This window comes from Diceros bicornis, chromosome 8, assembly GCF_020826845.1.
Source record: "Diceros bicornis minor isolate mBicDic1 chromosome 8, mDicBic1.mat.cur, whole genome shotgun sequence".
Lineage (NCBI taxonomy): Eukaryota > Metazoa > Chordata > Mammalia > Perissodactyla > Rhinocerotidae > Diceros > Diceros bicornis.
The window spans coordinates 20,185,784-20,257,725 of record NC_080747.1 but is presented as its reverse complement, the minus strand read 5'-3'; the positions used below and the strand labels follow the sequence as shown (position 1 = coordinate 20,257,725).

Sequence of the window (71,942 nt, the reverse complement as noted above, 5' to 3'; positions counted from 1 at the left end):
TGGTATGTAGGGTAACCCACATATGTGGGGTAACCACTCCCAGCCATTGGCTCAAGGAGGCTCTTCTTTTTGACCAGAATCAAGGTCATGGAACAGTCCTTTCTTGTTTGGGGCTGCGTCAATGAACACTCCCCACATTTGTGTGAAAGATCTGACTTCACATGGGAACATCGGCTCCACATGCTCCTCGTACCCCCACTTCCCCAGAGTCCTGTGTTCTGAGGCAGAGTGAGGAACTTTAGGGGACACAGGAGAACTGTAAGTCCACATCTCTGCCCTTCCAAGGGACCAGAACTTGAGTGAGGGGAGGCACCCCCAAGGGGGCCTCCGAGAATGCATCTAAGGCCTCCAGCATGGCACGTGCAGGCACACGCCACAAGTAGCCCAAAAGCACTCTTCTACATGCTTTCCGTAAAATAGCTCACTTAAATCTCAGAATAACCATAGGAGGTAGGTACGGTCATATTCCCATTTTGCAGTTAGTAAAACTAAGGCACAGAGAGGTTAAACTGCTTGCCTAAGGTCCCACAGCTAGTAAAGTAGCAATACAAATGTCTAGAGTATGTTACTACTACCCTTTACAACCTCTATGGTCTCATCTCTCTTTCTTCTCCGCACCCAGGAAATTTACATTTTAACAAGACTCTTAAGGCTTAGCAACTGAATAATAATGATAGAGAAGAAGGGGATAATGATAGCCATAATAATAATTATAACAATGCATGAGGCCAAAGAGGGGTGCTTTTGGAAAAAAAGAGGAAACCTCCTTCGTGGAAGGAAATTGAGAAGGGGAGACTGAACTGGGCTTCGGGGTGGGTGAGGCTGTGTAGTGGGAAGGGAGGTAAGCCCTGTGCAGAAACTTTAGAGGCGGAGGCCATGAGGTCAGGCATGTTTGGGGCCAGCTGAGAATTCTGCTTGATTGGAGTGGAGGATTTGTGGCCCATGTTGGAAGTTGAGGCCAGTCCTACCCATTCATTCAACAAACATTTACTGAGCACCTTCTGTGAACCAGGCCGGGTGGTGTCCTTGGTGCTGGGGAATTAGCAATGAAAGGACTGACAGTGAGGTCCTCGTCCTCCTGGAGCTGCCACTGCATTAGAAGAGATAGAGAAGAACAAACTAATGAGAAAATATCAGGAAGTTAGGTGCAGAGATGAAAATGAAACAAGGCAATGGGTGTCAGAAGAGGCAGTCCACTGTGGGCCCTGGGTGTCCCTGCTCATCACGGCTGGGTATGCCAAGAATGCAAGAGCCTGATTGCTCTTTACCAGGCCACTTCTCAGGGTTGCGTTTGTAGTGAGGAATCTTGTTTCCATCATACAAAGAGCAGGTTTGCTTACTGCTCACCATAAAAGCAATAAATTCCTAAGTACAATGCTCTTTGGTTGTGATGCAAATCCACTGTATGTGTAGCATCTGCCTAGGCCCCTCCGTGTCATCCCTGTAGGACTTGGGAGACATGGGAACCAACACCAACATCATGCTCTGCTACTTGCTATGCTGTGAGTAATAAATGCCTTTGTCTCTGACCCAGGAGTCTCGTGTCTTCTGCCAGCATCCATGAAAGTGTGGCAGCCTGATTTATTAGCTTGAAAGTAAGGTAAAATCCCAGACCATGACAGAATGGAGGTGATAAATTGTGAAGTGGGGGTCACAGTGGCTTGAGGTGATCTTATCTTCATCTCAAGGGGCAGGGAAATACCACCTGATCTTGAAGCTACATGTTAAAGATTTGGTGGCAAAAAAGAGCTGTTAACATTATTAACTAGGTGATTTAGGAAACTTCATCTGGAGACTTTAAGGCAGGCGGGGAGAATTGTTAGGTATTTCAACATAACAAAGGAGTGAAGGTAAAGACAATGTATTATGTTGTCTATAAGTTAATCTAAAATATTTTAAGAGAGATAGTATAATATGTAAGTGTATGTGGGTTAGTTTTAATCTATACTCTAGAGACAGTTAACATTTTAAACATTCTAATCAGAATACTCCTGAGGTGGTTGGTTAGCACTTCAAATCAGAAGTCCAACCTCTTGAGGTGGCTACCACAGATTTTCAACAATCTTTATCTCCGATCAATATCAGAGGCTTTGTTGATTAACATAATGGATGCTAGAAATGATTTTTCTTTGGTGAAATCAGTAGTATTCAAGATGTGTGGATGGGCTTGAAATATTTTACAGGGACTCCTGCTTTTGCAGGAACTGAGTTTGAGAATCCAGGGAGTTCAAAAATGCCTGAGTTCTCAAACATAGCTGTATATTGTGATCACCCGGCAGGAAGCCTTTAAAAATACCAATACCTGGGGGGCCAGCCCAGTGGTGTGCTGTGCTTCAGTGGCCCAAGGTTCGCAGGTTCGGATCCCAGGCACGGACCTACACACCATTTGTCAAGCCATGCTGTGGCAGGCATCCCACATATAAAGTAGAGGAAGATGGGCACAGATGTTAGCTCAGGGATAATCTTCCTCACACACACACACACACACACACACACACACACAAAATACCAATACCTGGAGTCTATCTGCAGAGATTGATTGAATCAGCGTGCTCCACATTCAGCTCTGTCACTTATAAGTTGTGTGACCTTGAGCAAGTTACTGACCTCTGTGAGCCTCAGTTTCCTCATCTGTAACATGGGTGTAATAAAATGCCTACCTAATCTGGTGGTTGTGAGGATTTAATGAGTTAATTCATGTTGAATTAGAACAGAGTAGGAAGTAGGAAGTTCGCCATTAAATGTTAGCCATTATTATATTAGTCTTATTCAAACTATTTTTATTTTGATCTCTGGAAAAGTTGCTAAGGCATGATTATAGTGTCCAGCTGCTAGTTGGCTACATCCTGCAACTAGAATATTTGCCTTGAGTACACCTTTCAGATGAGATGCTGTAGGAACTCCTGAAAAGAGAGAGGGAGCCAGAACTTGATCTCGCTTCTTGAATAACCTGTAGGAACTGCTTTAGTGCCAGTTTGCTAATAAATGTCTGTGTAGGTGGCAGGACTCAGTCTGAAACTTGCTTTCAATGAAAGCTGGCAGGAAATTTGTGGAGCAGAGGACTTTGGCCCATACCTACCTCTGGTTCAGGGGTTCTTATTCCTTTTTAGTGCCATGGACCCCTTGAGCAGTCTGGTGCAGACTTTGGATACCATTTCAGGATAATGGTTCTAAATGTGTAAAACAAAATACTAGTATTACAGAGGAAATGAATTACACTGAAGTACAGTTAGCAAAATATTAATAAACAAATTTATTATAATAACATATGCACTTCTTTATTAACACCTTAAATAGCCAGGTCTAGCAGTAGGTAGTGATAAGCTTGAAAGATATTTTAGGATATTTGCTAACAACTGTAATGTGATATGAAACAACTATCTGTGATTTCTACTAGTGACAAAGTAACAACTACTCTTATACTACTATAGTTTATTGCCTCATTCATAATTAAAGACAATGCTAAATTTCAGTTAATGGTTAATGAAAATAAAGATATATTTTTTTTTCTTATCCAAGTTCATGGACCTTCTTGAATTCCATGACCCTCAGGTTAAAAACCCTTACTGGGAGGCTGCTAGTAGCTGCCCAGCTGATAATTGGTTGTGACCAAATGGGCTTAGTTAGGTCAGACTGTGATGGTACACAACAGGGAAAAGTTACCAAAGGGGAACTTTTTTTCAGTTACTATTGCTATATAATAAGACTCCAAAACTTAGTGGCTTAGACTAATGATTTATTAATTTCCTCATGATTTTGTAGGTTAAATATTTGGCCAGGGCTCAGCTGAGCGATTTTCTGGTCTCACTTGGGGTTTTTCTTGCGTCTCCATTCACTTGGAAGCTTGGCCAGCCCTGGAACTTCCAAGTTGGCCTCTCATCCTGTGTATTAGTCAGCTCAGGCTCCCATAACAAAATACCACAGATGGAGTGGCTTCAACAACAGAAATTTATTCCCTCACAGTTCTAGAGGCTGGAAAGTCCAAGAAGTTTTGGACTTGATTTCTTGTGAGGGCTCTCTTCCTGGCTTGTGGACAGCTACCTTCTCGCCCTGTCTCACTTCGCCTTTCCATGGTGTGTGCATGTGGAGAGAGCGCTCTGCTCTCTTTCTCTTCTTATAAGGACACTAATCCTATCACATCAGGACCCTACCCTTATGACCTCATTTAACCTTAATTACTTCCACAAAGGCCCTCTCTCCAGATATAGTCACACTGGGGATTAGAGCTTCCACACGAGTTTTGGGGGCATGCTGTTCAGTCCATAGCATCCTCCCAGACTTCTCTCGGTGTGTAACCTCTGATCATGCAGTCGGCTGGCATGTGCTTCCTTACAGCGCGGCGTCTGGGCTCCAGAGAGAGAAAGTAGCACCTGCCATAGTCTTCAGGCCCAGAAGTTCAGAAAGTTGCTTCCATCACCTTCTACTGATCAAACCAAGTCACAGGCCAGTCCAGATCCCAGGGGAGGGAAGACAGACCCCCACCTCTTGATGTGAGGGGTGGCACGAAAGCACAGGGTAGGGAGGAATTATTGGGGGCCATATCTGGAGTCTTTTCACCATGGACACCTAGCAGGACTGGCGACTGCCTAGACCCAGGGATGAGGGAAGGGATCAAAGCTGCCACTGAGATTTTGTGGTCCAGGACTTGCTTTCTTTGCTCCCACATCAGACTTCTTCTCCCGGAGCTCCCAATAGACTCCAAATGAACCACCAAAAGCTATTCCTGAGACTTGTGAAGTGTTAATCTAACTGCAAAAATGCGCCAATTTTATTAATACTCATTAACAGACTTAATTATGCAGTGTGTTCTATACTGTCAATAATATAAGGGGCTGTTGCTTTGGAAATGAGAATTAAATGCACATTTTTCCCTTCATTTTCTTAGCATGTCTGACTACTGCTGATGTCTGAGAGGATAATGTTCCCCTTTGGGAGCCTTCGCTGAGTCCTACTCCCCCCAAGTCGGAATCAGGATGCCGTCCCTGGGCTCCTGTACCCCAACACTTGCCTGTTTGTTTTCAAGAGCTTTATTGAGATATAATTCACTCTAGCAACACTAGCTTGGAATAATCTTTTATCTGCTGTTCCTACCAGATCACTGGCTACACACTGGACTCTGCTGGGGGGCTTTAAAAATACTGCCACCCGGGTCCCACCCCAAGAGATTCTGATTTAATGGGTCTGCATGCATGGCTCCCCGGGTGACCCTAATGTGCAGCCAGGGTTGAGAACACTGTCCTAAGCTGTGATCCCCTCGAGGGCAGGGGGGCTGCCTTACTGGTATATAGTAGGCACTTAATACAAAATGAACAAATGCATAACTGGCCTGCCTTTCTTCTTGGGGAACTGGATCCTTCTCTCAGGCTACCAGCCGCTGGCAAATATTGTGAGGCATTAGTTTTCGTTTATCCTCGCAATTGTAGATGAGTCGGTAAAAACGAAAGGCTTTTCGTTGTGTTTTTTCTTTTTTTTTTTTCTGGTCTTTCCCTCCCTCAAGAGGAAAGCTGAGCTTGGAAACTCAGAATCTCGAAAGTAAGTATTTTGTTACCCTTGGGACAGAAGGAAGAGGTCTCTGTTTTTGAAAGCTTAGATTTGGAGCCAAAATGGTGGAAGAGGGATGGGGAGCTAAGGTGGCGTTGAGGGTCGGGGCACTCTAAGGGTTAACAACATCAACAAAAGCTAACACGTATGCGGCACTGACTTTGTGCCAGGCAGCGTTCCAAGGGCTTTATATTAACTCGTTTATTCTTCGCTGCAAACCAACTCCATGCGGAAGACACAGTGGCTATTATTTTCATTTTATCAGTGAGGAAATTAAGGTGCTGATGGTTAAGTGGGTGACCTCAACGTGGCAAGAGCTGGGAGGGAAGTTCCCAAAGACTGGAAGGGTGTGGGTTTGAGAGGGTGGCAAGAGGGGGCGGGCCCTCACCTCGGTTCCTTTAGTGTGGGTAGCACCTCTCAGGGGACGGGCCAAATGTAGTTTTCTGGGAGGCTCCCACCTGGAGATCCCCTCCCAGGAGTCTCAGAGAGTGGGCTTGTCAGCATTGTCCAGGGAGAACTGGGTACCAAAGGGCCCTCTGGAGATGTTCTGGATTAGTTATGGACTCCTGCCTCCCTCCACCCAACCCCCAAGAGAAAGGGCTCTACTGGTGGCGGCTTGACTTGTCTTTAGTTTTACATTAAAGTATAATAAATAAAGCAGGAATAAAACTGATACCTGCTACAATGCCTGGGAGCAGGCCAAGAGTCACGGGATCCTGGCAGTTTTGCTTCTGGGCCTCTCTTCCTGCTTTGACCAAGTCCAAGGTCACTCCATCCCTAGGCTAGCTCCCGGAGCACGCTCCCAGCCTCCACCCCTCTGTGCCCCAGCTGCCTCGACTTGCCCACCAGCTCCAGCGGCCTGGCCCCGCATGCCTCTAGCCTCAGTCTGCCTGAACTTGGTTTGTGTAGGGAGATTAAGAACCAAACCTGGCTTAACTCAGACCGGCACCAACTTGTTACCACTCCACACTCCTAGGCTTCAAACCAGCCCGAACAAATTCCTGTAAGCAGTGGTTAAAGCTCCCCACCCCACCCCCATAAAACATTCCTGACACACTTCTTGGCAGGTGCATGCTGGGAAGAAATCTGTATTTGATTATTTATATTCTATATATATATAGAGAGAGAGAATGTAACTCTCAAAATATATATATTTATATTCGTGTTTGGTTTTGCTTAATAGGGTTTAGAATGTTCTGAGGGAAAGGAGTGCCTAGAGAGAGCAGCAGGTGACTGGCAGAGTGAGGGAGCACGTTAAGGGACAAAAAGAGACGGCCCCTTCCTCGCCTTTGACAGAATCTAAGGGATCTCAATGGGGCAGGCAACAAACTGCAAGTTCCAGAATTCCTGTGGGAAGAGGGCACATCAGTCATCACACCAGGAAGTACCAGCAACAGAAAGTGTTCATGATAACACGCATCCTCCTGTACTAAGCGCTTAAACCGCCGGCCATGCCCTGCGCTCTTTCCCAGCTTTGTCTCAGCCACTCTCACTGCCCCCATTGAACAGATGGGAAGACTAAGGCTCAGAGAGGTTATGCAATGTGCCTGAGACCACACAGGAGGGGCCGAGATGGGACTTGAGCCTGAGTCTGATGAAGCACCCTGCTTCTAGGAGCTCTGCAGAAAGGCAGCTGGGAAGAGGCCAGAACAGACTATAGTCAGCGGTTCTCAGCCTGGCTGCACATTAAAATCAGCTGGGGAACTTTTAAGACAGCACTGGTGCTCAGGCCCCATCCCGGAGAGGCTGATTTAATTGAATTGAGCTGCGGCCTGGGCATCAGTATGTTTTTAAAGTTCCCCGGGTGAATGTGATGTGCAGCCAGGGCTGGGAGCTCCGGCTGGATGGTCTGGAGCTGCGACTACGCCCTGAGGCGACCCAGGCTGGGGGGGGGGGGGGGACACTCAGATGGAGCAGAGCCAGCGAGCTCGGTGGGGGAGCCTGGGAAAGGATGACTGCGATGACTGCTGCTTTACTCTTCCTTCTTTGTAGTGATGAGTGACTCTGTGTTCACGATAGACTTTAAACACCATGGGTCCCTAGATAAAGCACAAAAAGAGTGAATCGTCTAAAACGTCCTTCATTTCCTCAGAAGTTTAGACCCGGAATCAACCTGGCTGCCATCCGACACAATCACCACTAACCAGCCCTCACTCTGTCCTGGAGCCAGGTTAACTTAGACCTCGGAGTTAACCCAGACCTAATTTGTTAACAAAATTATTTATTTTTTAAATTGTGGTAAAATATACATGTCATAAAATTTACCATTTTAACCATTTTTCAGTGTACAGGTCAGTGGCATTAAGTACATTCACGTTATGGTGCAACCATCACCACCATCCATCTACAGAGCTTTTTTCATCTTGTAAAACTGAAACCCAGTGCCCATTAAACAACAACTACCCATTACCCCCTCCTCCCAATCCCTGGTAACCACCATCTACTTTCTTTCTCTATGAATTTGACTACAACCCAGACCTAATTTTATGAGGGATTAATTATACCTATATCGGCTCAAATTCAAATAACAACTACCTTTATATGAGCAATTAATTACACAGCTACTCGTCAGTAGGTTCTATTGCATTCCCCCCATTGTACAGAAGCTCAGACGGTGTTGCTGAGACCATTCTATGTGCTCATCCTGGAAGACCGCCTTTTCTAGCCTCTGTGGCAGTCAGGTGGGGCCATGCTGTTGGGTCTGGCCAGTGGAAAATGGGCAGAAGAGATGCATATCCTTTCCAGGCCTGGCTCTAAACCTCCTGCACATCTGCTGCACTCTCTTCCCCTCCACAGCACCCTCAGAGGCCACGTGTTTTAGGTGGCAGTGTCAAAAGATGGGAGGAGCTTGAATCCTTGAGTCCTCGCTTGGAGCAGAGCCATCAAGAATTGGTACCCAACCTGCATCCAGCTGACACGTGAGCAAGAAATCAGACTGAGCTGTTGACCATCTTTGTTCCTGCAGCAAAGCCTACCTATCCTGACTAATATAGAGGGGTTAAGTAACTTTCCAAGATCTCATAGCTAACAGTCCCTGGACTCAGGATTCAACCCTAGCTCTCTCTGATACCAAATTTTGTGGCCTTTGGCATCATACTCTACTACTATCACATTATTTTGTATTACTCCCAAACTACTTATTTGAGTTTAAACATGTGGTCTTTAAAAAAAGAAAGACAACACTGACTTCTGTAAAAGAAGCTAGGCATTTTAATGTTTCTCCACACCCAACCAGCCTTCTCTCCATCATACCACTTCCCAAAAGAAAAATAAAACTAATTTCTTCTGCTAGGCTCCATCCCTCCGGTTGATAGAAATCCTAGCAGCCTCTGGTACTCCAGTCAGGCAGACATTTAAACCTGCTCTTCTTTAAGAGATGCTTCTACAGCAATTTATTTTCTGTCACTGCCTGTGTTTCTGCCTATGAAGGATGATATTTTGTTCACCTTTGATGCCTTTACCCCATTGTATTCTGCAGTAAATGTCCCCAGACAATGTTTGCACTATCCATTAGGTAGGGCTGTCTCCACTGGCTGTCACCTGGCAAGGCTGCGTTCCCCAGTCTTTGGTCTAAATATAGTGTCATTTCTTCTTAGCATATCACCACCACTATCTCCTGTTGAGTGAGTGTGTGTGCATTTAAAAAAAATGTTTCCACAGTGTGTTTCCTCTCTAGTCTATGTCAATATGGCACACGTTAGCACACACAGAGCAAGCCTGGCACTTGGTAACACTTTAAAAACTTTGAAGAGGAAGGAATGAAAAAATGGCCGAGAGATAGCACATAAATCTGAGAACTGGCAAATAGGAAAACAAAGTTGGATCGAGAGCAGCAACAACACTAAGAAGAAAAATGTTAGACAACTTTCCACATCATGAACTTAACAGGGCAGTGAGGGAAGTACTTTTCACCCAACCGCTGAACTAGAGGAGGGTGGCCAGATTTAGCAAATAAAATACACGCATTAGCTGACGACCTCTTGGAGGTTGACCCCATGCTGTGTACACTCCACAACTTACTTACTGCGTTGCTTTGGGCAAGTTGTTAACCCCTCTGAGCCTCACTTTCCCCACCTGTGAAACAGAGCTAATAGCATCTACCTTTCAGGAGTATTGGGGGCATTAGGGAATTGTGTGTAAAGTACCTGGCACCTAGTAGGTGCTCTTCCTTCATTCAAATCACTATTCCTGTCAGTTAACTATTGTTCCTCAGCACAGTCTGTCGTCTTAAAAGCACGGAGCAGCCCAAGGCACCGGAAGCCTCGCTGAGGATGTGAAGGAGGAGGTCTGGAAGGGCCAGAGGAGAAAATGTCATCCTAGGGAGAAGCAGAGGACCCAGAAGGAACCTTCCCTTTCCTTGAACTTTGCCTTGTGTGGGAGGAGCTGGGTTTCTGTTTTAGGGAGAGGTCCCCACTGAGAGGGTACCTTCTATTTTCTCCCCACCACCCCTTCCTCTCTGATTTGCTGATTTCTGACATTTTTTCCTACAGGAACCAACTTCCAAATCAATTTGATTCTTCAAATAGGATTTAAATGAGATCAGAGTCTTAGGTTAATAGGAAAAGCTCTGATAAGCAGAATTTTACGAATTGGGAGAGGCACGTCTGGAAGCAGGAAGCATTTTCCAGGGACTCTTGAAATTATATTGTGTAATTCCTTTATTCAACCAGCATTTTTTGAGCATCTATTATGTCCTGGTCCCCGTACTAGGGATTGGAGAGGTAGATAAATAAGACCCGGTTCCAGTCTTGCAGTTGCTTGTGGTCCACTAAGCAAAGTGTTAAAACAGTACAGTGTGGCAAGTACTATGATCACTATAAGAACAAGGTGCCGTGGGATCACAGAGGAGGGTCAGCCGACTCAGACCTGTGGGGGTCAGGGAAGGCTTCCTGGAGGAGGTGACATTTGACTTGGGTCTTGAAGGAGGAGTGGGTTTTAAAGAGGGGGAAGAGACAAAGGAGAAAGATGTTTCAGGCAAAAAATACAGCACATGCAAAGGCATGGATCAGCTGTGTAAGACCCACACAATAATAATAAAACAAAACCCAAAACAGTAGCAGCCAACATTTGCTGAATGCTTACTATTCTCCACATAAGGAAACTGAGTCATAGAGAGGTTGGATAATTTGTCTAAATTTATACGGCCAGTTAGCATCTGAGCTTAGAACTGAACCTGGCTTTTCTATTTCCAAAGGGAAACTTAAAGCCTTTTCCATATTTCCTCTAAATCTTAATTTGGAGTGTTGAAGCCAAGAGTTCAGCATTCCTTTGTCATCTTTCCGTATACCTCCTGTTTTTTCTTCTTTTTAATGAGAAAATCTGGCCCAGTCTGAGACCCAGAGGCTTGGGTGTGTATCAGTGTCCCTTCCTGTCTGCCCTCTCGCTGCCCAGTATTCCAGCCATCTATCTTTGCAAAGCACTGAATCAGAGAAAAGTTCTGGGAAAAGCAAAATCGATGGCGGATGTCACATCTGGGTCTTTAATGAAATTGCAGCCATGCTTGACTTGTTGTGGCCTCCCCCCCTTTCCACCCCTGGTTCCCCAAGCACTTAGCCATCCCTATCGATTCCCAGGCTGCTGGAAACGGGAGCCCATTAGAAGGAGTCGCTGAAGTCGGTTAATTTGCCTTCCATCATGGGTTGATTTTTCACTTGTTAACTTTCCTGATCTCATTTCCCTAGTTGCTCCATTTAGAAATAAATAATATTGTCAAGCTAAAAAAGGAAAAAAGTGTGCTGGTCTGATGGCTCTAGAATTCCTTCCCTTTCTTGCTCTGCTCCGTATCAGAGGGAGCCAACGTTACAGGCTGTGCTCCCCAGGTTCCAATGCAATTGACATCCACTGCATTTGGCCAGTGGGAGGCAATGGTGGGTGGGTGGAAAGAAGGCAGACGCCAGGATATTTTTTACCCCTCTCTGCCCCCAGCACTCCTAGCAGGGGCTGCATCTTCTTCAGGGGTCTGCCATGGTCCTGTAGGGGACACTGGCCCTGGGCTTGGGTAATGGCACCTTCTCCCTTTGTGTCTCCAGCCTAGGGGTTGACTCACCATCCCCTGTTTGGCTTCTCAGCTCTTTCATCAACAGGGCAAACAATCCCCTGTATTAAATTCCTGCTGTATTAAATACTTAAGAGTGGTTTCTGTTCACCTGGCTGGAGCCTGACTGATACAGAAAGGGAAATCAATTTGCTAAGCAAAGATGTCTGAGACTCAGCTTAATCTATAAATTATTAGTAATCCCATCCAATATGATTTGGTTCAATTCAACTCAACTCATTTAACTCAATTCAAATCAACAGATGTTCATTGAGCACCTACTTTGAGAAATACACCATACTTACTAGGTAATAGGTATGCAAAATAAAGAAATAAAAAAATGCCTGTCCTCCAGGAGTTGACAGACTAGTGGTAAAAAGAGACAAGAGAACTCTACAGTTCCGCAGAGTGAACTGTAATAAAGGGTGTTATTAGGTGAGCCTTGGGGAGGGGCACTTCATTAGACGGGGGATCAAGAGGAGCTTTCCAAGGAAGTCACACTCAGATAGGAAGATGTGGAATAAAGACTGCAAGGCAAGGAGAACAGCCCCATAATATAGGTGAGGGATGGGCAATTATGAGGTTTGAAAAATCTAATTTTCAGAAAATATAACAGTAAAAACCTAGCCTCTAAAATCCATCCAGGCAGATGGATGAGTAGAACAGAAGAGTTAGCCCAGAAATAGACTCTAGGATAAGATTTTTATTTGATAAATGTAATAAAAGAAGAAAGAAAAAATGGCTAAATAAATGACATTGGGACAACTATTCAACTATCAAGGGGAAATATAGATTTACCTCATACTTTTTATCAAAATTACCATTTGAAGAGTTAACCTCTCCCCTCACCCCCAAAAACACACAAAATCTAGAAGACACTATAGGTTAAAGTTTGTTGGATTTGGGGTTGGAGATGGACTTTCTAAAACATGGAACATATAATGAAGGGAAAAAAATTGTTGTACAAATTAAACTCCATATGCAATATGAAGATGAAACTGAAACAAACTAGGATTAAAAGTTTGAAAGAAGAAATATGACAGACAGAGGATTTGTATTCTTAATGTACAAAGAGGTTTTACAAACAAATATGAGAACACAAACAGTCCAATGGAAAATAGGAGCTAATGACGTAAGTGTGCAACTCATGTGAAATATATGGGAAAATTTTAACCTACTAGTAATTAAAGATAGCAAATTAAAACAAAAAGAATTTTGGGGCCGGCCCCGTGGCTTAGCTGTTAAGTGCACGCGCTCCGCTACTGGCAGCCCGGGTTCGGATCCTGGGCGCATACCAACACACCACTTGTCCTGCCGTGCTGAGGTGGCGCCCCACATACAGCAACTAGAAGGATGTGCAACTATGACATACAACTATCTACTGGGGCTTTGGGGAGAAAAAGGGGAAAAAAAAAGAGTAGGATTGGCAATAGATGTTAGCTCAGGGTTGATCTTCCTCACATACACACACAAAAAAAATAAAAAGAGTTTTTTGCCAATCATGTTGGCAAAGTCTGTTTTTTTCCTAAATAAAACTCAATACTGCTGAGTGTGATATGAAAAAGGATTTCCCATCATTGCTGGTAGGAGTGTGAATTATTACAACATATCTGGAAAACAATTTTGTGACATGTATCAAGGGCCTTAAAAATGTTTGTGATTTTTGCTCCCATCTATAATACCACTTTTAGGAATCTCTCTAAAGTAAATAAGCAGAAATGCAACCATCTTAGTATTACTTATAGTGAAAAATAGAAAATAACCTGTCTTAGGCAGCTTTGCTGTGTAACAATCATAGCATCTCACATCACGCAAAAAGTACAATACGATGGGGTAAATGCTCTTCAAAACAAAATCAAGTGCAAAGAAAAGCAAGAAACCAGACCAGAAAGGAACCACTCTGCCTGGAGTTGTCAGGGAAGTTCCGAGGAGAAGGTGATATTTAAATTGGGTTCTGAAGGATGAATAGGAGTTTACCAGGCAGAGCAGAGAAGGGTCCAGGCAGAAAGAAGATGTGTAAATGTAGGGAGGCCTGAAAGAGTACGTTTAAGGAGCAGTAAGGAGTTGGATGTGGCATGAGCTTAGATTGTGCATTTTGGGGGAGGGCAGGAACGTGAAAGGGGAGAAGTCATCTGGGGTCAGACAGGTTTTGGTCCCATCCTGAGAATTAGACAATTCAGATTGCAAACAGAATTGTGGAAGGATTGTTCTGTTTCAGGAAGTTCATGAGGCATCCCGGGGCGAGAGGGACAAATAGGAGGCTCTGGAGAGAGGCCAGCTAAGACTAGCTGAGGTTTGGCCCCAGGCAATGGAGGGGAAGGATTGGAGAGGTATGAAGGAGCAGGACCGCCAAGGCGAGGATAAACAAAGACATAATTCCTGGATTTGCAATTTTTTGAGACAAATGGGATCAAATAATTAGATTACAGGTGACACTTGCACTCAGGAATGAGAGGGGTACCAAGGAGGAAGGCAGTAAAAATAGATATTCGGGAAGTTATTGCCTCAAATAATAGAAATTCTGGAAGAATACTTTCACACCTGGTGTCAGCCTTATAGAGTGAAAATGAGACCTCTTGTCCTCCGTGGAATGAGTCTGGGAAGGGCAGTCCACTCCCGAGACCCTGAGGTGGGCTCAGATATCCATGTCGGTTTCTAGTATCTACCTCATTCTAGCCTTTTCTCTCAGTTTTCCCCCAGAGAGAAAGTGAGAGAAACGAAAGTTTATGAAACACCACGTTTGAATTTGCTACGGATGAGAGTGCAGTTGGCGGCCAAACTCAAAATATGGGTTTTCTGTGAATATCTACAATAGCCCTTCCCAGAAATGGATGGATAATTTTGGATACTGGAATTTGGTTGGGCAGACACACGCACATACACACACACAGCACTCTATCCTACCCACCTGCATACACTTTTCCTTCCTTCAATGGGTGCCCGTTTGTACAGGTGATCTGAATGCCCATGAAGAGAGTTCCAGAGATTACGGTGGCTTTCCTTACATGACAAGAAGAAAGAGAGGGTTGGGAGTTGGCTGTAGGACTGCAAGCTGTGTCCGGTAATAAGGCCCTCGGTTTATAGGTTAGTTCTCCCATCAGCTGAAGAGGCTGCCTTTTCAGGCATGTCAGAGAGAGGAGGATTTATGACCCCAGGCACTGCTGTCATTGGGAGTACAGGTAAATAACTGCATCGCAAGTGTAGTGTGAAGGGGACACGCTTCTGTTCAGAGCAGGCAGCTGGAGAGGTGCCAAGGAGAGCTCAAGGCCTAAGAGATGGGAGAGAAGAGACCACCCAGCTCATGTGCTTGGACTTTTCCCACTTGGGGACACTCACGGTCACCTGGGGAGTCCAGATATTCAGCCCCAGTTAAGCCCAGGAAAGAGCTGGTGGCACATTTTGGAGCCTGTTTCCAAACAGCACTGTCATTATAACCGAGGGCTTTAAACAAGCGGTAGCCTGGTGACAAAGGAGTTTAAAATGCTTAGTAAAGGCTGGCAATTAACCTCCATGACCCCTATTATCTAGTGGTTTTCTCAGAATTAGGTGCCAAGCCCAGATGACGTTTTAACCCTACTAATTACAGGCTCATGGTCTGTGGTGACAATGAACGTTCTGGGCCCAAGTCCCTGTGCAAAGCTTGGGAATGTCTTTTCCTGACTTGTGCCCCACTGTCCCACCCAAACACCCATCTCTGTGGACCTCCCACTGCAGCATCACCGTGCAGGCGCTGCATAATTTTTTACGGTAAATACTAAACTATTGCAATGATACAGAAAATACAGAGCCTCAAACAAGATTTAAATTTGTTTGTCCCTCGCAGACCACTTTAGTTGTAGGCAGATGCTGCAGGTCGGGTGGGCAACTCTGGTCCGTTGAGACCTGGTCCTCGAGACCCAGGTTGCTTTTCATCTAAAGTCAACCCTCCTTCAGATCAGGCGTTAGCAAGTATTTTCTGTAAAGGGCCAGAGAAGAAATATTTCCAGCTTTGCGGTCCAAATGGCCTCTGTTGTGACTATTCACCTCTGCCATTACAGCACTAAAGCACCTAGAGATTGTACATAAACAAATGGATGGGGTTGGGTGCCAATAAAACTTTATTTACAAAAACAGGTGGTGGGCAGGATTTGGCCTGTGGGTGGTAGTTTTGCTCACCCCTGATCTAGAGCGATGCTGTGCAATGGAAAGATAATGCGAGCCATATGTATAACTTTTAATTTTCTAGTAGCCACATTTTAAAAAGTACAATGAAACAGAAGAAATTAATTTTAACATTACATGGTATTTAACTCATATCTAAAATGGTATCATTTCAATATGTAATCAATATAAATAAGTATTAATGAGATATTTTACTTTCTTTTTTTGGGACTGAGTCTTGGAAATCCAGTGCTTATTCCGTGCTTACAGCACATCTCGATTTGGACAAGCCACATTTCAAGTGCTTGGCAGCACATGTGGCCAGTGGCTACCATGTTAGTGCAGCTCTGGAGGGTTGCTCTTGCCTGCCTGGTCAAAGCTGGCCCATTGGCACCACTTTTGCCTTCCAGCTCATGGGAGGAGGGAGGGGAGCACATGCCCGATTGTTGTAGAGTTAAGACTCCAAAGTCGCATATATCATTTTCCTTGACTTAATACTGGTAAGAATCCCATCACGATTGGACACATCCAGCTGCAAAGGAGAGTGGGAAATGTAGTCTCTAGCTGGGTGGCCACGTGCCAGCTAGCACTTGGTGAGGGCAGTTCTACCACTATGAGGAAGAAGAGGAGGATAGGTATTGGTAGACAGCAAGTTTTGCCATACCATCTAAGTTTTATTTAATTGTTCAACAGAGTCTTCTCTCCGATTCTGAAATCACACTCTGGCCGAGGGTTGTCCTGAAAGTCAATCTGTTGGGATGGAAGGGAGAGGGGGTTCCTGTTGTAGACACTGTATTTCCCTCCTTGACACAACCCATCCCTCTGCCATTCTTCTGAGTCGCTCTCCATCCCCTGCACCAACACTCCATCTGTATTAGTTTATTAGAGTTGCCGTAACAAATTACTACCAACTTGGTGGCTTCAACAACAGAAATTTATTCTCTCACAGTTCTGGAGGCCAGAAGTCTGAGATCAAGGTGCTGGCAGGACTATGCTTCCTCCAAAGTTCTAGGGGAGAATCGTTCCTCGCCTCTTCTAGCTTCTGGCCTACCTCTCGGTCTTCCTTGGCTTGTAGACCCATCACTCCAATCTCTGCCTCCATCTTCACACCATCTTCTCCTCTGTGTCTCTCTGTGTCTTCTTCTCTTCTTATAAGGAAACCAGTCATTGGATTTTGGGCCCCACCCTAAATCCAGGATGATTTCGTCTCAAGATCCTTAACTAATTTCACCTGCAAAGGCCTTATTTCCAAATAGGGTCACAATTGGAGGTTCCAGGTGGACATGGATTTGGTGGACATTATGAATAATCCACGACATTACCTTACTAGGACTCTGAATCATGGCCAGAAGCTTACCAACACCTTCTCTCCACGACCCTGAATTTCTGCTGCTCCAAGCCCCTTGCATGTAGAAAACCAAGCACCAGAGAAGAGCTCAGGGAGCGTGTCAAGGACGGCCTCCCAAATGGCAGGAGGACTAGAAAAGACTGGCGAAGGAAGTGCAGAGGAGAAGGCCCCCTCACCACTGGAGGTGGCAGAAGGGAGTAGGGGACAGAGAGCGTGGAAGCAAAACTGACGCTTTGCCCAGCTCCACTATGAATAAATAAGTGTACCCATTACACCCCGGGGATGGGAAAAATATAAAACACTTTGCATCCTGAGATAAAATAACAACAGAAGAAAACAGCCAAACAGAAGAACTGGATCACCCTGTCTAGTTCTAGTGCTCAAAATAAATGAATCCTTGAGCATCTCCTGACGGTTGCTGATTACCTAGCAGAATGCCTTTATCCCTGTCTGGCGGTGCTGATTTCTGCAGAGGTGGAGGCGATAATCCCATCCGAAAACTGCTGTTATTCCACCACGAACAGATGAACGGACAGTTGGTAACTTTGGTAGTTTTGCACGTTTTTTTTTTTTTTCTTTTCAATACCTGTTGTGTTTTTTATTTTCTGGCTTCCTCACAATTCTTTGCAAATTGACTTCTTGCTTTTACCTTAAGTTCCTTTCCCAGCTTCCTTAGCTGTCAAGGGGTGAGAATGGTGACGCTGACCGGGCTGAGCCCTTCCTCTCTCTCGCCAAGTCCTGCTGATTTTGTTTCCTAACTATTCTTCATTCCGTCCACTTCTCTCCACTGCCACCCCACCATCCTTTTTCGTGTCTCACTGGTCTACTGCAACAATTCTAACTGGCCAGCCCGCGGCTTCCTGCCTCCCTACAATCCATCGTCTACACAGAGGCTAGAGTGATCTTTTTGAAATCCAAACCTGATGATGTCACCTTCTTGCTACTAAGTTGCACTGTCCCCCAATTGCTCTTAGAATGATAGCAAACATGCAAATGGTACTGAACGTGTGCCAAGCTCTGTTCTAAAGAGTTTTACAGACACTAGTATTAATTTAATCCTCCCGTTAACATCCTGTCTCACATGAGTAAACAGAGAGGTGAAGTAACACAGCTAAGAAGTGATAGAGCTGGGACTTGAACCCAAGGAGATGGGCTGCAGAGGCTGTGCTCTTACCTACTGCTCTGGACAACAGCCTAGGGGCATTTGCAACCCTCCACGATGCCCCTGGCACCTTGCCAGCCTCCTCAGTCCCTGCACTCCAGTGACGCTGGCCTGCTTCCACTTCCTTGTACCCCTTCTGCTCTCACTCACCACGGGGCCTTTGCACACACTCTGCCTCCGTCTCTTAGCAAAGGTAACTCCTCACTTCCCAGACCTTGGTTCAGGGATGCCATCCATGGTCTCCCCCAGTAGATCAAATCCCCCTAGAGAGGTTTCAGGACACTAAGAACTTCTGCACAACGCATACCTCAGATCTACCTCTCATTGGTTTGGGTATACTTGATAATGCCCCTGTCTCCCTTCTCCCTACCTCCTCCAACCCACTGCAAGCTCCGCTGTCCCTCCAGGGCCCGGCACAGGGTCTGGCTCGCAACATTTGCAGAACAAGAAAATGAATGAGAAATATGTTGATGAATCAATGACACCTGATTGATTGTGCTTCGTAGATGAGTCAAATTCATCTGTTAAACCTGATATCTGATATCAGGTTTAAAAGAGTCCTACTGATGCAGATTACAGAAAAGCTAATGAAAGAAGGAAAGGACTAGAATTGTGGTGGAGCTGTACAGTCGGGGCGCCGGTCCTGCTTCTCAGTGTGACCTGATGCCCAGAGCAGGGAGTAAGCTGGCTGTCGTGAGACAGCCTGGGTCTTGGGTCCAGAGAGACCTTGATACGAAACCCTTCCTCAGGGCTGATGTTCTGCCATATGTCTGTGAGTTTCAGATGTTCTTTTTTTTCCCCTCAAATTTTAATGTTCTTGAAAGTATAATTGATCTTACAACAGAGCCGTACACTTAATGAAGTGTATTTTTTGTTGGTCCCTGTGAAGCAGTTATGAAATCAATGGTGAGTCCCACAGTCAATGGCATTTTGGAATTGAGGTAATTCCATTTGTGGCCTTGGGTAAAGTCTTTGCTTTTCTGAGTCCTAATTTCCTTATCTATAAAAGGGCAGGGTTGTTGTAAATACTGGAGATACATATAATGGCCTCAGCACAGTGACTGGTAGCTTTAATTCATCAACAAAAAGTCTATTATGAGTTTCATAAAATATGTGTCAGATTAGCGTTGTGCTAGTATAATCCATATCCTTGCATGGTCAGTAGCATATTTGGCCTCTCACAATTTAAAAAAGGAAATGAGAGAGAAGATGTTAGGGGCTCTGTCTTCTTTACATTTTAATTAATGCTGTGCAAAACCTCTTTCTAGTATCTCTACTTTGCGAGGCCAGCCTTCACCAGTACGAGCCGCAGGAGAGGCGCTGGTTAGCTGGTCACTAGGGTGCGCTCTTAAAACTCACTTTCTTCCTCTCTCCACTTTCTCAAGACTCTACGAATGTTCTGCATAGGACCTCGCTTCTCCCTTACGTTAAAAATTATATGGAATTTGACTCATCTACGAAGCACATCGTTTTTTTAAACTCAGGGCAATTACTTGTTCTATTTCTACATCTAATGCTCTTTCCAGTTTATTCTTGGTGAGCATTAGTCAGCGCAGCTATATTTTGGTTAAGGATTCTATTTGCTCTGAGCCAGCCACTGGAGTATAATCTCAGTAAAGTCATCTAAAGTCTTCATTTACGTCACCATTTGTTGTTCATCGACTTGAGCCAGGACACGAGCAATGATATAAATTAAGTTTTTGGATGATTCTGCGAAAAGTTAGGCCTTTTTGAAGGACCTCCTTTTACCCTTAAAAATAATCACAGGACCAATAAATAGCTGTCTTAACCCTGTTTAACTTGGCAGACGAATGTGTACTAAGAATAAACGAGAAAACATATATTTGGATTAAGAACAGAAAAAGCAACTGCTGAGTGAGGGCAGAGGAGGAGTGTGAGGTGGACTGGGCATACTTTTCAAGTAAAGGAACCCAAATCCCTCTTCTGCTGATTGGGGGAGTCAGCCCTAGCGAAAGACAGAGTTCAAAGTGTACCTTTTCCATTGAGCAACTTTTGTGGATGTTGGCAAATCATTTTTCCTCTCTATTTGTGCAGCTGCAATAAGGTTTTCCATTATTTACTGTGGAACACATTCTTCACCTTTTAAGAGTTGATTTAATTTTTGGAAACAGCAAAATACATTGAGAGCTAAGTTGGGTGAATGAAGTTGATGATCAAGTGGAGTAATAAATTTGTGTGTGTAATAAGATTTCCTAATTGACTATAAAACACAACTGGTTGTAGTGGGTTGAATGGTGCCCCCTCCTCAAAAGATGTGTCTATGTCCGAATCTGTGGAACCTGTGAATGGGACCTTATGTAGAAAAAGGGTCGTTGCAGAGGTAAGTAAGGATGTCAAGATGAGATCAGCCTCGATGATCCAGGGGGGCCTTGAATCCAACGACAGGTGTGTCATAAGAGAGAGGCAGAGGGAGATTTGACACAGCAAAGAGGAGAAGGCCGTGGGAAGACAGAGGCAGAGACTGGAGTGATGCAGCCGCGGGCCAAGGAACGCCTGCAGCCAGCAGAGGCTGGAGCAGGCACAAAGGATTCTCTCCTGGAGCCTTCAGAGGGAGCATCACCCTACCGACACCTTGATTTCAGATTTCCAGCCCAGAGAACTAAGAGAATAAATTTCTTTTCTTTTAAGGCGCTGAGTTTGGGGTAATTTGTTGCAGCACCTTCAGAAAGTTAATATGCTGGTTTTCTTTTTTGGTTTGAAAACTTGGTTTTAAGACAATTCCCAAAGAGAAAGGAATTTCAGAACTAATTGGAGCAGTGACATTATCATTGAAATAAGAGTCTATTTTCCTCCAAAATCTACTTACAATAATTTCTCCCCACCTGGGTCAATCAGGGTCCAACTAGGGAAATAGAAACCACTTTAGATATTTAAAGAGAGGGAATTTAAGGCAGGAATTTGTTCTACTACTGATAGAGAAGCTGAGAAGTCAAAAGGAGACAGAGAGGTAACCCACAGCAGCAGGAAGCCACCACCACCCCTAGGGTGGTTGGTCAGGTCACCAACAAGAAGCTGGCACGAGAGTGGCTTTTTGTGGTGGTGGCTGGGGCTGCAGGCGATGCTACCTGAGGTGGAGAGGGAGGGAAGAAATACCCCAGCTTCTCCCTTCCTCCCTGCTCCGCTCCCTCCCAGTCCCTCTCATTGGCTGAATTCAGCCAGCAGCTCCCTGACACAGGAGCCTAGGAAATTGCCTCTAGGGGATAGAGCAGGGGAAGTGCAAGGAATGGGTTGAGGACAAAGCTGCCCAGGACCTGAAGCCTGGCATGAGGATATGCTTCAGGATAGATGTGCTAGAGGGTGGGATGGCATTCTACTTACTTCCTAGGAGATTTGGAATCACTCCTCTTTTTTGCTTCCCTCTGTATGGCAGACAGGATAACGGTCCCCCAAAGATGTTCACGTACTAATCCCTGGACCCTGTGAATATGTTCCCTTATTTGACAAAAGGGACTTTCTACATGTGATTAAATGAAGGATTTTGAGACAGGGAGATTATTCTGGATTATCCAGGTGGGCCCTATGTAATCACAATGGGCCTTATAAAAGGCAGGCAGGAGGGTCAGAGATTAAGAAGGAGATGTCATGATGGAAGCAGAGGTTGGAGTGATGTGCTTTGAAGAGGGAGGCAGACGCCACCAGCCAAGGAATGCAGAGGCCTCTAGAAGCTGGAAAAGGCAAGGACAAGGATTCTCCTCTAGATCCTCCAAAAAGGAACGGAGCTCTGTCAACAACTCGTCTTTAGCGCAGTGAGAATGATTTTAGGCTTGTGACCTCCAGACCTGTAAGATACTAAATTTATGTTGTTTTAAGCCACTAAGTTTATGATAATTTCTTACAGAAGCAATAAAAAACTTCATTTTTTATCTCCTCCTTCAAATAGTAAGACAAAACATCCAACGTTGCTATCTCTGCAGCTGACACAATGTGCATACTGACTCACTTTCCCTTTTCACCCATTTCTCAACGTATCTCTTCACCGTGAAAGTTCAGGGTAAAGTCAAAAGGCCAAGAAAAAAATCGCAGTGATTTCATGCAGTCCAAAGGATTATGAGCCATACTATTCCATACTATTTGTAGCAAATGTTGTTACAATTATTTTGTGTCAAAGTTGGATTTACATCTACAGCACATTGTTGAATCCAACACCTGTAGTCATCGGGTCATCACCCTGCATTCTGACTAATACCCTCTACAAACACCTCGGCATAATCACTTTACTTTGGTGGTTGGTTAGCATTACTTTGGTGTTATTTATTAAAGCTATAAAATGTCTTATGCTATTACTTGAGCATCTTCATTAAATTAAGCATGCTTGATTCAGATAAATTAAGTGGAAAAGGATACTTTCTAAAATAATACCTCATGCCTTTGCAAGGGTTTTTACAATCTAACAAATGGCAGAGCCCATGGCACTGACATTATTTTCCCTTCTTCTTTCTCTATTGTAGGGGTTGGAAAGATAAAGAGAAAAAATAAGGAGCCATATTCTTTTCAGACCAGATGATCACGGATTAATAATAACAGTAGCAATAACAATAATAAAAATATAATTTAAAGACATAGCATCTATGAAATAGTGATTGTGCATACCCTTTTCATTTAGTTCTCACCGTCTAATGAAAGAAGCATGATTAGCCATATTGCACAGCTGAAGCAGTGAGTCTCGGGAGATCAAGGTCATCCAGGTGGAAAGCATCCAAACAGAAACTCCTGAATCAAAATTTTTTAAGTGCTATATTCAGGATTTTTTTCTAGCTTGGCTTTCCGTCATTTGGAAAGGGGAGAGTACCTCAACTCAACAATAATTTATACATGGTGTGCATTTGTTAAATATCTATCACATTCACATACGAATAAATGAATGAAAATTGTCCACCCAGCCACTGCACGCTTCCTGATTACTTGCTGATTCTATGCCTGAGCAATGTGTTGCAGCAAGAGAAAATTGCTTCTGGTTTGGAAGAGAGGGCATGGCTTGAATTCATTCATTCATTCATTCATTCATTCACTCCCCCATTGAACAGACATCACTGAGGACTAATCATGAGCCAAGGACTGTGCTGGCCGGCGGCAGTTACAGGTAAAGAAGATACAGTCCCTTCTCTTAGGGATGTTCAGTGGCCTCTCCATAGCGCCAAGAACCTCAGCCCTCTCTGATAATTTGGACAACAACAGACTCACAAAGCTTAGACCTGAAAGACGCCTTGGAGGGCATCATGTGGAAGAGGATTCAGCTGACCAGTGAAGAGTCAGGCGGGCCTGGGTTCAAATCCTGGGTCTGTTACTTACTAGCTAGACATCGTTTGCTGCACTTGCTCACTTGGGGATATTTGTATATGCCTTAGAGGGCTAAGGTGAAGTTCATTTATGACACAAAGTGCTTAACTCAGGATGTCTCCATAGGAAGCACTCACTACGTGTTTAAACTCTTATGTCACTGTCTCTACCATGCTTTGTGTCTGTATGCACTCCCTCCTGCCATTATTGAATGTTTAACATTTGTGTGTTACATCTACCCACCAATAGTGTAAGTGCCTTCAAGATTGGTTATACAGGTGTGAATATAAAGTGATGAGACTGAATTTTTTTGTAACTATTTAAAATGCAGATTCCAGAACACCTGGTACCATGACTTGTCCAAGCCTCCATCACCTCTCACAGGGACCCTTCTACAGCCTGCTCCCCCTCTCGATTGCTATATATAGCCTATTCTTTACATGCTAGATCCTGTCCCTCTGCCTTCCCGTGGCTTCCCATTGCACTTAAAATGAACTCACGCTTCCTACCATGGGCTGCGAGGCCCCTGCTGACTTCTCTGCCATCAACCCAGCCCATTTCCACTTTGATCTCTCTGTGCTGGCCACCTGGACCTCTTTTCAGCTCCTTGAACACACTAAGCCCTTTCCTGCCCCAAGGCCTTTCGCCTTCTGTCTCCTCTGCTTGGAATGACCTTCCCAACCTTCCCTCAATGACCCTGCCTTATCAAATGCTGCATCCTCAGAGGCAGCCCTCCCTTCCTGCTCTCCAAACCCTGGCCAAGTTGCATTTCCTGCACGATATTCATCACCCTGCGTGTACTTTTTTATAGTCTGTCTCCCACACTGGAAGGGAAGCTCCAACAACATCGGCTGCCTCATTCACCACATCCCCAAGGCCTAGGACAGAGCCGGGCACACATCAGGTGTTCAATAAATATCTGTTGAATGAATGAATGAATCCCTCACAACAGTGGTTTTTCCAATTTGAGGAAACACACTTCTATACTTCAATAACAAATTATCAGCATCTAGTGTTTTTATCATGCATGCTTGAGTTATGACTGTTTAACAATGACAACAAAAAGTATTAGATACTTACTGTTCTCCCCTCCCATTGACCTGTGGACTGCACTGGACAGAGTGGCAAGAAGACATCTGCTTATGCCCCACACTCCCAATGTGCCAGTGAAGAAAAAGTGTCCTTCAGCTGTGTGATTGCTGTGAAAAGTCCAGGCACTTAGACCAATCCAGGAAGAATGCCAGTGCCAAGGCACTGCAAGCCAGAAAGGGCAGGCTCCATAACTTTGAAAAGAGGTACAGTGTGTGTGACATTCAGTATGCACAAGGCTGTGGCTCAGCCCCCTTCTGTTCTGCCCCCGTGTTTCCTGGACAGTCAACTGAAAAAAGTGACTTGGGAGAAAAGTGATGTGTGTAGCAGCTTCTTAGTACTGGTGGTTTGTTTTGGAAACAGTTGCATCTGGAAATTTGATTCAATGGCTGATACAGAAAGACGGTATGAGATGATATAGATCGTGCATTCTCAAGGAGAAAATTGATTCTTGAGTAATGAAAAATCTTATCGCTTTTGTGTGTAAAGCACAGATACACATACAAATTTCATGGGGGAGGTGATTAGGAAAAAATATCTAAATGTTATCTGCAATTCACCTAACAACCCGTGAGATTGGGACTGTTTTGACCACTTTGTAGATGAGGGAACTGACTCTTGGATGGAGTAAATGGTGCACTCCCGTTCACCCAACTATAAGTGGAGAAGCAGGGGCCGGAAGCCCCAAAGTACCACGTTGTTCCTGAAAAAAATATTTTTCATAAAAACACTAGAAGGGGCTTAGGTACATTCGGTGCTGCTGGAATACTCTGTTAAAAGAGCATTAAACAAAATTGGGAGCTGGGTGTCCTTCCAACTTCCCATCAGGAAGCTGTCTGTTGTCTCAAGGGTTCCAGAGGCCCATCAGGGGCGTGTTTGTCAACACATCTGAGACTTCCCACTTATGTCATTAGTGTTCATGTGTCTTTATATGAGAGCACAAAGTGGTGAGGCCTGGAGGAATTAGTCCAACATAACACAGCACCGTTATGCTTTGGGGAGATATAAAGGAAAATAAGAAAGAAATGCAAAAAATCCCCCCCCCAAAACGCCACAAACCATCAGGCTTCCTAAATACAAGTCTTGGGGTTTAGGATGGGCAATGAAGCCCAGCTCTGCCCTCTATGTGCTGTGTGACCCGGGCAAGTTACTGCAGCTCTCTGAGCCTTGGTTTCCTCATCCAGGAGAACGGTGTGAGGACTAGTGAGACAGTCTATGAGAGCCGGCCTCCCAGTCTCTGCTGGAGAAGGGGCTAATATCTCCGTGCCTGGCCTGCCCTACTCTAAGATGAATGGTTTTCTTTTCCCAAGAGGTCTTCCACTTCATTCCCACATTTGGTGTGCCCCAAATGATTCACCCAACGAGGGGGATGAACCCCACTGAGCCCCACTGTGTGTTCAAATGGATCTACCTTCTGTGGGCCTCACAAAGGGCCATCGGCGACCACAAAACTGCTAGTTGGGTGAAGAGCAAATCCAGGGAGCAGGGTGAAATCTTGCAAAACCTTAAATTGTTTCCAACACTCTTGAATACTTTAAGAACCCCTATTTACGTGTAATTGACGTAGGAATTTCTAATTATTCTTCCCCACTCATTAAAACACATCTCTTAAGAGCCTTTCCTCAGCCTCCATTTTTAGTTCTTTTCACCCCATGTACTTGAATGTAATTAATTTCCACTTTTTGAAGCACAGGAAATAAAGACTTCCCTGTTAAAACTTAGTGCTTTTGGTGTCGTCCTTCTTCAGCCTGATCTGCCGTTTTCTTGCCTCTCCTCCTTTGCCTGGTCCTTACGTTTCTTGCCTCGGGAGGCAGTGCAGACTGTGGGAAACGCCACCCCTGTTGGAGTCAGAAGGAAACAGAGGTGAATCCTAGTGCTGCCACGTCCTGGCTGGGTGAACTCAGGCATGGTACTTAAGTTCTCCAAGCCTCAGTTTCCTCATCTGTAGAACAGAAACGGTGATTTCTGGTGTGAGATTTAAACGAGATCTTGTTTGCCATAATAGTTAGCATTCTTAGTAGCAAGTGGCAGAAAACTCAGCTCAAATTGGCAAAAACAAAAAAACAGAATTTATTGGCTCATGGAACAAAAAGATCCAGGGTTATGGAATGTCAGAGACTTGACTGATAATGTCAGCAGGAGACAGCCCTCACACACGCAGTGGGACAGAAAGAAGGGGCCAGGACCGACCTGGGTACTATGCAAGCCTTTACCACTTATTACATACTCCTTTTGGATGAAGACTCACTGTGTGCCTACACTCTGCAAATATCAAAGGAAAATGATTCTTTCGTTACTCATTTCAGTTATTGGAAAACTTTTAAGTGTGTTTTGAAAAATTTGGATATGCAAATCTACTTTTCAACTGGAAATTTTATGAACTCTACATACAGATTAAGTATTTCTGATGAAAATTTAGTGCTATAGGTATAAACTACTATAAGTATAAAATACACCACTCTATTCTCTACTTTAAGTATAAAATTCGTCACTAAATTTCAAAGGATTAGTATGAAGAAAAGTAAAAATATCTCAAAAATTTTTATATTGATTATATGATGAAATGATATTTTTAATATCTTGACATAATGGGTTGAATTGTGTCCTCCAAAATTCATATGTTGAAGTCCTAACCCTCAGTATCTCAGAATGGGATTTTATTTGGAAATGACTATCGCAGATGTAATTAGTTAGGTTGAGTTCATACTGAAATAGGGTGGGATCCTAATCCAATGTGACTGGTGTCCTTATAAAAAGAACACTATGTGAAGAGGAAGAGACATGTACAGAGGGTAGACCATGTGAAGCCCCAAGGAGTATGCCATCTACAAGCCAAGGAATGCCAAAGATTTCCAGCAAACCACTGGAAGCTAGGAGAGAGGCCTGGAACAGATCCTTCCCTCATGGGCCTCAGAAGGAACCAACCCTGCCGACACTTTGATTTTAGAGTTCTAGTCTCCAGAAGCGTAACATGATCCATTTCTGTTGTTTAAGCCACCCCGTTTGTGATGGTTTGTTATGGCAGCCGCAGGAAACTAATACACTTGGGTTGAGTAACATATATTATTAAAGTTAATTTCACCTTTTTTGTTTTTACTTTTAAAAAATGTGGTTACTAGAAAATTAAGAATTACATATGTAGCTTGCGTTGTCTTTCTAATGGACAGCACTTCCCTAGGGGAAAAGTACTGGTATTCTAACACACAAGACAGGGAGACCTGACCTGCTTGCAGAGTTCAGGAGAAACTTCCCTGAAGATGCAATGTCTAGACTGAGATCTAGAAAATCATTAGGGCTTAATCAAGTGAGGGAGTAGGGCGCTGGGATGTGGAAGGACAGAGAGCTCCAGGCAGAGGGAGTGGTTTGTGCAAACACTCAGGAAGAAAAACGTGGCTCTTGAGTGAGCCCTCCCCAGTAACTGCATGCCAAAAGTTCTCCAAATGAAACAATCCTCTGGCACAAAGTCGTTCAATGACCAGCGGGTAAATTCCTCCCTGCATTCTTGCTCCTGGCTGCTGAGGGGCCCTGTAGTACAAAATCACAGACAGAATAGTGAAGAAGAATCAGGAGAAATCAACAGTTTATGGGAAACACTGTGTGTAATTGAAAGCTTAGAGTAAATAATTTAAGAAACACAGATATAAACAATTCAGGCACACTTGGAAGATGAGAGGAGCCTGTTACCAAACGTAATGATTTCAAGTTACTTGAACATTCCCTAACCGTTGCTCAAAGGAAATAGCTCCAGTGTGCCCCCATGAGTCAGTGGGGGCTGTGACTTGACGTGTCCTTTTCATGACAGGTAATAGGACCACTTTTCTGTTATTGGGTTAACAGAGATAACAACCCCAACAGCCCCACAAAGATTTTATTGTGTAGAAACCAAGCAAGACCCACCAGCTTCGAATCTCTGTGCCCGGAAGAGGAATCCCTCCTCCACCCAAACACAGGATGTGAACCCAACACTCCGAGCTGAGAATGTGGGTGAGCTGAGAATTCTACTCAAGAAGATGGCGGAACGAAAGGAAGGGGAGAGAGAAGCAGACTCATATCTTTATTTCCAAGCTAAGCCCCGCTGCTGTTGAATATATATGATTTCTTCACTTGTGAAGAAATTCTCTCTACACCTTGAAAAATGGAAATGTAGCACCATAAGAACAACTTCAAGGCCATCTAATTTTGCGTGCAATCTAATTCCCCTCCACCTCCGTGCTCCACTGGAAGTTTGAACCATTGAAAGTTCCTACAGCATAGTGTTACCACTCATTCATTCATTCATTAAAATAACCATTTATGGAGCCCAGAGAGGTTAAGCGATTAAGGTCACAGAGCCAGTTAGTGACAGAGTCTGTCCTTTTTGGCTGAAGCATCACTCCCTCTGATGAAAGCAGAATTTAAGAAGCCAGCCTTCACACCCTATCACTGGAACCTCCTCATCTTAGACCAGAGATCCATGTGACTCAGGGGTCTAGTGCATCTTGGGTCCTCCCTGACTTCTCTTTGTACAGTTGTTCCTCTTCAATAGTGCCCCTTCCAGGTGCTCCAAATCCCAATGCTGTCCAGGAGACTTCGCCAGTCACACTATGGGGATGCTGGGATGGACATTGGTCCTTCCTTCCTTCTTTCATCTGTTTATGCAACAAATATTTGAAAGCCTATGATATGTCAGGGACAGTGCTAGCAATGGGACTAGCAGTAAACAAAGTATCATGCTCTCTGTCCTTGGGTTCCCCCAGAAATGTACCATCTCAATGCCATCACTGATCACTCATTCTCCAGTATTTATTGAATGACAATTCAGTGCCAGGTGCTTTTCTAGGTTTTTGGGAGACAGCGGAGAACAAGACAGGCAAGGTTTCTGCCTCCATGGAGGTCACGTTCTCATGAGAAAACAATATTAAACAAATAAATCAGCCAATGAATATAGGAATACTATATTGAGTAGTCAGAACTGCTCACACAGGAAAAGCTGCGGGAACCGATGGAGGGTGATGGGGGTTCCATTTTAGATGGGGTGGTGGCAAGGAAGACCTTGCCGAAGACAGGACCCCTAAGAAAAGATCTGAATGAAGTGAGTGGTGAGCTGCTACTGGGTGAAGGTGAGCACTGTAATGGGTCATTATTCCTCCCAAGGGCAGAATTGACAATGAAGGAATCCCATGTTGTCTCAGTCTCAGTGGCACCTGAGTGAGGGAGGGGTTTATCAATGAGGTGGGAGTCTTCCCAGCATCCCTCAGCCTTTACCCCTGGGCTGATGAAGTTGTGTCTGAAGTTGCCCAGTGTCCTCTTTGGCTGGAGACAGTGCAGCCAGGGGACTGTGGAGAGCCAGCTGGAATAGTCAAAGTCAGAATGACCGAAAGGAGACTTGCCACACAAAATCGCATCCCTCCTGCCTCCTGGGAGTCCTTCATCTGTTTAGGAGAGGAGGAGCATCATTTTCCAGAACTGCTTGATCAAAACCTAATTATCCCTGGAGCCATGAATTTGAGCAGCGGCGTTCCTGTCACCTGGCATTGGGAAATGGGTCAGCAGCCAGGACAGAATGTGCCACCCTCACCAAGTGGGCAGCCTTGCCAAGCATGCACTTCAGGGCTGGCCACTCAGCTTGGTACAGAGACACTTTCCCAGTTGAACACACCTATGCTCGGCACCTTATTAAAAAAGGAACTGTGGACACTTAACTCTCCTAGACAGGAGAACGGCCATCTGGCCCTGCTACTCACTCTCCAGAAAGGCACCGTCCCACACCAAACCCAGTAGGCAACTCCAGTCGTGACCTTCTCGGTCTCAGCACCCTACAGCACTGGAAGCTGCCTCCTTGTAATTCCCCTCTTCCCATCGAGGACATGTAGCTCTTCATGCTGCTCCTCCCTTCCGGCCCAGTCTTCCCCACAGCCCACAAGCATCATAAATTGAAAAGCTCTGGAGTTATGTGGTCTGGTGCTCCCGCATGAGGACATAAGACCCAGAGGCATTTGGCTGATTTAGCCAATGCCCAACAATTGGTTCAGGGCAGAGCCAAGCCCCAGGGTCTTCCCTCTGCTCAGTGTCATTTCCATCCTCTCTATTTGGCCCTTTGCTTTCTCCTTCACGGGATCTGGTCTCCACTGCAGCTTCTTAAAGTGGTGGCTAAAGTTCTATCCTCAGGCTATTCTCACTCAGCCAGGGCCTCTCTGTTCCACGGAGAACTTGGTAGATTTGACTTGACTTTCCAGCCTGTGAAAGGCCAGAACAATGGGCTTTCAAGTCAGATGATGTGACTTTGAATCCTGAATCTCCCACTGCCTGTGCAACCTTGGGCAAATTACTGAACCTCAGACTCTTCCCTTATATGTTGGGGATATTAACATCTCCTTGGCAGAGATCTTTCCAGTTTTAAGTAAGATAAACTTATACAAAGATCTAGGCACAAATAGGCATTAGAAAAGTGTTAGCTTTTACTCTCACTGTAATTATTAATCGGTGGCTTTGCTCATTCCATTTCCTCCATACAGTGGCTGGCCCCATGGCGTAGCGGTTAAGTGCGCGCACTCCGATGCTGGCAGCCTAGGTTTGGATTCTGGGGCGCGCACCGATGCACCGCTTGTCAGGCCATGCTGTGGCAGCATCCCACATAAAATGGAGGAAGATGGGCATGGATGTTAGCTCAGGACCAGTCTTCCTCGGCAAAAAGAGGAGGATTGGCATGGATGTTAGCTCAGGGCTGATCTTCCTTGCAAAAACAAAACAAAACAAAACAAAACATTTCCTTGATGCAGAATGTGCCTCTCCTGGTATCTATCTTTTCAGACCCTACCCATCTGTCACGGCCTAGCTCCAATGATAGTGGCCCTGGAGGCAGATCCTGGAAGCCTTGCAAGTTAGAAGAAATCACTCTCTCTTCCGTGCATTTATGGCCCTCTGTGTGATTAACTCCTGTTAAGCAGTGAATTTATAAGAAGAAATCATTGCTAATTGTCTCTTGGGTCCAGAAAGACCTGAAGATCTTCTGCAACAACTTTTATCAAGTTCCTCTCAGTTTTTGTCAACTGATCAAGCCCAAATGTCTTTCTTTGCAATAGCAATTGTCGTATGATTTCCTGCACTTCCTTAGCTATCTGTTGCTTAAGTGCCAGCTCTTTGAGGGCAGAGCTTAAGCCTCAGGAATCCTTGTAGCTTCAGTCCTTCACCCAGGGTTTGCCATATTCAAGGAGCTCATAGATATATATTGAAGGTGCTCAATAGACGTTTAGTGAATCAATCAATAAACTATGAAAGAAGGGAATTCAATACAACAGTTATCAGCTCCTGCTAAGCCGTGAGTTTCTCAGAAAAAAATCACTGCTAATATTCTCTTGGGTCCAGAAAGGACTGGAGATCTTCTGTAACAGCTTTGATCAAGTTCCTCTCAGTTTGTGTCAACTAGCAAAGCCCAAATGTCTTTTTCACCAGTTTTAGCAGACCCAGAGAATCGCGGCTCAGATGTCGTGAAAGCCCTGGTTGCTGTGCTTAGCTGACGCCTCCAGCTGTTAGCTCCTTCCGAGGTCACTCTTCTGTCAGGGAACCCCTGCACTGTGACTGAGCAAGGAGGTGGTACAGGGCTGGCCATTTCTGTCTGATGCGGGACTCCTCTAACAAGCAGTCTGCTTTGGAACCCCCCGCAGGGCTGACTGAACTCTGTGGGGTCTGCAGGGCAGTCTGATGGCTCCCCTGCCCCGGCCCGCTTCTCTCCTTTTTCTTTTACAGGTGTTATTCCCTAGTAAGCTTTTTGCGCTTTCAACTCCGACTCAGCCTCTGCTTCCCAAAGATCCCAAACAGCACACCACTGTAGGCCAGTGTCCCAAGAGAGCCTAGAAGGAGCCAGAAGAAAGACTGACCTCGTTTTCCAGGAGCCATGCACATTTATGGCAGGTGAGGAAATACGGAACACTGAGCTGATCTGACAGCACCAATTTCGGCCATACTCTGGCCGTTGGAAGCCTTTTCCAGTGGCCTGCCCATATACCAGAAAGGACATTAAGGATTCTTTGGTTTTTATGGGGAAACCCAGTTGTAATTACATTGTCCAAAATATTATAGTAAAATCGATCAGAGAGAATGCTATTCTCATGGCAAACTTTCTGATTTCCCAAATGAGTCTAAAAACAAGACATTATTGATGAATTCTATTATTCCTCTCAGAGGATAAAAGATAAAAATAAATAGTGCTGTCTTTGATTGTACACCCCAGGGAACTGCCACGGCTCGTGCTCAAACGGGGAGGGGCGTGGAGGGTGGCCGGGGGTGGCTTTTCCAGCTGGCTCTTTTTGGTCTGGAGGCTCCAGAGTTAACTGTGATTCACAAGGCTGATGATGTCTTTTCCTCTCCCTGCCCTTGTCACCCTTCCACAGTTCTCTCTTGGCTCCTGGGGATTCTCGCCTTGAACCAGACCTTGTTTGCATCACAGGGAAATTTGTAGAGGGCCTGCATTCCACCACCCACTCTTTTGCACTCATCTGGTGCCTCCTGGGATATTTGGACAGGCTCATCTCATAGGTCACGTATGCCTGCAAATCATCAGGCCCCGCCCCCTGAGGGCTTGAGGAATGGTCCTATTTAACATTGTTTTTGGACAGCAGTCCAACATCAGAGATATGCCTTCATCGACAGACAGGTGGTTTCCACATCACGGCTATTGTGAATAATACTGCAATGAACATGCGGGTGCAGATATCTCTTCAAGATCCTGATTCCATTTCCTTTGGACATACACCCAGATGGGACTGCTGGATCATATGGTAGTTCTATTTTAAGTTTTTGAGAAACCTCCATACATTTTCCATAATGGCTGCACCAATTTACATTTCCACCAACAGTGTACAAGGGGGAAAAAATATGTCTTCAAATTGGGGCAAGATGGAAGAAGGAATCGCAGGGCTTCTGCTTTCTAGAATCTCACAGAAGGCATTGATATGGTTTTTTCCAACTCATCCCTAACCCTCACCTCAATACCCCCCAGCAGGATTGTGATGGAGTAGCACGACTCTGTCCACTGGAGTCTTTGACACTCTGGCATTGGCTGCCTGATCCCGGGCTGGCCACTTAACCTGTGCTTGCCTCAGTTTCTTCCTCTGGAAATGCCTTCTGTTCCAGGGTTACCAGGAGGCTGCCTTGAGATAATGAGGGTGAAAAATCCTCATAAACTGGGAAACTGCTGTATAAATGTCAAATCTTATCCTGCACCCTTAAGAGCTACTTTACCTTCTCCTACCAGGCAAGGTGAATATCCCAACATGGGGATGCTTGAGGTAGAAACACTCTGGGAACTTTTTTTTTAGCAAGGGGCAAGTGTTTGTCTGACATGAGCTAAGATGGCCTGCTGAAGACAAACTCTGGATTTACAACTGCCTCTTCCTGAAATGACCGCTTCTGTGGGTCAGCGTTCAGGCCAGTGGACACACCCCCTTGCCCTGCCTTAATCCACGGATCACCCACTCACCTACTGAATTAGCAGTCTTCGGGAGCCACATAAATTCTAAGCGCCAATGTCATCCTCACCATCAAGAACAAGCAGTCATGAAATTTGTTTAAGCGGTGGAAATTTATCTCAGTGCAGTGGAGGATCTGGTCTTGCCCTGCTGTTAAGGGGAGTGGGGAGGAGCGTGCTAGAGTCACCACCATCTCGCCCTCTGTTCGGGCTCCTGAAGTTCTGTCCAGTTGCCTGGGGGCTGTTAATCCAAGCGCGCAGGATGTCCATCTGGATTTGCTGCATGTGCAGGGCAGGCCGAGGGCAGCAGGAACCCACAGCTGGACCACATCGAGCTTGTCCACCATTGCATTCCCAGAGTCTAGCACAGCGCCTGGCCCTCTGCAGCCACTCAATAATATTTGCTGAACAATTAAACTAATGTTTGCAGTTTTCAGGTAAATACACAGATTCTGTCCCTTGGACTGTGGAAAGAAAGTGTTGGAGAAGAACTAAGACATTTCTGAGGTACTAGCAGGCTTTTTTGAAATAGAAAAGTCTTATTTCCTAGGGTACATTTTAAGCTTCTTGAGGAGAATATATCTATATCCAAATCTATATCCATCTGTATCCATATCCATATCTATATCTATGTCTACTTCTATATTTATATCTATCATATCTATATCCATATCTGTTTATATCTATATTTATATCTGTACATATTTGTATTTATACCCATACCCATACCCATGTCTATATCTATATCCTGATTTATATCTATATCTATCCATATCTATTTCTCTTTCCATATCTATACCCATACCCATGTCCATATTCATATCTATATCTATATCTACAGTGATTTGTGGCTCTCAGTGAACAGGCAGAGACCAACTAGCTAACCACTTAATTAACTAATTTGTACTGCTTATAAAGAATTTTCATATTCATCAACTGATTTCATCCTTCAAGCAACCCAAAGTGATGTGCATTGTCTTCTCCCGTTTGTGGAAGAGGAAATCAAGGCCCCTAGAAGATGAGACTTGCCAAGGTCTCACTGGCGATAAATTGGTGATAAATGGTGAACCTGGAATTCAAATCAGGACCTCCAACAACGCATTTTTGATCCCCCTACTACACCAGAGTTTCTTGGTACAAGATTCTGAAGAGCTCAGGGAAGGGAGGCATGGGGGAGAACCCTGAACATAAGTTCTGGATACTTTTCTTCAGAGCAACTCTTCCTACAAGATACAGGTGGGGTGAAGAGGGGAGACCCATAGCCAGGCCTGTAGGTAGCAGAGGAAGCCTAGTCCACTTTCTGATTTCAGGGACTGTCTGAAATTCCCCCTTTGGTGTTTAGTTTACACCTGAGAACTGTGTTCAAACACAAACATCCCTGGGAAGGGCAGTCCAATGAATCAACAGCCATCGGGATTAAATGTAGATGCATTTCAGATACTTCTCTCAGAATTATGTGAGCTGGGGTGGGTTGAGCAGAGAGCATAAGATCACAGAATAACTTAGATGCTATAAAATGGAAAAATTATAACCCCAAATATCTTTAATTTAGTCTTGATTAAAATCAAATTGAGACCAGAGGCCACAGTCTTCAATAGCAGGAAGCTTAAGAAGATATATATGTCCTTCGAGAATGTAAAGCATTGAATTAACCATTGTTTATAGATAAGAGAAGAGCTTAGAGGATATTTACAGACCCATTATTATAAACTTAAGTTAAATCTGTACTCATTTTGTAACTTGTTCTCCTAAAGTAGCATTTCCAAGTCTGTTTGCTAAGAAGAGCAAACAGATTTCCCATAAAATTATTATATTGACTTGTAAATTTGAGACTGTGAAAGTCTGTTATGTAGAAAAACTGTCCTTGTCTTAGGGGATTGTCTGTGACTTACAGATGTACTTCTAATCCACTCGACCCAACTAAAAGATTGGGCACATTCTCCTAGAATTAGGAACATAGCTAAAGGCATTCTGGTAAATATAAATAAAGTGATGTACTAGTCAGGGTTCTCCAGAGAAACAGAACCAGTAAGATATATATATATGAGAGGATTTATTATAGGAATTGGCTGACACAGTGATGGAGGCTGAGAAATCCCGTGATCTGCTCTCTGTAAACTGGAGACCCAGGAAAATGGGTAGTGTAATTCAGCTTAGTCCAAAGGCCTGAGCATCGGGGACGGGGTGGGTGGGTAGGGTGCAGGCACCATGGAGTAAGTCCTGGTTTGAATGCAAAAGCCTAAGAAACAGAAGCGCCAATGTCCAAGGGCAGGAGAAGATGGATGTTCTAACTCAAGCAGAGAGAGCAAATTCACCCTTCCTCCACCTTTTTGTTCTATTCAGGCCCACAACAGATTGCATGATGCCCACTAGCCTTGGTGAGAGCGATCTTCTTTACTCAGTCTACAGATTCAAAAGCTAATTTCTTCCAGAAACACCCTCACAGACACACCCAGAAATAATGTTTTACCAGCTATCTGGGCATCCCACAGGCCAGTAAAGTTGACACGTAAAATTAATCATCACAAGTGACTCTTGTAATATAAAGTGACTTGTAAAATCAAGTTACAATAACTGATTATTTCTTAAAAAGTGCAAAATTTCAGACTAAGTAGAAGAAAACAGATGATAAAGATAAGAGCATGTGCTAATGAAATAGAAAACGGAGATCAAATAGAGAAAATCAACAAAGGCATATTTGGTTCCTTGAGAAAACTAATAAAATAGATAAAACTCTGGCAGTATTGATCAAGAGAAGAAGAAAAAAGACAAAATAAAGTGCAGAATGTCAAAACTTCCTTGATAAAGGGGAGGGAAAGGACATTGCAAAAGTGGGGAAAGAGGGAAAAGTGCATTGAAAGGCAGAGCTGGGGACACTTATTGAGTTTTACCTGCTTCTCGAAGTTGCTGCATATCACCTCTGATGTCTAAATGGACTAGTGATATCTGAATGGACTAGTTAGAATTCATTGGTTGCAATAGACCAAAACCCCTACTCTGACTAGTTAGGCGAAAAAGGGAATTTATTGTCTCACATAACTGAAGAGTTGAAGGGGGTGACTTGATCTGAGGCCCAAACAAGGCCATCAGGACCCTTCTCCTCGATGGGCACCTTTCTCAGGAACCTGCATAGGTTCTCAGGCCCACATCACTACAACACCTTGGCCAGTGGAAAAGTAAGACCGCTCCCGATATTTCAAGCATAAGCCCTGTCAAGGGGTTTTGTTAGCCCTGATTGCTCCAATTGGGTGACGTGTTCGTCACTAAACTAGTCCCTGTGGCTGGGAGAATGGAATATTCTGGAATGCTCTAGTCCAGATGACATGTACAATGGGAGATGGAAGTATACAAGTGAGCCACATGGATTGAATGTTGAGAAGGAGTCATTCCCTCCAAAGCAAAATTGTGTCCTGTTGTCGTGAGAAAGGGCAGCTGATGCTGGGTAACAAATATCCCACAGGTGTCCATTACACTGGTGGCAGGGAGGAGGTGGCAAAGGTCACCAGAAACCATGGCCAGGGTCCCGAGGGCCTTGAGGCTGATTTAGAAAACTGCGTGAGATATCCACAGGTAGCCGTTGAAGAACATGATTGAATTTAAAAGGCCAGTCTGGGGTAGATTCAGAATGGATTCCAGACTTGTGACACCCACTGAGTTTCTGAAGAAAGCAAATGATGGGAAGCCAGAAACAGCTTCTACATTTGACCAGCAACCAACCACAAGAGTGGCATATGGGGTGATGTGGTCAAAGATGCATTGGCAAACTCTTCGGATAAAAATAAAAAGGACAAAACTGTTTTGGTTGGTTTTTTTTTACCCCAGGGAATCCAATTTGTAGCCATTCAAACCAAGTGCCTTTGAGGTTTGGAAGAATAATTTTTCTTCGGTTGTTAATAGCAAGCATCAGAGCCAGAAGTGTCAGATGTTAGTGAAGGCTTTTGGAGCTTATAGTGCTGGAGGGAAGACCAGCTTGGGCGGGGGTGGGGGTGGGGGTGAAGTTTAGTTGGCAAATGGGGGAGGGGGATTAGAAGCATGATGAGGTCTCTGAGATTCTTACAAGATTTACAGTTTGCTTTAGAACTTGAAGACTATTTTTGGTTTAAAAATAGATCCCCAAAATGCAGTATTCTTAGATTCAGACTCTTCCGTAAGATTTCTGTTGTTCCTTGCTGACTGCACCTGAGAGATATTTTCTCTTGAATGTCTGTGTGTCCAAAAAGTCGTTCATTCATTCATTTATTTATTCATTCATTCCCTCATTCATTCATTCCTTCTTTCAATTAACCAACATTACACTGAGGGCTTACTGAGGGAGAATCAAGGTTTCACCTAGGGTATGAAGATTTCCCATGCACCACCCCCCATCTCCTCCTTACCATCCCCACTGGTCATCTAGTTGCCAACTCAGTATCTGAACGTGGACACCTCATGGACATTTCAGAGTCAACATCTCCAGTACCAAACTCTTGATACGTCTCCCAGCCAAACCCTCTCCTCTTCTAGGCTTTCTCACCTCAAGAAATGGTGCCTCCATCCACTCACTGGCTCAAGCTAAAACCTGGGAGGCATTCTTGACACTTCCTTCGACTTCACACCTAAATCCAACCCAGCATCAATATTGACCAAATGAACTGACAGATGGTTGAATGAGAGGGTGACTGAATGAACAATGCTTTGAGCTGCCCACACATGCCACTCCACGCTGCACTACTTTGTCCCCTGTAGGAATGTGTGCTCGTGTCATGGAGACACAGCTTGAGTAAGTGTACATCTCAATAAGGATTTTTACATTTTGAAAAACTCATGCTATTTCCTGGAAACAGATTGTGTCTCTCTGATTGTCTATTAAGGTTTTTTTTAACTGCTGAAGATCTTGGAACCAAACCAAAGTAATCTGCATTTCCATTTTTATATCTTGATTTATAAACTGCACCTTATAATTTACAAGCACTCGCTTACTTAGCGTCTCTAACAGAGCCGAAACAAATACCAACCCTGCCAGCTATGCCACCCAAGTCTTCTCTCTGCACCCTTTCTATCAGGAACTTGCTAGTTTTTCAGGTTGGAGGGGATGCGCTAGAGCTACGGGGAGGGTAAGGATAGTAACAATGATGATATGTCACATTTCTTTAGGGAAGAGAGGGGAAGGTCTCATTACCCCCATTTTATAGATGAGAAAATAGAGGCTGGAGATGGGAGGGACATGACCAAGAAGGTTTGCTTATGAGTGGTAGAGCCAGGCCTAGAATCTGCATCTCTGGAATTCCTCATGCCAGGGGTCTTTCCAGGACACTAGACCCGGGTCTCTCCACCTCGGCACTAGTGACATTTTGGGCTGGATTATTCTTTTTTGTGCATTGCATGATGTTTAACAGCATCCTTGGTCTCTACCCATTAGATGCCAGTAGCACCCACATCCCTGTGACAACCCAAACCGTCTCCAGACATTGCCAAGTGTCACCTCTGATTGCGAGCCACTGTGCTAGACTGTGCCCTTGTCCTTCATTAAAATGGTGGCACAAAGGTTAGGAAAAGTCATCTGCTTTCACAGTCCCTCACACCCACTCCTTGGCCCTTTCCCTCCAATCCCAGGGTTTAGCTGAAAATTGCCCTGCCCACAGCAGCACAAGGACCACTGGACAAGTACCTAGTACCCCCTGTGTGGCATTGGGTGCTTTCCACTCTTGATCACATTTAACCCCAAAGGTGGATACGACTATCTCCCATTTTACAGGTGAGGAAATCGAGGCTTTGAGAGGTCACAACTTGCCCACAATTACACAGTTAGTAAGCAGCAGGCTGGGATGAGAACCCAAACCTGTCTAGTTCTGAGGACAGTTTACCTTCCCCACCCTTCCTCCTCGCTCCACTCCAACACAGCTGAGAACCAGATTTTATCATCTTGGGTAGGCAGGAAGGTACTGCATTCGAGAAGCCTCACGCCTCCTCTCTATAAAGCAGTAGCCCATCTCTCTTAGGGCAGACGTCTTCCAGATGTGCAGGACACATGTCCATGATTGTGGGTCCACGTGCCTGTCACCCTCTCCAGACGGCCGTCTGCATCCTTGGCCCTAGCACCGGGCTTTGCCGAGTAAAGCCTTATGTGCAGTGCGTGCCACCCCAGCAGTGAGGGCTAGACACAGCAGCCAGTGCTGGAGTAGGCTGTGTCCTGTGCGACCTCGCGCAAGAGAAAAACATCTCTGAGCTCAATTTTCCCATCTATAAAATGGGAAGACCCACTTCTCAGGGTAGATGTGAGAATTACACAATGGTAACTGTAGACTGGTTCACGTTGGTGCTAGGTGCTGGATAAATGGTGACCTGCCATGAATGTCTTACCAACAATGAACTCACTTTCAATTCCTGAACCCCTTTTGGTCAGTCTGTGACCCCCACGTAGCTGTGTGGAGTTACTTCTTTAGGGCTATCTGCCCAGCTAGACTTCAGGCTCCCTGAGGATAGAGCCTGTCCCTTTGTCCCCTCCCACAGTGGCCAGCCTAGTGTGTGCTCAAAATGATTGCTGAAGAAGCAATAGTATTGATGATTCCTACAGTAATAATCTCTGCATCGGAAGCTGCCTTTTCTGGGTATATCTTCACATGTGAAATGGTCTTTGTTGGTGGGCAGCCTGAAGATGGTGCCCTTGGATTCCCCACTCTGAGCGCTTCCGGCTATTAGCCATTATTTTCCTTCCTTTGGCCATTGTCCTTGGTTTCCCCAGTCCACACTACCTTGTGGTAAGATTCCAGCTCAGCGTATCCAACGTGCAGAGGACAGGAGGGGCTCAGCGGGGCCTGGTTCCCAATCCCATCCCAGGCTCCAATCCCCCTCTCTGCCCAGAGAAGGTGGTTACTCCTCAACCACCAACCAGTTACTGATGCTTTCTGTGCCTCAGTTTCTTCATCAGTAAATTAGGGATATTAATAGGACCCCCCTCTAAGGGTTGGAAGATTAAATGTACAGTGCCTAGAATGTATCATGCCCTCAATCTCTATTAACAATTACCCTCTGTCCTTTAATGGGGTGGGTGGGGTGCCAGTGAGCATGGTGAGGGAGGGAAAACTTTGGCAGGCTTTTTAGCCCTGTAGGCACCCCAGAGCAGCAGGGGCGCGCACTGCTGTAGCAGCTTTGTGCTACTTCTCTTCAGTAGGGAAGGGTGTCTGGCTTCAGCAAGCCCAGGGTGCGGGGGCACCCGGAGCCAGACCCCGCTACCCACCGCAATGACAAGCAACGCCATCCCTGCCGAACTCCATGGCAGCATTCACTTCATTTCTTCTCTTAAAAATTAATGAAGGCTGCTCAAAATTCTGTCCTCTTCCAGCACCCAGGACAAAGTCTCCCTTCCCAGTGATCACGCCAGTACGCCCGGCACTACTTTTTTGGCCTCACGTTTTGGCCCGGCTAAAAGGAGCCCCAAATTATTTAAGTCCTTGGGGGCACTTCGAAGATCCACCGCTCAGCCAGGCCCCCGGGGGGTCTCCGTCCAGGCCGGCCCCTCCCCCAAGGTCACCCAACTTTTCCTCTCGCCGCAGCGCCCAGGGAGGGTCCGGGAGGGTCCGGGAGCGGGTGGCGGCCGGGCGTGTCCCGAGACCCCCGGGCCGGGTGGGGCGCGGCGGGGCGGCGCGAGGCCCCCTCCCCGCGCGCGGGGCGGGCAGCCGCCCCGCAGTAGTCATTGGCCAGAGCGGGCTGCGGGCGCGAGTGCTGATGTCAGGCGGGCGCGAGTGCGGCGGCCAGCAGCCCGGGCTCGGGTGGGGGGGCGCCGCGTGGGGGCGGCGGCCAGCATGCTGCTCGGCTGCGGCTCGGCCTCCCACACCCGCGGCGCCCTCGTCCTCGCCAGCGGCGGCGGCGGCGGCGGAGCAGCGAGCGGCGCCCGCGTCTGCGGCGGCGCAGGGTCCGAGCGCGCGGCGCGGCGGCGGGGGTCGGGGCCCGGGCGGGGGTCGGGGGCCCGGCATGGCGCCGCGGAGGGGCGGCGGCGGCGGCGGCGGGGCGCTGGGGCTGCTGCTGCTGAGCGCCGCGTGCCTCATCCCGCCGAGCGCGCAGGTGAGGCGGCTGGCGCGCTGCCCCGCCACTTGCAGCTGTACCAAGGAGTCCATCATCTGCGTGGGCTCTGCCTGGGTGCCCAGGACCGTGCCGGGCGACATCAGCTCCCTGTGAGTGAGTGGGACCCCTCCAGTCCCCGCCCCACCCTGCGCCCGCCGCCGCCGCCGGGGAGTTGCCTCTGGCGCTGGGACAGCGCGACCCTGACCCCACTCCCCAGCCCTGTTCTTTGCATTTGGGTGGGGGCGAGCTAAGGGGCGTGGGTGGAGTCTGGGGCCCTGGGGAGGATGGAGGGAACCCGAGACCCAGAGTCTGGGAACCCTGACAAGTCCCTGTGGCAGTGTTTCTCAAAGTGTTTCTGCATCAGACCCAACTGGGGGAGCTTGTGCTAATGCAGATTCCCGGGCCTGCGCTGAATGAAGCGGGTCTCTGGAGTGGAGCCTTGGAGTCTGCATTTGGCGTCCCCAGGTGATTCTGCGGTGCATTAAAGTTTGAGAGGATGGGTGTATGCGGGGGAGTGGGTATCGGGGTGTGTATATCCAGTGAGCATGACTGGAGTGAGTACAGCTGGCAAGGGGTGAGGCCTCACCGTCCCACCTCGGGTCTGTGGAGATGGTTCACCATGGCCTCCGCCAGACTTGTCCACACTGCAGGTTGAGAAGAACCTGGGTAAAGGCATGCAGCCTCTGGGAGTGGGGGGCCGCCCCATGTGGCCTGGAAGAGGGGAGCACAGAGGGCATGGCAGAGCACTGGGACATGTGGGACACTCCGCCCAGTGGCCGAGTGCTGGCAGGCAGCCTGACTTGTTGCCCTGAGTTCACAAGGGCTTTTTCCCCCTCCCACCACACATTATATTGGCTGCTTGTTCAGCGCTGGAGGGACTGACAGGAAAGAACTCCACGTTATTTATCCACCTGCTAAGAGATGCTTTTAACCTGCCCTCACACAGCCGCTCAAGCCACATGACCAGCTCTCATAATGGCTCTGGAAGGGGCTATTGGGCTATATCTTTACTGCTGGGAAATGTTTCCTGCTGAAACGACCCCTTTGTGCCAGGTAGAGGGTTGGGGTGATGTCCACTCAGTCACAGAGGTAGGGAATCCCCCGGGGTGAAGTCGCTCATGCTCAGGGCACTTCCTCTTGTACTGCACTCCCCTGCCTCCCACCCTAGGCGAGGTGCAGGGGCCTGGACCCAGGAGTGAAGGGGTTCCTTTTGGCACTTATAGGAAGTCAGGAGAAGTCTGGCTGGCAGGAGCAGAGGGCCTTTTTGATTCCTAATATTGCGAAGTCGGGTGACATGGAGGGTTCCAGAAATTAGAATTCCCCTTGTTAAATCCTTTAGACCAGCAGCTGCTGAATTGATCTGCATGTTAACTGAAGTAATTCCGAAATAATGTATTGAGGTCCTGCTGTGGCCAGAAAGGATAGGGGACCTGGTGGCAGAAATAGTCAAGCTTCTTGCCCTTGTATTGACCATTATATCTGGCAGATGGCATTGCCTCCCACCACACAGTCAAGTTCAGGTGTCTCTGAGATTTTCCCCAAGGCTTTCATGGTGCATTTAATCAGAAGTGCTCTGAGTGTCTTTCAGAGATATGTTCCCAAGGGGAATGCTTAATCCTACCCTGGAGTTTCATCGGCCAACATTAACGCTGTGTCTACACAAACAGAATCATGGGCAGAAGTGAAGTAATTATCCATTTTCAGTCAGGGCCTCCTGTAGTTAAGAAAAGGAAGCGAGGGGATTGATTTAAACTGGCTGAGATAATGTTTGTGGAAGGAGCTAGACTGATGGTGAAGGTTTCTATTATCCAGACTAGTTTTCATATTGATCCAGTTCATTGGAAAATGGCTTGACTCTTCTCGTTCCTTCCCCTGAGAAGCCCCTGGCCAACTGTTCTAAGCCTTGTTCCTGAGGAGGAGTTGAAATACAGGTAGAGGATGAGACCGGTTGCCCACCCTGCTTGGCACTTCTAAAAAAAACCTAGACCTCGTTGTGTTCCTCTTCTGCCTGCAGGAGCCTGGTAAATGGAACGTTTTCAGAAATCAAGGACCGAATGTTTTCCCATCTGCCTTCCCTGCAGCTGCTGTGAGTACGGGACGTTCTCTTTGAAAATGGGGATTCTGGAGGTGCAGTCCTAGGAGGAGCCATCTCTGCCTCTTTGGTGTCAGTCTTTCCTAAAATACCCGAGTAAACCATGGCTGCTCTTAGTGTTAACTTGCCCTGTGGTGTCCCCACTGAGCGGAGTCCCAAGGCTCTTTGCTCTGTGTCCTTCCCTTCTTTTGGCACATGTTTTCCTCAAGGACTTTATTGTAGATCCCAACTCCTGTATCCGGCAACCGGGGACCTGATTTCATTGAATTATGACCTGAATTTCTCTTAAATGAACTGTTTCCCCAAAACCTCCCTTTAAAGGAAAACCTACGTTTTAAACTCTTAATGTTACTTTGGAAATAGAAGTATTTCTAGTTGACTGAGTACATAAACTATTGGGCAGCATACTATTTGTTTATGTGCAAAATTTTATTTACTCATCCTATCATCCCTGTGAAGAGGGTATTTTTATTTCCCCATTTGACAGATGAGAAGACTGAGGCTCAGAGAAGTTAAGTGACTTGCCCAAACTCACAGCCAGAATTTTAACCCCTAGTCGTAACTGCTCTGCATCCGGCCACTCCTGGCCACTACCTATGTCATGACCAGGAGCCCAGGTCAGTTAATGTTTGTGGAAAAGAAATGTCCAAAAAGCAGTTTTCAAAAGCAAGTCAGTGACGGGCGAAGTCATGAGTACGTAGCTCATTCTCTTCATCTGTATTAGTTTCTTAAGTCTGAGATGAGATCAAAATTAAAACGACATATTACAGAAAAATATGGAGAACTGGAATCCTAAATAACTTCATGTTGATATTTTTGTTCTTGAAATGTTATGTACCTACTTATAACATTATACTTAACATTTAAAAATATAATTTCTTAGAAATTGTAGTTTTATTAAAATATACTTTCCATATGGTGGAAATACAATTTTAGGTATCTCACCAAATAGACTTAGGTGGTGACTGTGTAGACTATATAATTACCAAGTAGACTTAAATGGTGACTCATAGAAAATTACGTGCTGATAAATAGTCTGCTGAAGATTTCTTAAACTTTTTTATTAATTCTCATAGAAATGTATAATATGGTAGAAAGAATTTTTTTTTTGTCTCAGCTGTGTGACTTTGGTCAAGTCACTTAACATCTCTGGCTCAAGTTTTTCTAAAAATAGAGTTGGATTAGGTTCTTTTAGTTCTCTAATTTTAATAATTGCTTGTGTTATCATAAAGCATTCACTGGCTGCTTAGTTGTGCTGAGCATTAGAATGTTTTGAAATAACAGCTATCAGGTCGTATTACTGAGACCCGCAGGGGAGAAAGGGTGGAGTAACGGGGCTGACCAGAAAATCTAGCCAAAAGGAATCCACTTGCCATCGTCCGTCCATGAGCATCCATGAGTCAGGTTGTACACCTAATGGGCCAGTCTTAGGCTGAGAAGAGCCCGTGTTTGCCCACGGACCAGAACATTCCAAAAGGAACAGAAAGGGCTTCACTATGTGCCTCCAGTTTTACATCTCTGCATTGAGATCTATCCTTTATTTTCAGATTGCTGAATTCTAACTCATTTACAGCCATCCGAGATGATGCTTTTGCTGGACTTTTTCATCTCGAGTACCTGTAAGTTCTCTGCTTTGTCTATTTGCCTGGCATTTGGTATCTCAGTAGAATTGCTGTATTGCTCTCCAAGCTGGAACAGCACCTCTTTGAGAGCTGAGAGGTGGAGATGATGGAGAAAACCCCCTTCTCTTTTCAGCACTGACCCTTTATAGTTCACTTGTGTATAAACATGCTGGGGCAGGAGGAGGTTGGAGACAAAGACGGGAAGAGGAGACAAAGAGGAAAGATATTCATTCATTCTCTGCTGACATTTAGTTTGTGGTGTAGTAAGCACAATTGGAAATTGCGTTGGATATTTTTACCTCTCATAACTAGGCATGGATTTGCTGATCAGCCAGAAATAAAGCTGAAGGATTCTGAGGGTTACTTATTTTTAAATAAAGTCTCCCTATTTACATGTCTTTAATTCAGCTGTTCTATATCCTGTTTGCAGTGTCTCCTGTGAGTGACTGTTGAGGGTCTAATTTTATTTTTTCTCCTTTAAAAAAAAGGTTATTTTTCCCTTTTTAGATGTGCAGTTTTTTCCCCTAGCAATGAGCTTGCCCTTATTCTGATTTCTTTTCTGATTTGTCTTTTCCCCCTTTCATGTCTTTTTTCCCCTTAAATTCTTTCATCCTTGTCTTTTGTAACTTTGTAATAATATTAATCCTGCTATCTGATGGGCTTTCCCTACTTAACGTTCAGAGGGATTTTTAAAGCTTTGTCTCTGCTTTCTTATCTGAGGTTAACAGGTAGATGTTTGAATTCTAAACACATCCTGGGTCTAGGAAAATGCTGCTGATTTTATGTCCTCAGGAAAGGTGTCTCTGGAGGAAATCTTTCTCCAGAGGACACATAATGTGTATGCTCTCCTGATACTCTGATAGCATGTGTAGTATGGAAAGCATGGTACTCCTGTAGTACTAAGTCTAACTAGGTTCTATCAGCATGTTAGCAGCTGAGGGAGGTAGCGAATGTAAAGCTATCCGTTTTCTCTTACAAGCAGTTCATTTTACTGTCAAGGTTATTGAGGAGGAAGTTTGCTTATCAGTTTATACTGAAGTCTATTACTGAATAGACCCCTGATTTTTAAGAAACAGACCTCAGAAAGTTGTCAGTATGAGAATCAAGAACTGTTTTACTAACTAATGGCATCGTGTTGCAAAGCCTCTCCCTTGGACCATCTCCTCAAAGACCCCTTTACATTTGACGTAACGTGATGCCGTAAACTGAAATTTAGTTCTCTGGGTCCTAGGGAATAGTCATAATGCATTCACTTCATATGTTTCCATGAAGACTTTAGAGCGTGGCCAGAGTTATTATTGCAAGGTCCTGTGTGCAAGCTCTAAGACATCTTGGCAGAGAGAAGGAAGTTTGGATCATACGCACCTTCATTATACTTCCTATTGCCTAGTGGCTTAGAGATCTGGAGAGTCTTCTTGCTCTGTCACCCACTTGTTCAGAGATTAGACTGTGTAGGGCATGATGAACTGAAGTTTGCCAGAAGCCAAGCTTGATGGAATTCTCCTTCAGCAAAAGCTTTAATATGGGCATGTAAAACAATGGGCTCCCTCAAGGGACAGTGATATTAACAAAAGTGTTAATAGCGAGGCACTGTGAGATGTAAGAAGGATTGAGTGCGGAGAATGTCTGGAAGCATTCCAGTCTTGCAGAACTTCTTGCCTTTGTATAGTGCTTTCTTCTTTTTTTTTTCCCCAAGCTGTTTTTACTCATGTTGCCAATTCTGAATGTGAAGACTTCCATGCTGCTTCTGGAAGGAGTACAGAACATACACTTGTGTGCATGCATTCTTGCACACACCCAGCTCCCACTTGGAATCTGTTGTAGCTGACCTGGTCTTCAGAGTGGAATTTTTAAAATTCATGAATGCTTTTAGATTTTATTCTGAAAGCATACCAATGTCATTTTTTACAGATGTTAAGCAGAGAAAATTCAGTTTAATCATTACTGCTGTTCTCCTTAGGTTCATTGAAGGGAACAAAATAGAAACCATTTCAAGAAATGCCTTTCGTGGCCTCCGTGACCTGACTCACCTGTAAGTCCTGTGAAGAGTGTTGTAAATTCTTTAATGTGTAGAGTAAGGTTCACTTCCTGGTGCCTGTCTCTTACCTGACTGTTTTGTTCATATTGTAATATTTTCTGAAGGAAGCTAATTTCCAGGTTGTCCGAGAGGTTTCTATATTGTCGATCAGACACTTGCCCATTGTGATTACTCTCACACTTGGCTTTATTATCTTTCCATCATCCTGAATCGTTGTTATGGACCACGTGACTGCATGTGAATTAAGGAGCACTCTGGGCCGTGAGGGGCCTGTGTCCAGTGATGGAGGAGGTGGGAAGGAAGCTAACGTGTATCGTACGCCACTGTGTGCCAGGCACAGGGCTGGGTGCTTAGTGAGCCTCTTCTTTATCTTTCATAATAATCTGTGAGTCCCCGTGTTACCGATTTGGAAACTGAAACGTAAGTGACTCATTGAAGAATGTTGAATGCAAGATCAAAATTAGGACAAAGTGGAATAGAGACATTTTGTGGTTCCTCCAATTTGAATGCAAATAGGTTTTTCTTTTATGTTGAATTAATCTGCAGCTTAAGCTAAGCTCTCTCGGTTCTTTAATAGCTTTCTGGAGAAAAAAGTTAAACAAATTGATTTGAATTGGCATATCAGAATGAAGCAAGTATACACACTTAGCAAATTTAGAAAACTGGAAAAAATAGTGGCTGCATTTATGAAAATGTAAAAATAGTCATTGTCATGGTAGGAGCAATTTATTAGCCAGGAACCAGGTCCCACTTGCATGATAGATAGTTTGTGTTTAAGATAACATGTCTCATCTCCATTGTCAGCTTGTCTGTAGTAAAAAGAAAATTGGGAACATTGGAGGGCTTTGCATGGGGGTGTTGGGCAGCAGGGGGTAGTACCTTCAGTGTGTGTAACCCTGACTGATACAGCATCTAAAGAGGTAATCGTTCACGTGAAGCCCTGATATAGGCAAAGGTGTCTGTCAACCGGCTTAGCAAGCACTTGATTCTGGAATCCTACCAAGCAGAAGCTCTGCCTCAATTAAAGCTCGTAGAGTAAGGAGATGAGGGAACAGAAGTGGGAGGTCCGAACATCTGGATCAGCAGTTGATCCTGGAGAGCGTCAGAATCTAGTTGGCATTATTACTCCAGATTTTCTTTTTTTCCTATAAAAGCCTTGATGTTTTTTCAAATTCAACTTAGGTGCCAAATCCCCACATTCCTGTAGAAGCTAAGACAATGGGCTTGGAGTCGCATAGACTTGGGTTCAAATCTCAAGGCTTTATTGCTAAGCCTGTTGAGCTTCAGTTTCCTCATCCTTAGAATGGGGATGATTATACTGACCTCATAGGACTGCTGCACATGGTGGGTTAATGCTTGCTTGCAAAGCATCCAGCCCATTGCCCATGGTAAGTGCTCAAGGTATGGTGGTGGTTGTTATCATCGTCATATCATCATCAACAACAGCATCGTTCCCTCCCTCCACTCATTAAGAACTCTCAAGTTTCTGCATGGACTGCTGAGTAGCCTTGGCAGTTTGGGTGGCTAGACAGGATCTGCTGAGAAGACAGCTGTGGGTGTCTGGATAGGAACAGCTGTGACCAGATAAATCCGGTTCCCAGAAGTCAGGAATGAGGGGCTTTGTTTCTGAGCAAAGGCTCTGGGCAGGTTATGAACCTAAAGCAAAGCCCATGTGACTGGTTGAGTTAGTGCGGATATTAACTTTCATTTGACCAATTGGCTGTGGGTCCCCTGTCTGAAAACAGGTGTGGACATGCACTTATTGTGCGTGTATATTTGTATATCTTTGTACATGTGTGCCCATGGGTGCATGGACTTCTATACGTGTGGATACATAACTGTTTGTGTGTGCGTGTTTGTGCATTTGCATGCCATATGTGTATATCATGTGTGCGTATGTGTAAGAGGCACCTCCTTTTCCATATGACAGGCAGAGAGCACAGAGGGAACAGTGGAGTCTTCTGCTTGGGTCCAGAGCACATCTGATGCATTAGAGGAGAACTAGGCCCGCCCCGGCGTGTATTGCCATCCTACAGTCAAGCCTACAGGGCCTCCCTCTCCCAGGTCTCCAGCCTCATTTCCCTGATGTCCTCAGAACACTGGGCTCTCAGTGAGCCCTCGTGGGCACCCAACTCATCCCATATCCAGGCTTTTCCTCACATCCTTTCCCTTGCCTAGATGCTGTTTCTTCTGCCCGCAATCTTCTGGAATCTGCTTTTCCTTCAAAGTCCAGATTAAGTTCTGTCTCCCCCATGGAGCCATTCCTAACCTCCCCTCCACCCCTCCTGTAGCCCTCCCTCTTGGCTCCACACACCCAGGGCTTTACTGTAGGCATTGGCCATGCTGGTTGGTGCGATTTCATGGGTGTTAGTTTTATCTCCTCAGCTTGGTTGAAAGCTCCCTGAGAGCAGGGCCCACGTGGATCTTCCATTAGCTCTGCTCTTCCCCCAGCATCTAGCACAGGGCGAAGCCAGGACATTCTTTCTGGTTCGCTGATTGACTGATGGGTTCCTTACTGAGCTGGATTTTCCATATGTCCTCTACTTCTGGACGAGACAGTGACTTTTAAAGTTGACTCGTCTAGGCTGGAGATGTATGTAGTCATTAAATCATTTAATATATTGTTGAAAGAATGAACCCATCCTCCCACTTCCCCTCACTTTTCTGTAAACTTCTAAGCAAAGAGAACGCATCAGCTCTCTAAAGTTCACTCGTGTGCTCAAGGAAGTTACTATCTGGAATTTGCTTAAGTATCTTATTTTTATCTTTTATGAACTTTTCCAGCACCTACAGACTCACATTCATATGTAAAGAAACATAGATCAGGTTTCAAAGCATTGAAGGAGCAGTGCCAATCTGTAACTAAAATCTGGGACATTTGTTTTCCAGCAGTCTTGTAGAGCCCAAGGGACAGGTTACTGTTAAGTAGTTTTAGAAATGAAGTAAGTGCTGTGAATTTGTAGATAAAATGAAGTGGAAAGTGAGATGTTATGCAGTGAGTGTGAGTGGGGTGGATAGTCCATCTAAATAATCCAGCTTTCTGCAATCTCAGTTGAACACTTGGAATCGTTGCTGAGTTTGCTGCTTTTTTTGGCCTTAACCAATCCATGTATTCTTATCACTTCAATACAATATATTTCATTTACCTAAACATTTTCAGGTAAATAATTAACATTTAATTAGCTAAAAAATTTTGTACTTTCTAGAAAAAATGACCATCAACCAGGAAAAAAATCAAAACAAGAATCTCCTTTTTTAATTTCAGAAAGCTACTTCTACAGTATGTTCAGGCTGATTACATACTTAGCCTATTTTATAACATCTTTTAAAATGTACCAATAAATCATTTAGAAAAGAAAGGTAAAATTACATGAAATTGTACTGTAATCCATTTGTGGTTACCTAGATGGGAAGGGGCATAATTCAGAAACCACAGGTCTCCCCGTATTCTCCTGGTGTCTTGAAGCAAGAATGTTTGGATTAAAAATGGGCTCAAAGCTTCCTGCTCTAGCTGAGTCTAAGGAGGAATACCCATTTCTTTAATTTCTCTTTCTGGGATGGGTCATTATCATGCTCCAAAAGACTAATTTCATATATATTTTTAAAGATGTTGGAGCTGAATTGCCTACATCTTTATCATTTATATGTTTTACTGTTTGTTCTCGTATGAGTATAAAAGAAAATAAAAGTAGGCATCAGTTTCTTGGCTGACTCACATTAGAGCATGATGCCTGGAGGAAATCACAGACTTGATGGACATCATTTCAACTTCCAGCATCTTTCACGTCAACAGTCCAGAACCATGGATGTTCGTCTTCAGCAGGATGATGAGAGGGCACTGCATAATCCTGAATCATTGGAGAAAGAGTTGACGGTGTTCATTCAAGTCTAATTCCTGGAGATGGGGAATGGACTAGGACACTTCAGAAAGATAGTCAACACCAAGAGCATAAATACAAAATGGTTTCCAGTCAACTTTCATTAATGAGAAAATGAAACTGATCACAATCAGTCTTCTCTAAACATTGTGGTTCATAGAGGTTTTATATTATGGTTGGGATTAGAGCCGACGGTCTTTATGTAAAAGAGTATTTATGGAATCCTTTCTTAGAGTCACAAGTAATAGAATTCACCATTGAGAAACTTCTTGGGATGAGACTCTGATTCTTTTTTTTTCTTTTTTTTTTGTGAGGAAGATCAGCCCTGAGCTAACATCCATGCCAATCCAATTCTCCTCTTTTTGTGAGGAAGACTGGCCCTGGGCTAACATCCATGCCCATCTTCCTCTACTTTATGTGGGATGCCGCCACAGCATGACTTGCCAAGCGGTGCATCGATGTGCGCTTGGGATCCAAACCTGGGCCGCCAGCAGTGGAGCACATGCTCTTAACCACTGTGCCACGGGGCCGGCCCCTCTGTGTCTTTTTTTATCATTGTCATTTTAGTGCATAATTCATTGATTCAACAAAGATTTACTGGGTACCTACTATGTTCCAGGCACTGTTCTAGGAGCTGGGGATACAGATGTAAACAGTCAAAAATTTCTGTCCTCATGTTGTTTATGTATAGAGAGAATACATAGCCAATAAAGAAATAGATAATTAAAATGTATAGTATGCCAAGTGATGGTCATGCAATGAGATCCACAGAGCATGGAAGGGAGATGTGTAGAGGTCAGGGAAGGTGGTGATAGTAGAGGACAGGCCACAGGAGGTGGTGAAGTGAGCTGTGTGGTGTCTTGGGAGAAGACTGTTCCGGGCAGGTGAACATGGTGTTCAGAGGCTTTGAGGTGGAAGCATGCCTAGCTTGTGTGAGGAATAGCAAAGAGGTCAGGTGAGTGATCTGAGTAGTTGAGACATGATCTCGTAGGTAAGCGAGAATGGAGGTAACTAGACCATGGAGGGTCTTGCACGACATCAAAGGGACTTTGGCTTTTATTCTGAGAAACATGAGATGCCATCTGAAGTTTAACAAATGTATATAAAGAGCTTAATAAATGCTAGTTTTAAAAACAAAACAAAAAATTTACCTTGTACTCCAGCATCTATAATGTTATCTTTGTATAACTAAACTCGTTTCTTTATCTCATTATCGATGACCAAAGCCAGAAATTGAACCACGTTGTGCTGAAGAGGTTTAGAGCTCTGTTTTAAACCATCAGCTTTATTGAAGGGACTTCAGTGGGACAGGGCATGAAGACAATAACCACATTAAAATGTGACTTTCTTGTTCTAGCTCTTTGGCCAATAACCACATCAAAGCCCTCCCACGGGATGTCTTCAGTGATTTAGACTCCCTGATTGAACTGTAAGTAATGAAAATTAAGTTTGTGTGTGTTTGTCATTGTGTCCCAGTTAATTACGTCTTTAAATCCCCTCTCTCCCTTTACTGCATTTCTTTTATGTTGTAGCTAAAAATTTATGACAAAGTAGTGCCTGCTGAGAAACAGCATGTAGTTTGTATTGTGTTGGATTTTGCCATTTAATAGTATACTTAGTAGCGCTGGGCTCTCTCATTCCCTGAGATGGTGTATCTATCTGCTTTATCTTCTACTGGACGTAGTTTAACAAGATCTTAAAGCTTCTGTTGTGTTTGTGAAAACCGTCTTCTTATAATATCCTGGTTTTTTTTTTGTGAGAACCTGTGTCGGCTGGTATTTTTCTATCATCCCTCCTGCATTTTCAGCTTGGCATGGTGACAGTTTCAAGAGGGTTTGGAGAAATGTGATATGTCGGCTCTGAGAGTAGGCTGTGTGGTTAAAATCATGGACACTGAGGAGCGTTAAATAGAGTCAGTGATAAGTACAAGAAATAGGATGCGTTAAATACAAAATTTTTTTAAATTCCATTTTGGGGGGAAATTAAATATATTAGGATGTTAATAATTCTGGAGTTTCATATTACTGCCGAAACATTTCAGATATGTCTATTTCTCTGTGTGCTTGTGTTTTGTTTTGTCTTTTAGAGATTTAAGGGGCAATAAATTTGAATGTGACTGCAAAGCCAAGTGGTTGTATCTGTGGTTGAAGATGACAAATTCCACTGTTTCTGATGTGCTCTGTATTGGTCCACCACAATATCAGGAAAAGAAGCTAAATGATGTGACCAGCTTTGACTACGAATGCACAACTACAGGTATTCAGAAACTCTATCATTAAAGCCTGGCATTTAGAATAATTCCTTTGTTTTTCTTTTAGATCATCAACAGGGAGTGGGGAAAAGTGGTTGTAAAAGTTTTCTATCAAAATTATTTTAGAGAAAATTTAAGCATTCTAAAAGAAGTGAATTGATGCGGTAAGGAAAGTATCTCAACAGTTTGGAAGGATTTTCGTTAACTGCACTGGCTTTAATTTTGATTCTTTTTGATCTTTACAAAATTCAAAATTCTCTAAAGATTTTTTTTTAAAGGTCAAAGTATAAACTAGTGAGTTCAGCATAAAAAGATTTTCAGATCAGTCTAGGTTTCATGGAGAGCCAGCGCAGAGAGGCCTAAACTACTGTTCTCATGATCCACTGTTGTCCCTGTTCTCTTGAATGAATAATATGAAGTTTATTGAAAATTCAACTAATAAATACCAGACTTTAAAATCTATAAATTGCTTTCATAGTTCCATGTAAGAAGAGATAACTAGGTAAATTATAACCAATAGCAAAGTAGAAATATAACTTAACAGCTAGTTATCAAAAGACAAAACTCACATTGAAGAAAAAAATGTAAGGAAAGTTTGATTTTGTTTTCTGGGGACTGCCTCAAGGTTTCAGTTTATACGTTTTTCAGTTATAAGATAAAAATAAAACACTAGCAGCCTCAACTGTCACATCTCGTGGAGAGCAGGTGAGGGTCTCCATATGAAAGGCTTAAATGGAGTTTCTAGAGCTTCTAAAGCCAGGTTTTAAAGGAGAGTGGATCAATCCACAGTATGAAACCTGCTTACCAGACTTGTAAAAATAAACATTTAACTTGTGAGTTGATATCTACAAAGCCTCAAGGCATGTCAGTGGGAGCCACAGAAATGAGAACTGAGAAAATAGTTACAGAAACTCAAAAGACAAAAAAACTCCAAGCACAAAGTATCAGGTTTAGGCTGGTCCTACTGCCTCCCTCTAAACAAATAAGCAAACAAAAACTCACAGAGTAAAAATTATTTCTAGATATTTTTGTGAGTGAGGGACCCTACAAGTTCTGTTCTCTTCTGATAGAAAACCTGAAATCTTATGGAAATGCCCTTGTCTTTCATCATTGAACAGAGGCTTATTCAGCTGTGTAATGACAGGTGCCCTCTAGCAGCCGAGGCCACTAGGAGGTTATTTATTGTATGGTAGAGCGCTGCAATAAATCAGAGGTCGAAGTCAGAGGCATTTGCACCAAAAGGTGGCATTCAAGGCCATTTGATATTAATGCTAAGCCAGCGCTCCCTGTGTCTCCTCTCTGCCTCTTCTCCCATTTATCTGGAGAGTCCTCTAAACTCTAAGGTGAAGTTAGCAGCTTTTCCATTATTCTGGTCACACCTGGCCATAAAGTGTGAAAACTTTACCAATGTCCGAGAGAAATGACATGGGCTATAGGGGGTCTTGGGGAACTGGGAATAATTTATATGAGAAAACGTGATTTCTGACCTTAGATCTCTGGGGATGGTTATGAAAATGATCCGGGCTCTGAGAATTATCATAGGAATGGAGGGGGCTTGGAACCGAAGTAGGCAGGTCTCAACATCTGTCCTAAACCCAGAATCCACAAGACAGCGTGAGCCCCCTAACACGTTTTAGGGAATTCTCTGTCGTCTGTATATTTGTCTTTGCTAACAGGCTTTCTGCTAAAATTTAGAAAGTCAGCACTCTTCCCTGGTAATAGAGGGGTGATGATTCTCTCTTTGCTATTGTTTTATCCCTTTAAGACTCATGAACAAATTAGCTTTTGCTCAGTTTCTTCCATCATGAAAAAATGGCGCAACCAAGTTGTGACCTGTCCCCAAATATAGTCCTTGCCTTGTAAGAACTAGGTCGATCCATTTTGAGTTTTTTGGGTTCCTATCTTCTGCTCTGATCAAACCTCATCCTCTGACGCTCTGTTAAAGGCTGGGAAGGAAATATGTGAGGATGGTTGGGAGATGGAAAGCCAAATCCAAGAGTCATGGTACTGTTATCGCATCCTCACTAAAGAATTGGGAATAAGCACGTTTTCTGAGTGCATCATTTTCCTCTGAGCTCAGATTTTCAGAAAAACAGTAAATTCTTCAGGTAGAGGAAGGAAAGGAAGATACTGTTCTTCCCAGGGAGAGGAAGATACTGTTACCATTCTGTTCCTGGCACAGGGGTGTAATTAACACCACAAAGCCACCACTGGACGGCTTCAGCTCTCTAGATTAATCACAGTCCTTCCATAGCCCTCTGCTTCAAGTCTATTTTTAACCACCTCAAAAATTTGTGTTACCTACTCATGATTTCCTGTGTTAGGTGGATAATTCACTAAATTCCTTAGAGGGAGTGAATTTTGCATCCTAATTGTCCTGTTAGCTTCCCTATTTCAGGGCTGATGAAAATGCAAAGAGAAATAATGCATTAATGTGCAGTCTCTCTCCCAATAGGATCGGCATCATGTATAATTTATTTTCTGCAAGTGCTATAAATAGCTATGTAAAAATCTGTTGATTCCAGTGGGAGCGAGGCTTAATTGTAAGAGTCCCACTGACATCATGAACTTAATCCAATGTGAATGGAAGGGGCAGCGCTTTGTGCAGAGAATGCCATTAATACTTAAACGCTGGCAAATTGATGTCATATCGATATGTGTATTCTCTGAGATCTTTCCATAATGAATGTGCTTTTGCCATTTGTGAAAGATAAATGAAGATGGGGATGGGAAAAGGTATTTAAATTCCTCGAGTCTCTGCCTCTCAAACACACAAACGCATCAATTATTTTCTTTCATCCTTTCTTCCTCTGTTTCTTCTCTTCCTCCTTCCTTCTCTTCCTCCTCCTTTCTTCGGGGGGCAGAGGGAAGAAGGGGTCTCCTATTAAGAGTTAGATTTATACTTCAAATGATTTAACAGTCTGTTGTAGCAGATGGTCAGTAAGTAGAAAATAGTATGAAACCAATGTTTTGGGAAAATAAATGAAAATAGGGCCATCTCTCTCCTGATAGCTCTTTTTCATTCTGGGATTCTTTGATAAAGAACTGAAACTTTTTGGTCTGCACTTTGAACGACCTGCGTTTTTAAGCAAATGCTCATGTTTCTGAGAATTCAGAGTGCGGTCGGGAGACTGATGAGAACAAGGAGGCGATGAGTTACAGGCATCACAGGAGTGTCTGCAACCTTCCTCAGACCTGGCTTAAACGAATGTAACCTGAGATGTTGGAGTTGAGAGCTGCCCCGGTTGTAATTAAAAGAACGCAGCTGTATTCTTTGAGTCCAAAAGGAAGCAGACAGTGACGGCTGCGTTTCCGTCTTTTTCCCTTTATCTCCATGTGAACACGGAAACCTCATAGCCTTGTGTAGTCAGCAGGCGCTTTCTGGCTTCGCCACTGGTTCTGCCAGTACCAACAGGAATGAACCAAGCCTGAGTTTTTTCTGTCTTAGTCTCTGGTAGAGCGGCCCTGGTGTTTTGGGGGGTTGGTGGAGGGGTGGGGCTAGGAGCCATTGTGACTCTCCCCTAAGTCTTATTGCAGGCAACCTAATATTACCACTGTAACTAGAACTAGATAACTATCTAGTTACCCATATAAAACTACTGAGGGATTACCATAGATGAGGCTCTGTGCTACACTTATCTGCACTCGCTTACTTAGTCTCTACAGCCGCCTATGAAATAGACGGTCCCCTCATTTGACTGATGAGGAGCCCGAGGCTCAACGTTCTTGCCCAAGGTCATGAGCTACAAATGCAAACGGGAACCTGAAGTCCAGGCGGTCTTACCTAAAGCTCCACGCCAGCTCTTCTGCGTCTTCCGCTCCCTGCTGGGGGGCTGCCTCGTCCGCTATGGCCACCTGGCCCCACTCTCTTCTTGCTGTCGGGGAGCAGAGGCAGCCTCCTCTTTGCTTCTCCCTCTCCTCCCCACTCCTGCGTGCATCATTCATTCAGCCCCGTCCTCTCCCCTCACAGTCTGCAGAGTGGGCAGTGGGGCGAAGCCGGCCCACCCACACTCATTAAGCCAGGAAGCATTTATTAATCACCTCCTGTACACTCCAAAAGTTAAAAGGCACTGAGCGCTCACTTCGTGCGAGGCACCATGCCAAGTGAGTATGAATCATAATATACAACAAGGAAACTCAGGCAGAGAGAGGTTAAGTAACTTCCCAAGAAGGTAGAGTACAGCTCTAGCATCTTATCTTAGATACCATTAAAATGGACACTCCCCCAAGAGACAGCCCAGTGGTGGCCAGGACAGAGGAGGTGGGCTGTCCTCTTTCAGAGCTCAATTCCATGTTTATCAAGCACCTACCATGTGCCGAGCCCCGAGATTGGCATTTCCACCAACATTACCCCGTGTCCCTGCCGTCAGGCTTGGGAGGTAAGTATCACTGCCCCATATTGTGGATCAGTAAACTGAGGCCTTGTAAGCAGAAGTGCGCAGCCCTCTGGGCAGTGGTCCTCAAGGGCAGGCAGTGGTTTCGGGTGGTCTGACTCTAGGCACAGTGCTCTCTCCTGTGCGTCATGCTGCCCTCCGTCCCTCAGCTCTTCCCCGTCTGCCCCCTGAGCGTCACCTGCTCTTCCCGTCCCTGCTCCACGCTTCCTACCTCAGCACTTGCTCGGCTGCTCCTCACCTCCTTTCCTGCCTGTGTTCCTTTTCTACTCTTCCTCTTCACTCACTACTGAGTGGCCCTCTCTATTGCCTTTCTCATTTGACATCTTTTATGAGGCTTCCGAGTTAGCTGTTTCTTGAGTGGCTGCTGAGGGCTTGTGCCGTGGGAAGCTCCGAGAACTGTGGGACCTGGGCCTGACCTCGGGAAGCCTTTGGTTCAGAAGACACCCCACGCTGGCTGTGTGGCCATGGCCAGGCGTGCACCCTCTCTGGGCTTCAGTTTCTGGCTCTGTAAAATGACTCAAGGCTCTAAGATCTCTCCCATTTCTCCAAATCTGACTGTGATGTCACTATGTTGGAGACTTAATCATCGTGAATAATGGGATGTAAGCAACAGAGCCTGATTATGAGTCCAGTGAGTTAGGAGGAGTCCCGTGGTTTGGACCAGCTTTGCAGAGGAGATGGGACTTGAGCGGGCGTGGATAAGGATCGGGTCGGGAAGAGATGGGCAAAGCCAAGATTTTCTCATAGAAATGCCTTTCCTTAGCCAGACGCCCACCATCATTCTCCCTGGGTACGTTTACCCTCCAAGAAGCAGATCACATCAAAGCATCTCTGGCCAAAGAAATAACTTACCTTCGAATTTATTAATGTTTTTATTTTAAATTCTTTCTTCATTTGTTCTTGGCCACCATATACCAACTCTCCTGGCTTCTGAGGGCATGCTCACCTTTCCTTGGTAAAATCGTCCCTTCCCTACAAGATTGATTACAGAGAGCCAGCCGTAGCTCAGGGGAGTGATATGGACGAGGAGTATTGACTTCCCACTAAATGTAAGAGTAGAACACGTGCTCAGATAGGCCGGTTTCTGTGCTGCTTGAAAATCCGATCGATCTCCTCTAACTGCTTGTGGAGCAGCGGAGCGCTGTCCAGATCCCTGGCACAGCCGTTACCACTGCACGGAGTCCAGTCACCAGGAAACACACTTAGGTTAACTTCCCGCACTGTGGGCTTATAAATCTCTGACACCGTCTCAGGGGGCTTGGTCAGGTTTCCCACTGTGCCGTGTGCCATTGGGGAGTTCACTTTTAGTTTTGAACCTGCAGTGGCAGTGTGTCCCCCCAGGGGTAGTGCAAGCTGGAGGGTATAACAGGTGGTAAAGGACCCCATTGTCAGGTAAGCTGGAGATGTACCACAGCAAACAAAACTGAACGGGTTTCTTCTCTCCCGGGGCTGTTCTGAGAGGGCGAGAAATACAGTCTTTCCCAAACGAATGTGACCTGTGCAGCCCTTCCTCACAGGCTGATTTTCCTGATGGTTTCAAGAATGTTGCTCTGCGGCATCTTGTCTGTCTTTCTCCTTTGTTTAAAACTTTGAGATCCTTTAGCCAAACTTGTAAGCTATTTATCTAAAAGAAGCTGTATTAGAAACTGTGCATTCAGTCTGATAGTTCTGTGCAAGCCAGAACCCTTCTGGAATCTTCCAGAGTAAAACACACTGTGATGTGTGTGTTGCTTCTCTCTTGTCCTCCCTCCTTCTCCGTCCTCTGTGGAACTGATGATAGAAAGATCGAAGGGTAATGGTGGTCGATAAATCCCACAAGAGAGCTCATGCAGACTTTTTTTTCTAAACACCCATTCCCAGATTTTGTTGTTCATCAGACTTTGCCCTACCAGTCGGTTTCGGTGGATACGTTCAACTCCAAGAATGACGTGTACGTGGCCATCGCTCAGCCCAGCATGGAGAACTGCATGGTGCTGGAGTGGGACCACATCGAAATGAATTTCCGGAGCTATGACAACATTACAGGTGTGTTGCGGCTTTGATCGGGGGTATTGACCTAATTTCAGTATGGCCTAAAGCCCGTGAGAGAAGAAACGTTATCTGTCATACCGAACGAGGGCTTGGCTCTCTGACTCGGTTAGATTTGGGGAATGAATTGCAGCCACCCCTCATCTCTCTGATTTTTTCTCTACATGGCCGGTTATTGGTAAGATACCTCAGGTGGTGATCCTATTTATTGTTGGCGATCCTTTTGAAAAGGGAGGGGGATGGGTTGCATGTGTGAGAGTCGTTTTCCAATAGTGATGAGAAGTCGCCTGGGGAATCCCTTGATGCTGGGCAGGTACGGCAGCCCAAGACTGCACCAGCTTTTTAGCAGCTAAAAGATTCCTTTGACTTTTGTTAAGCTGATTATTAACTAACATGCTAACACACACGTGCATGCACACACACACATGTACACGTGGACACATGCACACACATACATGTGCACAGACACACGCATACATGCATACACACGCATGCACATGTGCACATTTCTATGGATTTTTCCTACTGCCCCCTTGCCAGGTCCTGGCGATCACTGCTTCCCTTTAATAAATACATACAGAATAAGAATAAAAGGCTCCCTAAGTTCAGGCCTTTGGGATGAGACTTAGTTAATGCTCCTTTCAATGCTGTCAGGGGATCCCCATGTCTTAGCGCTCCTAAAAATGGGCTGTCTACTTGCTTTTTAAATAAGTGAATACAGTCAAAATAATCTTTCAAAGACTTCTCATTTACCAAAGTGCAATCTGATAATAATACTAACTTTATAAGCAGCATCACGACAGCCTAATTGTTGCTCTATGAGAGGATTCCCCTCAGCGCTCCCTGATTCAGAGTTAGAGCAGCGTTTTGCTGTAGCAGCGAGAAGCGTGTCTAGGTGAAATTTCGGGATTAGGAGGCTCCTAGGAATCTCTCAGGCACCCAGTGGCTTCACAGCAGGTGCCGGGATGTAGGGAGGCAGGGAGAGCGTTGTTTCACCCCCGGGGAGCAGAGCTGCTGATGAACCTCATCTCGAGGCGCTGAGAGTCTGCGAGGCACACATCCAGATGCTCCGAAGATGCCATTTCAGATGAGCCGCTGTTGCTGTCAGGCCAGCTGGCCTCGTAGTGCTGAGCTCACATTCCTGAGCCCGAAGTGCAGATTCCGCACAGAGCCGTGCAGGTGGACCCGTGGAGGGAAGCCCAGGCCTTAGGACCCTAAACCCCATCCACATTAAAGGAAAAAGGGAGATGGGAGAGGGACTCGCTACCCATGTTTTTTTGCTTCCCTGTTCTTCCTGACTTGGAAGACAGGTGAGGGATGAGTGAGTTGCCCCTCTGCCTCCCCGTTCCCTCCTCACAGTAGGAGGTGGGAGCAGAGTGAGGCTTTGCACTTGTACAGGGGGTTCCAACGCCGGTGCTGGTTGCCAATGCTGGCTGTGGGCCTGTGAGGTGCCAGGTGCTGCTTGTCTCGTTGGAAACTCACAGCTGAGGTGTTATTGTGGTTTGCCTGCCGGTAGGTAGAGGACAGAAGCCGTCTCTTCAAGAGGGACGGGGCAGATAGACTATAAAAAGTTCAGGTTTTGAAAACCAGTAAATGTGGATTGTGCTCCTGACTGCCATGTACTGGAAAGTAGCTATGGCCTCTGAGGCTCAGTTTCCTCATCTGTAAAATGGGCAGTAGACGTTCCTCATGTGAATGTTGAGAGGATTCACTGAGTGCCAGGCACAGAGCCAGCAGTTCTTCATGCCAACCGCCTTCTCACACCTTTACAAATGAATGAGCAAGGCCCAGGCACGTGGGGTCACCCCACTGTTACTTCCGAGGCAGAGCCAAGGTCTGTCACTGCTGCTCCCCGCCCCTGCCCTCTCCCAGGCTGACCGTGGTAGGAAGGGACAGCACTGCCCTCCACCTGCCCTGCTGACATACTGCAGCTGGTGGCGTCCTCAGGGTCATCAAGTCATTCATTCATTCATTCATTCATTCACGAAGATTTCTTGAGCACTTACTCTGAGCCAGGCACAGTCTAGGTGCTAGGGCTGTAGCAGTGAACAAGCCAGATAAAAACCTCTGTCGTCTAGGATTTTACATTATAATGAGAGAGAGAGACAATAAAAAAGACAAATAATTCTAATACATGTAACACATTAGATAGCAGCATGCTGAGAAGGGAAAAGAAAGCAGAGAAGGAAGAGTTGAAGAATGGGCATGGGAAGATTGAAATTTTAGAGTGTGCAGGAAAGGCCTTATTAAAAAGGTATGATTTGAATAAGACCTGTGGGACGTGAGGAGTTGATCCACATGGAGAGTGGAGGGAAGAGCATTCCAGAAAGAGAACAGCAAGTGCAAAGGTCCAGAGGCAGGAGGGTATCTTTCCTGTTGGAGGAACATTCAGGTGACCAGTGCGGCTTGAACAAAGTGATCCAGGGGGAGTTGCAGGAGACGGTCAGGGAGGTGGGAAGGGCCAATCCAGGGGCCTTGCAAGTCCTCTGAGGGACTTGGGCTTTTACTCCGAGTGCTCTGCAGAGTCATGGAGGGTTTTGTGCAGAGGTCAGCAGGGCTGCGCAGGAGATGCAGGCACCTGGTACAGAGTGCCAGGTTGTGTCCAGCTGCTGGGTTGAGAGGAGTCTGTGTGGGAGGTGGGGGGACAAAAGTGGAAGCAGGGTGACTAGTTGAGAGGCTATTGCAAGATCCAGGTGAGCAATGATGGCCCGGCGCCCGCAGAGGCCCCAGAGCTGGGGGGTAGGAAGCGGTCAGTGTGATCCAAGTGTGTGTGGCCAGGGCCAGGGGCAGGTGGACCTCGCTAGTTTCCAGGCATTCCTCAGCCCCTCAGTCTTGAAGTCTGAATCTCCTGAGAGGTGGGCAGCCCCGGCATGAAGCCCACCTGGATCCTCTTCACAGCCAACCCCAAGAAATGAGCTACACCGTGTGGTGGTTGGAGCTTGTGAGCTCCAACATCAGACTGGTTTTTGATAAAACTGGTTCCAGATTTCTAACTGGTGATCTTGGCCAAGCTATGTAATTTCCTTGAGCCCCTTTCATCTGTAAAATGGAAATTTCGTGAATTTCCATTTCATCTGTAAAATGGGTTCATCATGGTATTGGACCCCTGGGAATTTAATGGAGGTGATATGTGTAATACTTAGCCCAGTCCTGGCAGATAGTGAATCCTCAGCAAATGTTGGGGTATCAGTGGGGATAAAAATAGGTATTTGATCACCATTCCTTGCTACCACCACAAGGGAAAGTCACCGGCTTTAGATCTTTTACTCTTTTACTCTTAATTCATGAAAACACAGAATCCATACATCAGAGTCCGAACATGCCCTGCCAAATACATAGTGCCCATTTCCTTTCACTTATTGGTTTCTGATCACATCTTACAGTTCAGCCTCCTCGCTTTCTTATATTTCTCCCTTCACCTGGGTCTCCAGGCTCAAATGCAGCCTCCTACAGGAAGCATTCCGTGATGACCTGATTGGAATGAGGTATCTGTCTTCTTACATGGAGTATCTGCTCCCGTACGTGAATTTCCATTAAACACAAATCGTGTTCACTGTCACATAATTTTTCATTTGAAGGAGGGCAACTAACATTTATGTACTCAGTGATTTATCAGCCTTTCCTCACGTAAACCTCATATAACGTAAACAACTTCATAACATATATATTTATTGTCTCCGTTTTATAGGGGAAAAAATACTAGGAGTAGTCCTCCTTCCCCCACAGACCCTAACTCTTTGACTTCCATTAAAACCTCCTCACGGCTTTCATAGGCACAGGAACGCAGGGACCAGCAGAGCTTGGCCTGAGGGAGGCAGGGAAGAGAAGAGGGTGGTTGCAGAAGTAGGTGGGTCGCTGGGTGGAGGAAGGAGTGTGGCGAGCTGGAATGCAGCCTGGCGGGAAGCCCCGGGCGCACGTGTGCTGGGCAGATGACAAATGGGTAAGCAAGGTGCAGCCCTGGGAGCACTTGACTTGAACAAGACCAACGGAAACATGGACCCGTTCTCCCCTCACGGGGCTGTGCGTGCCTCATTTGTCTTCTTGTTTCATCGCGGCTGGTCCTAGAGTCGGCAAAGGCTGGGCAGGATTTTCTCAATTCATGCCCGGCAAGCCTGGGGCTCCAAGGAATGGGAGGGGCACCGGCATCCTCCTCTGTGGTCCTGGTGACCTCGATGCAAAAGGGACAGCTCCAGCTGTCCATCCATCTTCTAGGGGGAGAGGGCAACCCATGGTCACGTTCACCCCAAGGCTTTGCTTCTCACATCTCCTTTTTCTCTCTACGTCTCTTCTCAGCTCTCCTGTTTTTGGTTTGTCTGCCTTTTGATTTCTGCATGCCAAGTGTGTTTCAAACTCTCATCTCTTCCTCCATTAACACGAACACACGCACGCACGCTCGCGCGCGCGCGCACACACGCAATGATCTCTGCTGCTACTGAAAACTCTATGCACCAGAAGTGTTTACTTGGACAGAGGTGCTTTGGAGCATCTCCAAGAAAGGCATTCTTTCTGTCTCACGCGGCCCCTTGGCTGAGACAGGCAGGCCTGGAGGGCGCTTCTGGGGAGCAGGGACTCCCTAGCCAGGCGGCTCAGGAAGGGGACGTGGAGCATGCGTTCTCACTGAGTGTTGGCAGCATGCAAGTCAGTGCAGCTTTTGAAGAGCAGTCTGGTAGTTTACACCCACCCTTAAAAAGGTGCACAGTGTTTGCCCCAGCAATGCCTGCATTTAAGAACACTGCCAGATGGTTTTCAAAAAAGATTTCTGTACAAGGAAGCATGTTGCTTACAATAATGAAGAACTAGAAATATTGCAATGTCCGACAAAGGGGGATTAGTTAAAGAAAATATTGTGTACCCATGCAATGGAATACTGTGTAGTATTAACAAATCAAGTTGTAGAAAATGCAATGACAATGGAAAATGTTCACAACATAGTGGTCAACGGAAAAAAAGTAGACTATAAAAAGCCCGAGTGTACTATAAGCCCCTGTATACACTATAAATAAATTCGGACTTATTAAAGAGTACATTTGAGTATATGTATAGATTGAAAATTAAAGAAATCTATCAAGGTATTAAGTCTTATTTCAGCATTTGTGGTACAAGTGATTTTGGTTTTCTTCTTTGTGCTCTTTGGTACGTTGGTGGAGTGTGGACTGGAGCCAGACCACCTGGATTTGGATCCCAGGCTCCACCAGGTACTAGCTGTGTGACCTTGTATAAGTTACTTAACTACTCTGTGCCTCAGTTTTACCCTTTATAAAATAGGGATCATGATGATAATATTAATAGTACCAGCCTCATAAGGTTGTAAGGATTAAATGAATAAATACATGTAAAGTGCTTAGTATAGTGCCTGGTCATAGTACGCACTTTGTAAGTGTGTTACCTATTATTATTTTCAAAATTTGCTTTGGTGAACATTGAAAACTTTTATAATCAGAAAAAAAAATGCAATAATTAGATTTAAACAAAAGAAAAAGACCAAGTTCTTGCCAGAAGGCCAAAGCAGTGAAAGAGAGAAGTAAATGCCGCTCTAAAACCCACCCAGCGTCTGCCCCCAAAGTTAATACTAAGGACAGAAATTGGGTAATTACCCTTGTAATTTACAGGCCAAATTCACTTTGGTCCAAATTGCCTAGAAAATTAGGGGGAAGAAATAACTGTGAATCAACTGACCTCGATGGAGGGTCAATACTCCTTGAGACGTGGGTGGTCCTACTGCTTGCTGGCTGGAATGGGGAGGTGGGGGAAGGGCTGGGGGTCTTGGTGCAGAGTGGGAGAGGATGGGAGGAAGTGGCCCAGACACCACTGAAAATGTTCGCCTTTTCCTGCAAAGTTCTGGTTTTTTGCTGCCTGAGTGGGATCATTCAGACCGTTGCTCACTCTATAGGTATTTATGCACTGCCCGCTAGGGGCAATTGCTAAAGGGTCTAGACCTTTCGATTTTCAATTGCTTCAATTATACAATAATGATAGCTACGAATTATTGACCACTCCCTGTGTGGGGTGCTCTGTACTAAAAACACTGACTGTGAAATTTCGCGTTTAGTCTTTACTAGCCCTGTAAGGTCAGCTGTGGTAGCGTCCTCAGTCTCATTTTAGAGAGAGGATCCTGAGTGCAGAGAGGTCACTGACACAGGGTCAGGAGGCTTATGAGGTGGGAGGCTGCATTTGGAACCCTGGGCTACGTGGTCTAGAGTCACAAGGTTTAACACCATCCTGCCTTCCTTTGGCTCTGGAAATCAGAAGAGGCCAAATGTCTTCAAAAGCCCTCATTACGTTTTTTTCTCCTGCCTCTGAGACCTGACTCCTACCTTTTCACCCTTCCTTACCCCCCAAGAGAAGAGGCCTGTTTAATTGCCCCATTCTGCCCTATGGTGTCAGGAAATACTTTTGAGAGTAGCAGGAAGACAATTCATTTCGCGTGTTAGTGAATTTCCTGAACTGTGTGCCGGCCTCTAAAGTCGCCAGAGGCTCGGGAGCCCAGCACTTACCATACTTCTGTGGAGGCACATTTTAAAAAAAGGGTTTTTTTTAAATTTTTAATTGTGGGAAAATATACATAAAATTTACCATCTTAGCCATTTTTAAGTGTGCTGTTCAGTAGTGTTAAGACGTTCACATTGTTTTGCAACCAAACTCTCGAACTCTTTTCGTCTTGAAAAACTGAAACTCTGTACCCATTAAACAACAGCTCCCCATTCTCCCCTCCTCCCAGACCCAGGCAACCACCCTCCACCTTCTGTCTCTATGGATCTGACTACTCTAGGTACCCCGTATAAGTGGAATCGTATATATTTGTGTTTTTTGTGACTAGCTTATTTCACTTAACATCATGTCCTCAATATTCATCCATGTTATAGCATGTGTCAGAATTTCCTTACTTTTCAAGGCTAAGCAATATTCCAGTGTATGTATGTGCCGCATTTGTTCATCCATTCATCCCTCAATGGACGCTTGGATTGCTTCCACCTTTTGGCTGTTGTGAATAATACCGCTATGAACATGGGTGTGCAAATGTCTCTTCAAGACCCTGCTTTCAATTCTTTTGGGTAAGGATCCGGATGTAAAATTGCTGAATCCTATGGTAGTTCCATGTTTAATTTTTCAAGGAACCGCCATACTGTTTTCCATAGTGGCTGCCCTATGTTACATTTCTCACTAGCAGTTCTCAAGGGTTCCAATTTCACTGTGAAGGAGCATTTTTAACTGTGGCTGCCCTAATCCCCTCTCCTTTCTTTTGGAGCACAGGTCAGTCCATCGTGGGCTGTAAGGCCATCCTCATCGACGAACAGGTCTTTGTGGTGGTGGCCCAGCTCTTTGGCGGCTCTCACATTTACAGATACGACGAGAGCTGGACCAAGTTTGTCAAATTCCAAGACATAGAAGTCTCTCGCATTTCCAAGCCCAACGACATTGAGCTGTTTCAGATCGAGGACGAGACGTTCTTTGTCATTGCAGACAGCTCTAAAGCTGGTCTGTCAACAGTTTATAAATGGAACAGCAAAGGATTCTACTCGTACCAGTCTCTACACGAGTGGTTCAGGGACACAGATGCGGAGTTCGTCGATATAGACGGAAAATCGCATCTGATCCTGTCCAGCCGCTCCCAGGTGCCCATCATCCTCCAGTGGAATAAAAGCTCTAAGAAGTTTGTCCCCCACAGCGATATCCCCAACATGGAGGACGTGCTGGCCGTGAAGAGCTTTAGAATGCAGAATGCCCTCTACCTCTCGCTCACCCGCTTCATCGGGGACTCCAGGGTCATGCGGTGGAACAGTAAGCAGTTTGTGGAGATCCAGGCTCTTCCGTCCCGAGGAGCCATGACCTTACAGCCCTTTTCTTTTAAAGAGAATCACTACCTGGCCCTGGGGAGTGACTATACATTCTCCCAGATCTACCAGTGGGATAAAGAGAAGCAGCTCTTCAAAAAATTTAAGGAAATTTATGTGCAAGCACCTCGTTCCTTCACAGCTGTCTCCACTGACAGGAGAGATTTCTTTTTTGCGTCCAGTTTCAAAGGGAAAACAAAGATTTTCGAACATATAGTTGTTGACTTAAGTTTGTGAAGGTGCGATTGGTGAATTTAAAAGACGTAGCACTAGCTCTCGCGAGAGAGGACCAAGGAAAAAAACTTAAAGAGAAGCCAGATTCAGAGATCTGAAATTAAAAATGCACTGAAGAAATAGTTAGAAGTTTCCAGACTTTTAGAACTCACATTTTAATCAGGGATTGCATTTATTGGCTAACTGCATGACATGTCCATTCCCCCATTTAAAAAGACGTCTTAAAGCCTGTAATTACTGAGAAAAGAGTACAGCGTTAACTCTTACCATCTAGGAAGGTAATATGCTTTTTTGTTTTTAATGAGGAAGGAGAAAATCGGATAAGATGGGACAGCTCTTATAATGAAATAAAAAAAGACCAAACAAACCATGGGCCCTTCTCATTCCACTTTAGCAATCGTTTTGGTAAGAACGCTTAAAGCCAAAGTCAGCTGAAAAGATTTGCTGATGATTAGTTTAAAAATCTGATAACACTCAGCAATGCTATTTTGAGCCATCCCAGTTTTCTGAATCCCCCTTAATAGCAGCAGCTTGGCTATTTCATTGGCTCATATGGATGCTCGTCACGGGTGTGTTAACAAAATAATGTTTGACATTGGTCCCTTCCTTTGCCATAAAGAAAACGTTCTGCTGGCACATGTCTAGGCCCAGCATGGGCTGTAGGTTCAGCAGTGACAGAAAGAAGTTCTCCCCTCTTCCTTGTGGTTCAAAGCTGACCCTGTGATGGCTGGAGCAGTAATGCTTGTTTGATGCTCTCCATGACTCGGCTGCTTCTCTGACCCATCCTTTGAGTTTGTGGGTAACCAGCAGACAGGACAAAAGCTGAATGGTGCTTTTTATTCTGTCCTTTAGAGCAATAGAATAGGTATTTCCATCTGATGATTATTTGGTAGAATTTTTGAAGTAAGATGTGGAGTCAAAGAGAACTTTACACAAGTCTCTGTGTACTTGGAAACCTAGGGATGGCCAGTTGATTGATGCGTATCTTGGCCCTCTGGGCAACTTAATATTTCAAGTAATTGAATGCCCACCTCCCTTCTCATATGACAGTCCTGCCTTGTAGATTTGCTGATATTGCTGCTGTCAGCACAGCCCTTCCAATGGTGCTGCAGCCCCTAATTGTAGGACCCGGGGTACTCCTAACAGCAATGCTCTTTCCTCTCCCACAGCTTAGCAAAGGAACCCCTGGGGCCCGCACTCACATGGGGCGTCATGCTGCTCATCCTGTATAGGCTGTGGGTCTCAGGCTGATGAGTAGGGACTACCTTTGGATCCAGACCCGCTGAATCCCGCAGACCAAGTCTGCACTCGAGTGGCCTCTTTCGAAAGGGGTGTCTCTGGTGTGGACCACCGGGAAGCTCGCAGGGTCTGGTTTTGTGGAAGGTTCCGGGTGGATGTTCTGCCTGGTTAGCTGGTCCTCTTCAGAGAACATGAAGTGAATGCTTTTGGGAATGACTCTCAAAGAGTAACCCAACAACGTCTCTTCTAGCCGTGAGAATAGCACAATCCTTGTACTGTATTTTTATTTTTTAATGATTGTTTGCCAAGTCATGACTAGGTAGATGTTTTGCCACAAATAGGAATGTGATTTTGTTTCCAGAATTTAAGCAATGCAGATCGAGGCAATAAATAGCACTTAGAGAACAATGCATCAATGTCACAACAGCACTCTCGGCACATTCTGGGACAGCAGGCTGAGGGCTTCCAGCCGGGGACACCAGGGACTTTAATGAACTAACTCACCCACACATTGTAGCGTTATTGCTTGAAATTTCCCTACTAAGCACCAAGTGAACAGGAGAAAAGTGGTTTGCTTTCATTTTTTAAACACCAAGTCTCTCTCTCTTCTGCATTCTTTTGCCTTCCTGGTTTATTTGAATTGACGACAAATGCCCAGATCCCCACATCGGAGGCTGAAAGTGGCACAGCTCTGCTAGTCCTCTGGCTGTCAAGATGGGCAAGCACTGCTTTCTGGCGTGGAACCCCTCAGACAAGCCTGGGTGGAAAAACTGGCACTTGGCAAACAGTGCAGGAGATGTTTCGACAGTCCCAGCACTTGTGCCAGGAGGAAATGACGTTCCCGATTCCCGCCACCAGTAGAGAAGGCAACTGGGGCATCTTTTCACGGTGCTGCCTCTACGGAGCGGCACACCCACTTCCCAGCTTTACCCCAGAGGGTGAAGTTAGGGGCTAGCCATCTGTGCTCACCACACTGGGAACCAGTGCCTGGAATCTGGAAAACCAGGAAGCACGGGGTGCTGGGCTGGGATAGGAGGACTTGCTGAGTCCACATGAGACATTGGAGGGTGAAAGAAAGATCTAAAGTAATTGGGGGTGAGGGGGTGGGTAATCCAGTCAGCTGCAATCAGGTTTTCTTTTGAAAAAATTTTGCCAGATCAGAATCTGCAAGCTACAGAATCCACGTGCTGAGGGAGGAGGTATTTGTTCTGGCCAACGTACTGAAGGAGCATAGATGTTCTTGGCGTGAGGTGGTGGAAGCTTTGCTTCATTAACCTTACTGCTCCATCCCAAGAATCCCTCAAGTTTTAAACAATTTCTGCAAAAAGTTTTTTTTCCAGTAATGTAAGACAAAAAACCAAACAACAACAACAAAAACCCAAAGCAGAGAGGCATGTGGGACCATCCCCTGTGGACATAACCTTAGGTGAGGCCGCTCTTGCTTCTTCCTTCCTTCCCATCAGCCATTAGTTAACCATCTTCTCAGCTTGTTTCTTCTTTATAATCTCTGTAGCTAGGCTCCCAGGCTGAGTCCCTCCATGTAGCTATGTGGCCAAGCCACGGAGCCTTAAAGTAAGGACTTGTCCCCAAACTCCATGGGGTCAGGAATAGATCTCTTAAGAAGACTCTAAAAACAAGCCTTCAGTGTGAATGGCACTGTGTTCTTGGGCAATGGATAATAAGACTGCCTTACATTTTGGCAAAGCTTTATTCTTCAGTGCACATTTGTGTTCATTTCATTTGTTCTTAAATAATTCTTTGGTTTATTGGAGGGCATTCTAATTTCAGAGAGAAGGAAATAGACAGAAAATGTAAGTGAATTTCCTGCTCAAGATTATCCAGTAGTGAGTTCAAAGCTCGAACTTGATCTCTGAACAGCAGGCTTTGTATTTTCTGTCTATGACACTCTGCCATGCCCTCCAAAGAAAGACTTTTTATCATGATTTTGAATATAGTAGCACCTTGAGATAGAATAAAAAATGCAACAAAATATGCATAGCCATACAGAAAATAGTGCTGAATAGACACCATTCAATCAACCGGTCCATTTAACGATTAAACACTATGGAACTGCTTTTCCATGCAAGGCCCCAGTCTTGAAAGTCTTCCAGAAGTTTCAGATAATTTTCTGTTCTAAAGAGGGTTTCTAGCTGGCACGGTTGTTTCTCCCCCCACATAGCTGTGGGAGAGATGTTAAGGTTGAGACACATCTGGTTCTTGTCACAGTGTCCACGAGA

The 71,942-nt window shown here is 45.2% G+C and overlaps 1 protein-coding gene across 1 annotated transcript; it reads left to right on the top strand.

Moving 5' to 3' along the window:
- Positions 1-42,007: 42,007 nt before the first annotated feature.
- Positions 42,008-68,595, top strand: LGI2 (leucine rich repeat LGI family member 2). Its single transcript, XM_058546822.1, has 8 exons — positions 42,008-42,207; positions 44,112-44,183; positions 45,737-45,808; positions 47,772-47,843; positions 53,085-53,156; positions 53,814-53,983; positions 60,233-60,397; positions 67,652-68,595. Exons 1-8 carry the CDS (start codon positions 42,008-42,010, stop codon positions 68,467-68,469), a joined length of 1,641 nt encoding a protein of 546 aa, XP_058402805.1. The 3' UTR covers positions 68,470-68,595.
- Positions 68,596-71,942: the final 3,347 nt, after the last annotated feature.

Bases quoted from the DNA above. Each gene is read 5' to 3' on its own strand.
- LGI2 (XM_058546822.1), top strand. From the start codon at position 42,008: ATGGCGCCGCGGAGGGGCGGCGGCGGCGGCGGCGGGGCGCTGGGGCTG. The intron at 44,184-45,736 runs GTGAGTACGGGA...CTTTATTTTCAG, and splicing joins CTGCCTTCCCTGCAGCTGCT to ATTGCTGAATTCTAACTCAT. The intron at 60,398-67,651 runs GTGTGTTGCGGC...TTTGGAGCACAG, and splicing joins GAGCTATGACAACATTACAG to GTCAGTCCATCGTGGGCTGT.